This window comes from Papio anubis, chromosome 9, assembly GCF_008728515.1.
Source record: "Papio anubis isolate 15944 chromosome 9, Panubis1.0, whole genome shotgun sequence".
In the NCBI taxonomy this organism is placed as follows: domain Eukaryota; kingdom Metazoa; phylum Chordata; class Mammalia; order Primates; family Cercopithecidae; genus Papio; species Papio anubis.
The window spans coordinates 83,358,799-83,430,887 of NC_044984.1; the positions used below are offsets into that span (position 1 = coordinate 83,358,799).

Consider the following 72,089-nt stretch of genomic DNA (forward strand, 5'->3'; position numbering starts at 1 on the left):
TGTTTAAGTATCCCTCTAAGTTTTCAAATATGTTTTTACAAAGCAGTAGATAGTTAACACACCATCTAATAATACTTTATTATGTAGGAGACAGTCATACAATATTTCCCTTATTGTAGCCTACTCAGATCTGTACCCTCCAGCAGTGTCTTAGGTCCTGGAACTTGCTCTTGCCAAAGACCATAACACAGATACTCTGCTGTTTCTCTCTTCCTTGGTCTCCCTATAGTATTTAACAGAATTGACAATTTTCTTCAAGAAACATTTTCTTTCCCTGGTCTTCTTGGTATTATGCATTCCTGGTGTTTCTTCTAACTCACTGTTGGTCTTTCCCCATCTCCTTTTGAGTAGAGCTGATATCATGGAAATTTCAGCTGACAAGTCTGGAGAGAAAGACAAAAGCCAGGTTATGAAGGATCACTTATATCAGATTGTAAGTTTGGACTTTAGTTCTTCAGCTAGTCTTTAAATATAGGCTCATTCTTGTTCCTGTTCTAAGCACTTATGTGTCTCTTCTCACCCTTTATCTTCCTTCTAGGGTTATCTCAGCCATTCTCCCTAGAATGCACACTACAAGAGGGCAGAAATTTTTAATCTGTTCTTCTCTGCCAAATCCCCAGTGCCTAGAACAGTGTTTCTCACACAATAGGCATTCAAAAACTAACTGAATGAATGAGTGGATTCAATTACCATCTACATGTTGATTACTCCCAAATCTAACCCCCAGCTTAAAACCCTCACCGAGTTCCAGACCAATGTGTTCAACTTCCCACAATATACTTCCATTTCAATAGTCAATAGAAGCCTCTAACAAAGCCAAAATTAAACTCATCATCTCCCCGTCCTCATCATCCACTTTTTGTGTTCCCTTTTTCAGTTATTGGCACCATAATCCACCACCCAAACATAAATCTTGGCCATCCTTGACCCTTTCTTCTCCTTCACCTCCTATATCCAATTGATCACCAATCTTGTGATTTGAAAATCTTGGAAGTTGGAAATATTTATTTGATTTTCAAAATTATTTTTCAAACTCTTTTTCTCTTCATTCACATCCTCATCCAGTTAGGTCATCTTTTCCTGGATGCTTACAATAGTCTTTTAACAACTAACCACTTTGTATCCCTCTCATCCATTCTCCATGCTACAGCTAAAGTGATAGTTAAAAATGCAAATCTGACCTTGTTACATGTCTACCTAAAAGCTGTAAATGGCTTTATATCAGTCAGGATAGGATAGGCTAATGCTTCTGTTACAAAGACAAAATCTTAATAATTTAAGACATAAAGTTTATCTTTCATTCATGTTAGATCAGGGACTTTTTCAGGCAGCTGTCTTTATCATCAATCCAGATTGGGTCAGTTTCATGGCTCTACCATTACAGAGCTTCTATCTTCAATGCTGTGGGACAGAGGAATGCAAAGTCTCTCAAAGATATTCATTATCTTGGTACATGTGTTATTTTCCTATTACTGCGATAACACACTGCCATAGCATAGTGGCTTAGAACAACATGAATTTATTATCTTATATGTCTCTATATCAGAAGTCTCAAATGGATCTCACTGGACTAAAACTCTAGGTGTCAGCTAATCTCTTCTGGAGGCTCTAGGAAACAATCTATTTCCTTGCTTTTTCTGGCTTCTAGAGGCTGCTTACATTCATTGGTTCAAGACCCATCCTTCTGTCTTCAAAGTCAGTAATACGGCACCCTCAAGTCTCTCTCTCTCTCTCTCTCTCTCCTCTCTCTCTCTCCCTCTCTCTAATTCTCTGTCTCTGTCTTTCTGTTTGTTTCCTATGATTCTGTCACCACTTTTCCTTCATGTCAGGATGCTTATAATTACATTGGGTCCATCAGATAATCCAAAATAGGCTCTTCATCTCAAAATACTTAACTTAATCGCATCTGCAAATACTGCAAAGTTACTATACCCATGTCAGGTAACACATTCACAGGTTCTGGAGTTAGGACATAAATATTTCATGGAGAGGGGGTGAACCATTATTTACCACAGTCCATATTGCTACTTACAATCTGTTGGCCAGAACTCAACACTCTTCCCTCTAACTACAAGGGTTCTGGAGAATGTAAATCTTCCATGTGGCCAGGAAGGAGAAGGGTACCAGACACTGGTGAGCATTAGTAATAGCTACTCCAGACTTCCACTGCTCTTAAAGTTGAAACAGTTAGTCTGTCTCAGTAGGTCTTATAGAATCTTGCCCACCCCATCCATCCCACTCTATCCAACTAAACTACTCACAATTCCCCAGATACAATGCGTGTTAACTATTATCCCAAGGTGTTCATACATGCTACTCTCTTCCACCCTGCCTCCAGAACTTTTTTCTTTCATCTAATTGTTATTTTTCCTTCAAGTTTCTGATATAAATTTTTACATATTATTATAAGCACTCGTTTCGCTAAATTGTTTTTGTTTGTTTAAATATAGATTTCTCTTAGTATTTTAAAAGATAAAAATGTCTTCTGATTGTAATAATGGCAACATTTTCATTATCATAATAACGGATATGTCATAATGGAAAAATAATTCCGAAGCAACATGACTCCAGTATCTCAAGATGAGTTGTTTCACTAATGCCAACTAAGTTCCCTCATCAATAATAACTTGAATTATCCCATGTTAGAACAGGATGCCAGGCAAACTAGAGAGATCTCCTTCACCTCAAGTGATTAAATAGAGGCTAGATCTCTCATTTCTATTAGTCTAATTTAGTCCTTCTATCAAACTTCTAGTCACTGAGATTCAAAATACTGGTTAAGTATTCCCACTCCTGTATGCCCCTGCCAATAATGAGTTAAAGATTTTTGCCATCTCTTCCTTTGCAAACTGAGGGCCTCTGCTCTAGCTGAGGTCCTATTACCTATTAATCCACTCCCCCACTCCCCTCCCTGCATCTCATCACCTTTCACTATTCTTTCCTCAATCTTCTTTGCATACAGATCTTTTATTAGCTCTGTTACCTTTATTCAGGTCAACATTTGAAGCCATGCATGCTCTTCTTCAGCTGAATTCTGCAGATTTGGCAATGACAAGATCTATCTAGCTTTGCACGTTTTCCTACATATGTTATTCATTGGCCCTTACCTGCCCCTACCACCACTACCAATCCACTTCAAATGTAATACACTAAGTATAAACACAGTGTTTATTTTGTAAATGAAACATCAAGTTAACAACCTTTAGCAACCCCTCGCAACCCTTCACCAGATTTCTACCCTAGACCCTTCTTTATATGGAAATTTTGTATGTATCTGTCCCTTCTTTCCATTACTTCTCTTCTTATTATTAGGTTCTAACTAATCTGGACTATTCATGGTGCAGTGAATTGGACTCCTTTTTCTCACACCTAGAGTCATTTTCTCACATTGATTCCACAGGCAATGATGCGGTTAAGAGCGTAGGTGTGCTATCCACACTGCCTAACATCAAAGGCCTGCTCTGCCATTTACTTGTGTTGTGCTCTTGGGCAAAGTTAATTAACATCTTTGTACCTCTGTTTCCTTATTTGTAAAAGAGGGATAATGATAGACCTAAATTATAAAGCTTTGTGAGGATTAGATGAGAGAAATTTTTGTGAAACATTACCACATTTGTTGTCACCAAGAAATGTCTAATTTCATTGGTGATTATTATAAGATACCTTTTTTCTTGATTTTCTGTTCTCAAACTCCATCTTTTTAAAATCCTTTGTAACTTCCAATGTTCAGTTCATATACCTACCACCTTGATGGAAATACACTCTTCAACTAGATACTTTCTTCTGCACATACATGCACACATATACACACACTATTGTCAATGTCATCCAAATAAATACAGCTGCCAAGTAGAGTCTAGGGAGAAGCAAGACAGCCACAGTCTCTAGAAACAGGTGATGCAAAAGGTGCAAGGAACTGTCAACATTTCTGATTGACTTCAATTGATCCAATGGGAAAGCAGGATAGTTACAGCAATAAGGAGACCTACTCCAGGATGCCTGAGAAAGAAGTCATAAGAAGGGTGGAGCTTTGCAAGCATTAATGGGCATATGAATCATACCAGAGGTCTTGTTCAGAGGCAGATTCTGATTCAATGGCTCTGAGAAGAGATCTAAAATGCTTTATTTCTAACAACTTCCCAAATGATGCCATGCTGCTGTCCTCCAATCCTCCTTCAGTAGCAGGGCTTTAAAGAGAGTGAGGTTGCAATCCAGAAAACGCAGGAAAATCACCACCAAAACTTATGGATCAGCAAGACAAAGAGTGAGCGAACTGAGCAATAACAGCATAACAGCAGCGAGAAAGGAACATAAACCAAGAGACCACAGTCAAAATCAAGATTAGACACATTAAGGAAATTACATGGTCATTATGCCAGTGGCACGAGGCATTTGGAACTGTGTCTGGAGTCACAGTCCAGGACAGAGAAGCAGATTCCAGAGAACTGAGTAGACATACACATTGACCTTGGCAAATTTCTCATAGCAGCTACACACAAATCCCACCTCCTTATGGTGAAGCAATGCAGTATGGTGGAAAGATCTCTGTACTTGAAAACAAATACAAGTCAGATAAAGCCTAGACCCTGACACTAGCTGTGTGAATTCTTTGAAGACCCATTTTCTCATCCCCAAAGAGGGGGAGAATAATCCCTTCTTCAAAAGACTGCTACAAAGGGCCAGACGTGATGGCTCTCACCTGTAATCCCAGAACTTTGGGAGACCAAAGTGAGCTGATTACTTGAGCCCAGGAGTTCCAGACCAGCCTGGGCAATATGGCAAAGCTTTGTGCCTTGAATAAATACAAAAATCAGCCAGGCATGGTGAAGGGCACCTGTAGTCCCAGCTATCCGGGAGGCTGAGGTGGGAGGACCACTGGAGCACAGGAGGTCAAGGCTACAGTGAGCCATAACTGCACCACTGCACTCTAACCTGGGCAACAGAGAGAGAAAGATCTGTCAAAAAGAGAAAAGAAGAGATTTCTGTAAAGATTAAATAAGACAATTCTTTCTCACTGAGTGGGAGGTTACTTAGATAATCTCTAAATTCCTTTCTAAGATTCAAATTACATATCTATGATTACCATGAAGATTACCATAGCCTCACTTTAAAAAAATCACCATCATTTCCTACGTATAACAAAACTCAGAAGTCTTGCCTGAGTTTCTGCTGGGGAAAAAATAAAAAACTGTTTTAGCTAATTCATGATTAAGTAGGAGATAATAGTATCCTAAAATGAGAGGCTGCAAAGTCTAGGCAGGTAACTTCAAGTGTCCAGCATTAGGCAGGAACTGGAGATCCCTAAAGGATGCCTGTCCTTTCACAAGGTTGTCACCAAGAAAGAAAGGGGGTATGGTTTCAACACAAAAAGGAGAAATTTACTGGAAAACCTCTTAATTGTTAAATGTTGGCAAATAATGGAAATACTAAAACCCTTGTTTGGGCCATATAAAACCTTATCTGCAGACTCAATTCCTGCCCTAGGCCAACAATTTTTTCCCTTTCCATCTTTGCCTTCATCCTTCGAGGAATTCATGCATTTTAAAAGAGGACAAAGATATCCTTAAAAAGCCTCTGAATAGTAGATTTTCAAGCAATTCTAAAGTAAAGAATATGAGACTTTTAGAGCACAGCACATTTTCAGCACCCTTAAATCGGGTCATGTAGACATATTTTTAAACTCTGCCTATTTGTATTTTATGCCTAGCAAGATAACGTGGCTCTGCATTGTTAGGCACTCTTGACTAAGGGTTAGGGAGACCTCAGATGCCCTGATTTTATAAACAACCCCCAGATTCTCCCAGATCCTATTTTTTTTTTTTTTTCACTTAAAGGAAAGACCATTTTCAACCTTTGTTCAGCATTCATCATTCACAACTCTCTTGCATGGTTTATTCCATAGAATTAATTAATTGATCTGCTTGCTTGTTTGTTTGTTCTGAGTGTTTACTGAATACTAAGCACTCTTTTAGGTGCTGAAGATAGAGTAGAAAGTACCATACACAAGAGTGGAGTAGGGACATTAATAAAGAAGTAAGTAAATCAGTAAATAAACAATTTCAGAAAGTTATAAGTCCTATGAATAAAATAAAATAGAGTGGCGTGGGAAAATTAACATGTTTTGAAGGGTGGACAATCTATTTTAAACTGAGTGGTCACAAAGGCCTCTGGAGGAAGTGACATTTAAACTGAGACTAAAGGATACGGAGAACCTAGCACGGGATGACCTGCATGAAGATCATTCCAGGAAGTAGAACCCTAAGGTGGAAGAAGTACCAACTGTTCTGGGAAAAGGAGAAAGCAGGTGAGGATAGAATACGGTGAATGAGGAGAGAGCAGGTGCAACCGAGCTGAAGGGAGAGAGGCGGAGAGCAAGCACTTTATGTGGGCCCGACAGGAAAGGGGCTTGGATTTAGTTAGAGTGCAGTTCAAAGCCAGTGGAAAGCTACAAAGGGAGAAACTTGGTATAATTTACACTTCTGGGTGATCACTTAGGCCACTGTGTGAAGAATGGACTGGAGAGCAGCAGGATAGAGGTAAGAGACCCATGTTTCAGACTATTGCTAAGTGCAGGCAAGAGGCAACAGATCATAATGGCTCAAACTAGGGTGGTATCAGCAGAGCTGTTGCTATGTTCAAGTTCCTTAAGAAATGCAGTGTTAAAGTAAATGTACTTGTGGTGTGTGTGTTTGTGTGTGTGTGTGTGTGTGTGAGAGAGAGACAGAGAGAGAGAGACAGAGACAGAGAGAGAGAGAGAGAGAGAGAAATATCTACCAAAACCAGTGGTAAGGGGAGTGATTATTTTGGTGAAAAATAAAAATAAAAAAGGTCACATTTTTCCAAACTTACTTGAACATGAACATGAAATCATCTTCTCCATAAAACATCTCTTGGGACTTGTATACCCCAAAATACACTTTGCAAAAACATTCGTCAAAGTACAATTTTCAAAAAGTTGAAAGCATAGTGTTCATGTATTCAACTCATTAATTTGGGAACCAGCAGATGATAAAACTGGTTCAAAGAGCATTTGAAGAACTGGGTATCTATGTGTATTTTAGTACATTTGCTAGTAGACACAAAACTTATTAATATCTACCAGGGCAATAATCTTTGTGATATTTTTCTATTCTGTGGCTGATAAATCATTTGTACCTACATTGACACTATTTTCCAAGTGTAATGTTTAATAGTATCCTGGTTTAGAAGACAAATTATATGTTTTGTTCTAATTTATTAAGTGAGCGTGTAAGTTAACAAAATTTAGACCTATAATCAAGAGAAAAAACCAAATCCAGCAAAGCTACATTCCCCTGGCTAGGCCTATTAACCAGTGTTTCCATATAACATAAAACATTGAAAATACATGCTGGCCTCCCAAGTTTGTGATAATGTTTTCTTAATAGACTCGCTTATGATCATAAATAATCTCCAAAGATTTTTTTTGATTCACCATGAATCAAAATGATTATGTATTGTTTTCCGGTCCTTTCATTTACATATATATGACACTGAGTGTTCATTTGCTTGAATGCATAGAGCCATACAGTGTTAAAAACTACTAATGCCAGATAATTATCTTTCATGTGAAAATTTGCATAAGGAATCTAGGGTTTCACATTCCAAAACCTCTATGTTATTTGCTCTTTCATCCTGAGCCTACAAAACCAACCCCCCAAAAATTACCTCCATGAGTTTTACCTGCAGTCCCTATCATTGTGGTCAAATTTCTTTCTTTTTAAGATCCCTATAATCTGTTGTCATTCCTGGACTGCCAGAAAGTGACCTAGGGAGGGCAGAGCTTCTTTCATGTTTTGATGATTTTTTTCCCTGTAGGACAATTATGGTAATCATCCCAGTAAGACAGCTCTTACTGTGGTGTCGAGCTATTTAAGAAATACCAAACATATTAAATGTACCTAATCATTTCTAGTATCTGTAATAAATTTTGTGATTCCTCTCGGATTCTTTGGGAAATCTCAACAATTGTTTTAAGTATAAAAGATACATTGCTTTTTCTTTCCGCTGAGTTTAGGGTTTGATCTTGGAAGGCAAAAACATAAAAGTTCTCAAAATAGATGTGGTCATTTTATTAAAATAAGATCATGGATACCTAAAGAGAATAAATCATGGAACTTTTGCTATTTATTAATCAGAAAAACAATATATTTTGTTAAATATACAATTGTAAGGAAACAATTCTTTTAAGTAAGGAGCTTTTTTGTTTTATTTAAATAACAGTTTTACACAGGATATCTGTTCTCTGAGTGGAATATTCAAAAGATAAAGGATAAATTTATGTTTGTAAAGAGCAGAATATGACAAGACACACTCAACATTTTGAAAAACAGAAAACCAAATCTAGTGTTGCACAAATATAATACTTAGCCGTAAAGGATCCTTAAGTGTCTTCTTTTTCAATTATCTTTTGAGTAAGTCCCTCAAAACTAAATAAATTTAACATATTTTATGACTTCTCTTTCAGATTCATTATTTTCAGCTATAATAACAAACCTTCTACAACTTTCTATATCCATACAAATTTTGTCTCTTGCTGTTCTCTTTCATATTTCAAACAACATGACACTTTTCCTTTGGTCAAAACTACACTCTTTTACCCTTAATAAACAAAAGCACATCCATTGCCTTGGTATTCAGTCAAACTTCTTCGTCACTATTTTTCGTAACATATTCTCGATTGCCCACATTAATTATACTTTTTAACTAGATTGACAGACTACTTTTTCACAGAGAGAACTAGGAGACAGGAAAGAATTGATAACCATGTGTCACACACAAGCATGTTAGTATACTAACAGAGCTCATGAATAGAGAAGAGTAAGAATCTCTGTTGAGATGGTACAGTACCACTCGCAGCAGTGACAATTCCTTTCACACTCCCTTAAAGTGGAAAAAAAAATTACATTTGTTAATGTGATTCAAACATACGGCAACTCTATAAAATATATAGATAAGGGGCAAAATGATATATATGTGTGTGTGTGTGTGTGTGTGTGTACATATGTATAATACATGTAAACAATGTTTGGTTACCAATGTTTTAATATTCTATCTTACAAGTTTTCCAAGATTAATTAATTTGATCTAACTTCAGTTTAATAATTTAAAATTAATTATATATTTTGGAAATTATGTTTAAGTTGATGCACTGCAGAACCTAATTATCATTTATGTAAAAACATTTGTCAAAATATAATTCAATTTAGTTGAACACATAATTTTACATTTTACTTAATTTTAAACATTGTGTAGAAGTAATGTAGGCTTAGCTGATTGGTAAAATAGTTTAAGAATAGTAAAAAGTTCAGATTAACTAAATTTTTAAAACCCCAATGTTAGACACAAGGAAGAGAACAATACACACTGGGTCCTGTGAGGGCAGGTGTGCGGGGAAGGAGAGCATCAGGAAAAATAGCTAATGCATGCTGGTTGTAATGCCTAGGTGATGGTTTGATGGGTGCAGCAAATCACCATGGCACATGTTTACCTATGTAACAAACCTGCAAATGTACCCCAGAACTTAAAAAAAAAAAAAAAAAACTCAAAAGCCATACATAAAATCATTGATAAGGTTGATTCAAACAAACAAACAAACAAAACCCAAATGTTACACAGAATACAATGTAGACTGGTATTATGCTCTGTGTTAATAAAGTCAGGAAAAAGACATATAGCTTTTATTTTAAATTATTAAACCAGCTTTGGTACAAATACCTTAATTATTTGAACTTAGACTATTAATTAAAATGTAAAACATAAGTATATAAAACATGGAGACTTTAGGTATGTCATATTATATATATATATAGATGTATTCATGAATATCAACCAATCAGAACAGAGTTCCTGTATTGAGAAACTCTATGGTTTAATGTATTACTATCCTCTAGCAATAAAAAATGTTTCACATTCACATGATGAAATGGGTTCCAGTTTTAGTAGCTAGAGACATCAACTATCATTTATTTGTATTACAAATACAAATTTGGCAGGGAAGAATCCGTGCATTGTCATTTGGGGTGGCTTCACTGGAGTATGGAGGATCCACTTCTAAGAGATCTCACTCACATGACTGAGAAGTCAGTGTTGGTTGCTGGCTGTTGGCTGTGACCTCAATGAGGGTTGAGAGCTGGGGCCTTGGCTCTTCTCCATGCGGGTCTGTCTATATGAGTGGCTTGGGCTTCCCCCAGCATAGTGGTTGGTCCCAAGCATTAGAATAACTGTATTGTCTTTTATGACCTACCTTCAGAAATTCCACAGTGCCACTTATACCTGAGTGCAAAATCTGCTCCAAATTAAGAGTATAGAACATAGATCTTGCCTCTTAATGTGAAGAGTGTCAAAGTCATGTTGTAATAACATGTTGGATGGAAGATATGGTGGTAGTCATTTTTTGAAAAATAGAATCTGTCCAAAGAGGTAAAGACTTTTCTCAAATACAGTCACATAGACACACAGAAAGCTTACAGCTTTCATTCTACAACCTCAGCCATGGATCAAAAGAAAAAACAGAACACAGAAAAACACTGTCCAGGTATCGTAAGTTCTTCTCCTTCCCAGAGGAACTAAAACATTTTCTCAAATAATTTGAGTTCACAAATAGACAATCAACCAAACAGAAAAGGCTAACAAACAAGATTCTCTGTCCTCTCCTGCCACCACCCAACTGAGATCTCTAAAAGATTAGACCATAAAACCAGATTTCTCATCATTCCTGACACCAGTGCTTCTGAACTACTAAGAGTAATTGTTAGCTTGCATGAGTAAAAGTTGCCTTAAGTGCATTCTCGGAAAAATACTGTGTTTGAATTTCACAATTTAGCCCAATTTTCACAAATGATATTCTCTAACAAGAAGCTAGTCTCAGCAAATATGACTTTTAAACTAAAATCTATGGTCAATAAAAGACAAATATCTAGTCAATTAAAATCTAACAAGAAATAATATTGATTCATTTTAAATTTTTCTTCCATCTTTATAGTCATTGATAAGCCTTTAGCAGTGGAGTGCAATGGTTGGAGTTTGGGTATGAATTCAAATACTAGCTCTACTCCATAGTAGTTATGTGTTCTTGGGCTCCTCTCTCATCCTTGGGTTCATCATGGGCAAAATGAAAATAATAATTATACCTTATAGGCTCACATGAGTATTACATAGATCAACTTAGTAAAACACGAATCATGGTGCCCAGTGCAAAGTAAATCCAATAAATGCCTGACACTATTGTTACTATAACTATTATAATATTGTAGTAATATAATATGTAATATATAATGACATATATGTATTATATAATATACACTAACAAATGTATATATACTAGTAATATTTATATAGATATATAGTATAGATTTATGTTATAGAGGTATATAGTACTGTGAATAGTTATGTGTATAATACATATTATACTATTAATATAACAAATATAGTATATTATATATACTAAATATTATATTTATAGAATTACATATAGTATAAACGTAGTTTTATATACTACATACATAACTAAAACCATATATGTACTATATAAAAAAATATATATTGTCCGGGCATGGTGGCTCACGCCTATAATCCAAGCACTTTGGAAGGTCGAGGCTGGTGGATCACAAGGTCAGGAGTTTGAGACCAGCCTGACCAATATGGTAAAACTCCATCTCTACTAAAAATACAATAATTAGCCAGGTGTGGTGGCACACACCTCTAGTCCCATCTACTCAGGAGGCTGAGGCAGGAGAATCACTTGAACCCAGGAGGCAGAGGTTGCAGTGAGCCGAAATCACGCCACTGAACTCCAGCCTGGGTGACAGAGTGAGACTCCATCTGTCTGTCTGTCTATCTATCTATCTATCTATCTATCTATCTATCTATCTATCTAGTGCTATATATACTACACATATTACTGTAACTACAGTAACATAACCATTACTATAAGCTAATGTGACATAAAAAAGGTTACCTGCCAATTTGACTTTATTTTAATTTGGATGGTCCGAGATTTAAAGTGATAATAATGAATCTCCACATACTTTCAATGTTTCAACTATAAATTTTAGAAAACACACATTCCCATCCAATGACATTCTTTTAATCCAAGCATACATGTGGTACATTTAAGTTGTGTTTTTATGTGAATTTGAGTTGCTTTTGGCTTCAACCTGATTCAGAAAAACACAAGTCATTTTTGCTGCTAGGAGTTGAGGAATCCTTTGTATCTGAAAATACACATTGGGATAAAGTCCCTTATTTAATGTGTCTGTCATTCATTTGTTCCAGAAGTCAATTTGGGGTGTTAACATTTGCATCGCCATAAATGCAAGAGTCAGCCTTTACCTCTACAGGCAGCTAAACATACAAGTAGATGTCTAGCCCTTTCTTTTCATAGTTTCCTCCTGCCCTAATGCCCAGAAAGGTGGACACATGCATCCTTAAGTAAATGCAGCATTTTTCAAACTCCTCTCTTTGAAAACTATAGACTCCCATATGTCAACTGCCCACCTAGGATCCATGGCCATTCAGGTGGATCCAAATGAAAGCTCCCTCCTCTGAGGAAAAGAGTTAATGGCTTCATATATTGCAACTCCATCAATAGCTTATCCAAAAATATCACCTTTATAATACAGAGCTCTGGGTCTCTATACAAAGAATGCCCAGAATAAATATGATGATAACAGGCAAACAAAGACCAAGCATTCTGAAGGCATAATGTCTTCTATTTTTCACATATAACCAACTAAACTAAGAGCACCTCAAACATCCTCATTTTCTGCTTAAGAAGAGTAACAAGAAGTACCCTCATTTTCTACACAAGAAGGACGACTAGTGGTCAAGAGATGTACTTGTCTCTTGATTTTTCATGCCTTGAATTCATAGAATCATATTTTTGCAATTAAAATTGTAGATAACTTACTTTAGGTTTATTACTGAGGAGAATGAAGCCATGAAAAGAAGAAGTAAATTAATTACTCAAGTTTCCCTATTTAGTGGTAGATGTAAGTCTCTTTCTAACATATAACCCTTCTTAGGTCTAATTGTCTTTGGTCGTGAATATGCAGTGGGAAATAATTAGCTCAGATTCCTTTGGTGTTGTCCGGAAGAATTTGGTTCTTTGTGCAAAGACAAACTGCAACCTCTATGCTCGAAAACTGGGAATCTTATGATTCAGTCCTCCTAGAGAATTTTCATAGGGGTTTGTTTTAGCTTCTGACTGCTTTGGTTTTTTTGGTTTTTGTTTTTGTTTTCTTGAGATGAAGTTTTGCTTTTGTTGCCCAGGCTGGGGTACAGTGGTGCAATCTTGGCTCACTGCAACCTCCGCCTCCCAGGTTCAAGGGATTCTCCTGCCTCGGCTTCAGCCTCCCGAGTAGCTGGGATTACAGGCATCTGCCACCACGCCCAGCTAATTTTTTGTATTTTTAGTAGAGACAGGATTTCACCATCTTGGCCAGGCTGGTCTCAAACTCCTGACCTCAGGTGATCTGCCCACCTCGGCCTCCCAAAATTCTGGGATTACAGGCATGAGCCACCACACCCGGTCAGTTTCTGACTGGTTTTGACGCTTCCTGAAAAGAAGTAGGTGTTACAAATTTATTTTGTTGATAAGTGTACATTGAAACTTCTCCAACTGAGTTATTGTTGAGCAAGTAGATGGAAACTTGGAATGCTGTACCAAGAGTAAGCTCACCATCCTTCTATCCACATACCTAAACATCTCAAAAACCCAGCTGCCAAAGCCCTGCATTCCTTAGACCATGACTAAATGTTAACACTCTTGCCTGATTATATGTGTTTAGAAATAAATATGTACCAACAAGTTCATAATTTTAACTAAATTTAATTGTGCTTTAGAAACTTGAAATAGCTAGTAGATAATGAGTGTGTCTGGAAGTGATTGTTTTAAATTCAGCGCTTAAGCAAAGATCTCTGAGAATCATCTAAGCATTTGCTTTTCATCACTCCATCAGTGTTTCTTAATTTTAACACAACATGGGCCTGTGGGCAGAAGACTCCTACACAAGAGGGAAAAAAAAAACTCTTCCTAAACGTGGCTAGTATAACAACAACACCGGGACATTAAAGGAAGGAGAACTAAGAAATATTCTCTTGAAAGTGAACTGACTGAGCTGAATTTGTAGCCAAGCAATGTGCAGGAATGAAGTAATTCTGGTATTTCTGTCCTCCTACTCAAAGATGTTCCAAATCACATTTTCTGGTGTACACAATGTCTCAATACTGCTCACAGTAACCATATCCTCTGATAAGACCAACACATGAAGAAGTTTTGGGGGATGAATTATTTATGATGAACTTCAAAGATTTGCAGAATTTCACAAGTTTTAAGCAGACAAGAGGCAAAGAACCTCCTCAAGAAAAGCAGTCATATATGAGTAAAACTCAGTGGTTCAGACTACCTCTTCTATGAAAGTATTTTCTTGGACTCTCAATGGAAAGTGCTCTTTTTCTTATTTGAATCATCAATCTCAATCTCTACAAATTATCTCGAGTACATAAAGGGTGAATTGTGTGTCCCACATGAAGTTGTACAGGTGGTAAGTGGTAGTAGTAGGTACTTACTGTCTCATTCAACACTGGTGAAGCACTTATGGTGTGCCATGAGCCATTCTTGGTGCTGAAGTCACTAGGAAAGTGGAAGTCTAATAACAGAGCCAGATTTCTTAAATTCTAATACAATGGTGTATGTACTTCGATAAGGTATTATCCAAACATTTATTGATAAGAAGATCATATGCCCCAGTTTGCCCATCTTATACCTGTTGTGCCAAGAGAATGATTAATAGCATCCTGGTTTGGATAGCAAATTATATACTTACCCTATTTATTAAACAACTCATGCATGTCAAGCACCAGAAATAAAAGAAAATATCTGCATTTAAGGAGTTAAATATCTAATAGAGGAAAGAGACAAATAAACAATTTTAATGCATGTGATAAATGTTATATATAATAGATATATGTAGAAGGGCTTCAAAGTTTATTTGTAGCATATCTGTTCCAGACCAGGCATCAGGAATACTTTTCAGTGTCAAAAAGGCATACGGCAGGTAGTCTTAAATGAAAAAAATGAGTTAGTTAAGTGAAGAAAGAACATTCCAAATAGAAGGAGATGTAGTTGCCAAGGCAAAGGAACAAGAGAGATTGTAGCAATTTTCAAGAACTGAAAGCATTTGATCTGTCTGGAGCATTGCCTGCAAGCAGGGAGGTATAGAAGATGGAGCTGGAGGGATAATAGCTGGATCATGAAGGACTTCATTTGCCAATTTAAGGTCTAAACTGAATTCTGAGGCTGGAGGAGTTATTGATGCATAAAACACTGGGTCGCGTTAACTATTACATGGAGCATAAAATTGAAAGGGCATGACTACAGAGAGATGTAAGCAGATGTTTTTGGGTGGGATTTACATAAAATCTTTTTAAGTGACCTTAATTTGGCATGAGTTTTTCTCTCCTCCATTTTATTGCTTTCTCCTTGGAATATGAATGTGATGGCTGGATTCCAGGAAACATCTTGTGACCTTGAGGAAGGAAGTGACATGTAGTGAGTGAGCAAGGAAAAAAGAATGAGTCTGGATTTTTATTACTTTGTGTATTCATCTTACTAGTTATAGATCACCTACCTCTGCATTATCCCATCCCTTTTACTCTCTCCTTCCACACAGTGAACCATGATCCTCTAATTGGTGTACATCATCCCATAAATGTTTACTTTATTGCATATAAATCTAAAATAAATGTATCATTTTGTATTATATTAATTAAGATGCATATTAAGTTTCTATAACAAAGAAATCCCAAAATATAATGGTTCAAAAATTCCATGCCTCATGGAGTCCAGTGATAGGCTAGCAATTCAGGGCAGATGTCTTTACACACAAGGTTAACCAAGATCTAGGTTTCCTCTCTTGTTGCTGCCTCATGACCTTGGGTGTCTTCATAGCTGAAGCTGGTATTCTTGCATTCTAGCCATCAGAAAGGGAAAAGAGAGGGAGGGTGGATGTGCAGTCCCCTTTCACATTTATGGATATAACATTGAAGTTGTACACATCATTCTATTCACATCATATGGGGCAGAATTTGACTCATGGCTGTACCTAGCTTCAAGGGAAGCTGGATAATGTCTGCCAGTATGACTGTACACATTGCTGAATCTTGAGCAATGGGCTCTTCTCTCTTTGGAAGAGAGAAGCGTAGACTGGATTCTAAGCCACAGTTAGTAACTTGTAGGTTTTTAACATTTATATAAATGACTGCATTGTGTATATCTTTCAGTAATTAATTTTTCAAATTTGATATTGCATTTTTTACATTTGTTCCTATTGTTACATTAAATAAATTTTAGCCATTTTAATAATTGTATTGCACTCAGTCTAGGGATAAATCATACTTTATCTGTTCATCTACTGGTGGATGAGATATAAAATTCTAGTAAACCCGTCTTCTCTTGTAGTGTTGAACCAATACAAAATCAGTCTAAGCATGTGGGAAATTACATTTAAAAATGGTGGTTTCCAAGTATACCACAAGGCAAGCTATTCCAGAGGTCATAAAATAGAGAGGTGTACTGGCCAAGTTAAGATGCTCAAATCACATGGCTTACTAAATCAATATAAAACATAGTAAGAAGAAAAGGGAAAGATATGGCATAAGTTAATACAGTTAGGATAGGGTACAAGCAAGATAAAGGGACCATGCTAGCTGAATCCTGTGTCTCTGTGGCACCAGTCTTCCCTCCTGATGATGGGGTTGTGAGAACCAGAGTTGAATTTTGGCAAGGGGGTCTTCAGATAAAAGGTGGCTGAGTCAACGTATATTCTTGCTCTGTTGAAGAGACCCAGGGGCAATTAACCTGATAAGCAACTATAAATTTTTAATTGCTTTTCCTGGGCAGAGAACTTGTAGGGCCAGAATGGACCACCAATTTAAGACCTCATGACTACTGACTGCTGCTTCATGCATAGTATCAATATTAGGTGCTTCAGTGCCTCATATCTATTTAATGAATTATAAATATTTAGATCCTCTTCGTTTTTCTTTCCTTTTTATCCGTGTTTAGCACTTCTATGCTCTAATGACTTTATCCATGTCTGTCATCTTATAGGTCACTATCTTATATATAATTAAACATATTAAATGAGTTTCATCAATCCCATTTGTATTTCTTATCTTCTACAACAGAATTGAATATTCTAAAATAACATAAAAATACATAGTGTAAGTTGGGGCAGACCTTTCCTATAAGAGGGGAAAGCCTTTACCACTAACTTCATGACATGGCTAAGAGTAGTTGTCAGACCTCTTCAAAGTGGAAGAAGAGATGAAGACATGCCTGGTTTCTTTTTTCAAAATCACCCATAAGGTAATCACTTCACCTCTCCAAGTGGTAAGTGAGGGGATATAGAGAGGTCAGGAAGGTTATACAAATGCAGATAGTTCCACTTAAAAGACAACATCAGCAGTATGGAATATTTCCCTCTCAAATGAAACTAGAAATTCACAGATGAAGAGCCCAAACATTACTGTTATAACCTACAAGGCTGGTATCAGGGAATGTAGCTTACATCTGGCAGAGAAGTGGGTTTCATAATATTGAACTCTGGAATTAGGCTGACTTACAGTCAGTACTGGACTGACACAAGCTTCATTCATGGGGAAAAGATATTCATTTTCCCCATATATTAATCCCTGTATAAGATTAATACATATTAATCCCCATATAAAATTAATACGGCCCATTATCTTGAGAGCAACTGGGAATAGTGTCAATTCCCAGATTTGCTTGACCAGTTCCAGATGTCAAATCAATAGTCAGGTTATTCTCTCCTTATAGGGAGGAGCGAGTGAGGGTGGATGGAAATGAAGCATCTGGAGCAGAAAAAAAAAAATGTTCTGACAGTTTCCAGTTTTTATCTTAATCTACTGGGTTTAACCATTAAATGTAAAATCAGACAAGGAGAAGATCATTCTATTAGGGTAGCCCCATTCCCATATTTACAAGGCCTCTTTCCTAACACCAGCCATTACTCCTTTGGGTTCTTCCTGGAACCACTGCTAATGTAGAGGGCACCCTCCAAAGTCAAGTGTAGAATAAACTCTCAAAAGGTTCTGAACATGTCAGAGTGGTAAACTAGTTATGTTAGCTCCAAGCCCACTCCATATCAATGCTGAAATTCACTCTTTATCTGTTTCCCATTTCAAATTTTGTCTAGCATCATTGTCCAATATGACTCATGAGAAATTAATATTCAACGATTAAAGATATCACTGTCAAAAATCTAATTATTTTGCCATTGTGACTTGAAATTGAAGTTGTGGGGAAAAGAGAGATCAGACTGTTACTGTGTCTATATAGAAACAAGTAGACATAAGAGACTGCATTTTGTTCTGTATTTGAGATGCTGTTAATCTGTGACCCTACCTCCAGCCTTGTCCTTGCAAGAGACATGTGCTGGGGTGACTCAAGGTTTAATGGATTTTGGGCTATGCAGGGTGTGCTTTGTTAAACAAGTGCCTCAAGGCAGTACGCTTGTGAAAAGTCATCACCATTCTCTTAATCTCAAGTACCCAGGGACACATACACTGCCAAAGGTCGCAGGGATCTCTGCCTAGGAAAGCTAGGTATTGTCCAAGGTTTCTCCCCATGTGATAGTCTGAAATATGGCCTCGTGGGAAGGGAAAGACCTGATCGTCCCCCAGCCTGACACCCGTGAAGGGTCTGTGCTGAGGAGGACTAGTGTAAGAGGAAAGAAGGCCTCTTGGCAGTTGAGATAGAGAAAAGCATCTGTCTCCTGCCTGTCCCTGGGCAATGGAACATCTCGGTGTAAAACCGGATTGTATGTTCTGTTTACCGAGAAAGGAGAAAACCACCTTAGGGCTGAAGGTGGGACATGCTAGCGGCAATGCTGCTCTTTATGCATTAAAAAGGTTTATGGAGATGTTTGTATATGCATATCAAGGCACAGCACTTTTCCTTAAACTTATTCATGTCACAGAGATCTTTATTCATATGTCTTACTGCTGACCTTCTCCCTGCGATGATCCTATTATCCTGCCACTTCCCTTTTTCTAAGATGGTAAAGATAATGATCAATAAAAACTGAGGGAACTCAGAGACCGGTACCGGCGTGGGTCCTCTGTATGCTGAGCGCCGGTCCCCTGGGCCCACTTTTTCTTTCTCTATACTTTGTCTCTGTGTCTCATTTCTTTTCTCAAGTCTCTCATTCCACCTAATGAGAAATACCCACAGGTGTGGAGGGGTAGGCCACCCCTTCAGAAGTAAATGAAAAAGGAGAGTTTAAAGGGCAGCCTCTCTAATTTCGTATTCTATTCATTCTACCAGCTAAAGGGGTTCTTAGCAGCACAGAAGAATTTAGTCTTTCAGAAGTTACATCTTGGGCTGCACTCTTAGAACTAATTTAGTGCTTTCAAGGTCTCAAAATATGCGTAATTTCAATAACATGTCTCACTTATTAAATGACCTACAAGATTAATAGGACACGTAATATTAACCCAGCACCTGTTTCACACCTAAAAGATATAAGAAAAAATAGTATCTACTAAATTATTTATCTCAGGCAAAATTATGTTCCTCCAAACTGACTATTTTTAGTGTCACACATCATAGCAAACCCCAATGGTACCTGAGTTAAAAAAAAATAGAGAGAAAAACTTGGTTTCAACTTCATCAGAATGCCAGATGTTTAGTGTCTAGAAATTGTGAATTTAAAATCAAGTGGGAAAGATCTCCTAGGAAATGGTTCATGTAGGTCTATGTATTTGCCGTTTTTGAGTACCTAGGATGGGAGGCTTGGTCAGGAAAATTCATTTATGCTTATCGTTTTGTCACTCAGACTGTGGCATTTAAGATATTGCCTCCTTCTTGCAATATTTGGAAATTTTAATGGTGGCAGCCTATGAATCCAATTTGAGATGCCTTCTTTCCTGCCAAGAATATCCAACTGCTCATTCTTGTGAGCAGACACATCCATCCCAGTGCCCTCAGAGGTTTTCTAATGTTGCTTGCTGTAGAATTGCGTAAGCCTGTAACATTGGCCTCCTAGGGAGGCTTTTCCCCAACTCTCTACATTCACTCCTCCAGAGAATTTGCCCTCAGCAGATTCCTGAACAGAAGCTATAGTTGTTTTCTGAAGTTGTGCCCCTAGGGCCATAATAAAGTCCAATAACTCAAATGCTTCTCAGGGGAGTGTGTGTGTTTGTGCACGCGTGTGCCCGCCTGTGTGCCCTGCACAAGTGAATTAATCCTCTAATGTTTGATTTCATTCCATTGTACTCGTATGTCTTTTAGGAAGGTTCTAACCATCTCTCCTGCTTAATTTTCTCCCTTTCCTTCTCTACCTCCTGAAGTACTATGATTTTGCTCACCATAAATGTCTTTTTGACAATTAAGAACAAACTGGTTTCATATCTCTTATTTTTAAAGAAATGCAAACCAAAACCTGGAGGAATATATTTGACAACAGAATGTCTGGGCCAGAAATCAAACTTTGAGTTTAAGTACCTATTGCTCAAACAAACCTTCCTCACCTTCACCTTCCTTGGTTGACGACTCTGAGCTCCTTTAGCTAAACTTTAACCTTTAACCAGGGCTGGCCTCAACTCACTGCACTGCCTATTGAACCTTTAATATTTCCTCTTTGTTCTGCCTTCCTTTAGTATTTTAGATCCCTGATTTTCTCAAGAATGTTTACTCTCAGAATAAGCAATTCCTATATTCTCCACCCGTAGAACCCGGCACCTTCAGACTCTCCCAGGCATTCTTTTAGTATGATGCTAATCTTTATTTTCTCATTTGAAATTTGTTCAGATTTTCCTGCCACCACTGTAGATGCAGGGCTGTTTCAATCTTTAAGGGAATCCAGTTTTTAAATTCCCCAAGGCAACATCTCACTTGCCTCAGTATAAAAGATAAGACCACAGCCAGTTGCTTTTCCTATATAAAATTAAAAAGTTACGTCTCAACAGTGTCCCAAACCTGGCCTTCCCTGAGGCAATCATTCCAGTTTGCTTTCTAAAATTTTGCCTTCCTTTTTTGGTCCCCAATCAAAGCTTCTGCCAGGGCAGTGCCGTCCTTCTCTTCTAATGCCTTCCATGAGCACTTGGTTTGGAATTCATATCCATTTTCCTTAATATTTTTATATGCCCTGTCCTTAAATTTTTCATTGTCCATTTTACAAAAGCAAGACTATTTCCTAGGGTCTCCAGTGTTTTCCTAAAGGAATTTCTCCTCTTCTAGCTAAGTCAGTCTATCTTTCAGTTTATATATGTCTGTGTGTGTGTGTTTTACTATGCCATGTGTCTCAAGCCTCTCCAATTTACCCTTGAATTCCTAATCAAACCAAACCAATAATCTATTCTCAGCATGAAATTCTGTGGTTGTCTTCCTATTTAGTCGGCAATAATTTCCTTGAGTTCTTTACTTAAATTCCCTCAAAATGGCCTCTCTTTTTTGGTGCCCTGATCCGTCTTTTGTTTAAAAGTAATAACATCTACCAGAGGTTGGGTTTCAATTCAGGTCTGAACTTATGTTATTTTCAAGCCCAAAGCCAATATGAAAACATGATGAAAAATGTTTAACAACTGTCCGGCAGGGAGAAGAACCCTGATTTGCAGGGTTAACTGATTTAAGTCGTGTAAAAATTCTCAGAGTTGTCAATTTCAAGCTACCATTATGTCATTAACCACCTCACGAAATTACTGAGGATTTAACAATCTGCTTGCATGAGCTGATGCAAGCTGGCCTTAGCACACAACTGGGTGGCCCTTTCACCCTTGACAAGCCATATAGCCAAGATACCCAAGACTAGTTTCCCTCAAGTTCTCTACACTTTATTCATTTTGCTTGAAAGCAAAATAGAATTTGAGACAGCAACCTAGAGCTACATATGTAGGCCTACCTCTAAAAGTTTAAAACTAGAACCTCTGCTAGTGTTCGATAATTTATGTGGAACTCGGTAATGCCTTATAGCTTAAAATCAGCCAGTCATGTTCTATCAATAATGGCTTAAAGATTTAATCCTGCCTCAGCCTGACCTCCAATACTTGGTCCAGATGTAGGATCAGGTCAAGATGGAGCAGTGTGCATTTTCAAGGTCCCACAATTTGATTAAGATGTCACCTTGGCCAGTGCCTTTGCTGAAACCTGCTGAGCTGTTGCTTTTGCTAAAAGAAGGGAGGTCAGGACCAGATGATGTATGTTTAAGACCTTTTGTGCAGTCCTGCCTTTCTAAAATCAGTCACACTCATGTGGACAAAGATACATTAAGAAACCCACTAAGGTAAAAATCCATCCCCTCCCCAGCCATAGCCTAGCATGATATCATCAAAGCATAGACCTACCCACCCTACTCACACTGAAAGCCTCTTTATTCCATATGTTCTCTATTTTCACAAATTATATTTCTTATTTCTCACTCTTGGGATTCAAGAGGTCCAATAGCATACATCTATACTAACCTATTTAAGAAATGAGACAAAGCAGGATGGTGGATAGACATCAGAATATCATCTTTTTACTGGTGAAACTGAACTGAAAAATATGACATACATGGGTGGGCAAATGGGGTTCCTAATTCTGAACCCTAGAACCTAAGACATAGGCTGAGGTCACCTAAGGCAGTCCTCCCCACACCAACAAGGCAGGACTAGCCCCTATAATTTTTCTGGAAAGAAGCAGAGCATTGCATGCACTTCCGGCATGGAGGAACTCTCCTAAGAAAGAGAGAGAAAGAAGCTAAGCCATACAGGTTCATTTCCTTATGTCAAACTCACAAATAATTTACTCTTCCTCCTCTGGAGAAGAAAACGTGAGAAGCTGCACTAGTCAATGTCCCTCTAATGGAGCAAAACATCATCATAAGGGTTTTAACTTAACCATAAACAAGATATTGCTTCCCAATTTTTCCCCTATTAAAAACAATATTGCAATACAAATCCTTATCCCTACCTCCTTATGCAATGTGCAAGAGTATCCTTGGAAATATACCTAGAAGAGGATTTGCTGGGTCATAGTATATCATATGGGAAATACTATTAAATTGCTCTCCACAGTGGTTGAACGAACCAATACTTCCACCATTAGAATATAAGTTCCCATTGATCTCTATACTTGTCAAGGCTTAATGTTGTACGAATTTAAAAAAACAATCTGCTGGGTATAAAATGTTATGTCAACATAAAAATGGCTTTAATTTGTATTTCCATTTTCCTGGTGAAGTTGAATTTCTTCTGTGTTTACTTATCATCAATATTGTTTATCATATGATTTCCCCTTTCACTTTTTTTGCTTGTATTTCCATCATTTTGTTTGACTTCTTACCAATTTATAGTGGGCCTTTTTCTTCCTTTTTAAATTCTGAATGCAAATCTAAGATCAATAATATATGTTACAAATCTGTCTCTTTTTTGTATTTTCTGTTTTTCTCCGTATATTCTATTTTAGAATTTGGCGGAGGAGGGTGGTAGGATGGAGCTAAGATTTATATTCCTGTTGACTCCTTCACTTTTTTCCTGTATCTAAACGTCTGTTTAATCCATCAAATTGTAAATATCAGCAGGAAGATATTATGGGAAGAAGAAAAAGAAACTTCAAGGCCAGGCATGGTGGCTCACGCCTGTAATCCCAGCACTTTGGGAGGCCGAGATCAGGAGTTTGAGACCAGCCTGACCAAGATGGTGAAACCTCATCCCTACTAAAAATACAAAAATTAGCTGGGTATGGTGGTGCATGCCTGTAATCCCAGCTACTGAGGAGGCTGAGGCAGGAGAATTGCTTGATCTCAGGAGGCAGAGGTTGCAGTGAGGAGAGATTGTGCCACCGCACTCCAGCCTGGGAGACAGAGTGACTCCATCACAAAAAAAAAAAAAAAAAAGAAGAAAGAAACTTCATATCAATCAAGTTTCTTCCTTGGCCATAACCTCTGGATCTACTTCTTTCTTTAAATTCTTCCCTCATTTAGCCTCCCCCAACCTCTTAATTCCCCCAAATAATTTGTCTCTGTACCTAACTAATATTATCTCTTCTGAAAAGCAAAGTCTTGAAGTTACCTAAACCCTGAGAAGGCAATCTGAGGACTCTTTCCACGTTTCCAAGCAGCATTTCAAAATATTCACTCACCAAAAGGGAGGTTTTGCTGTATGGTGGTCAACAGCACCTTGGTCTGGACTTGCCCCGCACCGCAGAAATTACACTGCTCAAAGGAGAAAGTCCACAGTAGTCAGGACAAGTTGGTTACCCTATTCTTTTACCAATAATATACGTATTTCACCATACTCTACCTGTTTTTTTAGGATAAATTTTTAGATATGGAATGACTAGATCAAAGTGCATTTATTGCCTAAGGATTTTAGCAGGTATTGAAAAAAGCAGCTTTCTAATATAACTGAATCTATTTTTAATCCCATAGGCATTGATAATAGTTTCCAGACATTTTTAATGAGCCAGAATAGAACTGTCAGCAACATCAGAGAGCCAGAGTATATTGCAGACTTCATGTTAACAGATGAGGACACTGAACCAGGACTGTCTTCCATATTTGTAGGACCTTTAGCATCTCTGCCCCATAGGTGGAACCCTCTCCCGTCACTCCCTACTCACACATGCCTCTCACTGTGACCATCTCACAAACATTTCTAGGGGTTAGGGGAACATCACACACCAGGGCCTATCATGGGGAGGGGGGAGGGGGAAGGGATTGCATTGGGAGTTATACCTGATGTAAATGACGAGTTGATGGGTGCTGACGAGTTGATGGGTGCAGCACAGCAACATGGCACAAGTATACATATGTAACAAACCTGCACATTATGCACATGTACCCTAGAACTTAAAGTATATTAATAATAAAAAATAAATTAAAAAAAAAACAAAAAAAACAATACCTTTCCATAAAAAGTACAATGTATATGCATCATCTCCAACAATGTAAAGACATTTACTTACCAGTTTTTCTGTACCAAGCACAGTGTTAGACACTGCAGATCTGAAATAAATTTTAAAAAGTCACTGCCTTTAACATTTATTTATTTCGAGGAGACAAACATATAAACAATACTTAAAATATCTATAGCCTTAACTTTAACCTTTCCAAAACCATTATATAGTCTTAGTACTCTGGAGAGAAAAAGAATAATATATATTTTTTCCTCAATAGTGCAATAGAGTATTAGGGTGTTTCTCTTCCAATTCCAACTCTCCAATTTGTTAATTTCCTAGAAGACGTGGTTTTTGGACTACTGGCAATTATATCCATTATGAATCTATTTTACAATGAACTTAAATTTTAAAAAGAAATGATTCAAAACTTCAACATCTATTGTATCAAAAATCATCTCTATGGTGTTGCTGATAATGTTTCTAATAGTGGGTCATGGGCTTTTTAATCAAGTAAGTGGCTTTTATAGTTACAAAGGCTTGGTATAAACCAGAGGAAGCGGGTCAGAGTTCAACTCACTTTTGAAACTGGCCAGAAAACAGGCTTTGTGATGATCATCTCTGTAGGTCTAACACATTCACATAGAAGTTGCCAACACAGATTGGAAAAATAAAATACCCCACAAGAACCAGTGGAGTGGTTAAATCAGAACAAATAAATCAGCATGTGGAAAGAATGCACATCTTCACATTATTTGCGCTTCACACTATTTGAGTTTTAGACTTATCATCACTGCTTGTCTTTTCTTTTTCCTAAAAGTGGAAACTCCTGGAAATCGGGGTTTCCTCCGCTTCCCTAGAGCATCTAGCTGTGAAATTCATGACCACTAGAGGGGTAAGAGTCAACTGAATATTCTAACTAGGAGTTGCTGATATTTCCATTTCAACCGCTGTAGTTGGTAATAATTCTAAAACATACTGCTCCCTTTCCTGTGAGGAAAAGCCACCTTTCTGTAAACAATTGAATCCTTCTTTAATGATTCTGAAGTTTGGTGCCTCAGGAACACCCTCAGAAATAAGTTTCCTTTGCCCCAAACCGTAACTGTGGAAAGTGTGGGAGGTTGGCCTTCTTACACTTAATCCTTTAGTAATAGGTGTTTCTTAAATTTGCTTCTTTCTTCCAAAAGAGGAGTAAAAAAACCAAACTGTCTAGGGACATTAAGCCATAAACAATTTTAACTAAACATTTCATAGGACCCCAAATTGTAAATGTTTATAATATGCTCATTCTGGGCTCCTATTTTTAGACCCTATTCAGAAATTAGAGTCACAGGCATGACCTTTGTTAAAGGATTAGGCTGTCTGTTCTCAGTCACCAACTTCTTTCCTAATATGGTCAGTTGCTTTGCAAAAGCAAGAGTAGACTCAGCTATGGATGGATTCATACATATCCATCTTTACTGAAAAAACTAACAGCTCAGTGAGCACATACTTCTTGTGCTCTTTTAACATATGAAAGATTATATTAAATATTTTGCCATCTACCTGGCATGAAGCCATTAGGTAAACAATTCAAATCAACCGACATTGATAAAACTAACCTGCCACAGCAAATATCTACCATTGATTCTCAGTGAATTTGAGGGAACTGACAAATTATATCACTAACAGTTCTACAGCCCAACTAGCTGTATATGCTGGGCAGGATTAAGGAAATGGGGCTAGTCAGTGCCGCTGTTTGAGATCAGAAACAACCTCACTGAGTATTTTGAAGAACGCTCCAAGGTCCCACTAGAGCCATCTTCTCACTTACCTGGTGTGAAAGTCTCACCAATAAAGTTGACTCTCCTGAGACCATCAATAAAGAAGTATTTGTTGAATTTGTTTGCTTCTCTGTATTTCCCTAACTAGATTAGAAGTTGCTCAATAGCTACATGAAAGGTATTCATGAGTGTTTGCCTAATTAATTAATAGAACATATTTGTATCGGATTATTTCTAGAAGACCTTGTTAAAGTGTTATCTGGGGAGTGAGCGATGCCTGAAGACTCAGTCTTTCTTTCTCCGACAGCAGCTTTTCAGCTCTTGACTCCTCAAAGCCTGAGAGTCTCATGGCATCTGTTGTTTGAATTCGTTTCTTCCCTGAGCCCCCAGAACTGACAGATCAACTATTTATAAAAGCAGGGAGGAGGGACAGTCATTGGCGGTCAGTTTGACATACATAATGTGTGCCTAGAGCTACAGTTTGCTTCTCTTCCCCTTTACCTTCTAGTCTCTCACTAAAGGTTTCCAGAATTCTTTAAAATAATGAATAGAGAACCAATCTGCATGAGCAAATCATTGGATAAACACCAAGGCTCAGTGTCATGATTCTCTTCATTTTGTCACAAACCCTAACGACGACTCAGGAAGGAAGATATTATCTCATTGTACACTGGAGAAGTGTAAAGGCTCAAAGAGAGGTTGACTCGTTACCTAAGGTCACCCAGCAGGCAAATGACAGAGCCGGGCTTTGAACCCAAGACTGTCTGACTCCAAAGTCTTCTCCACTTTTCATCATTTGGGGCCAATGCCTTGCCTAAGTCTCAGTTTCATCTGTATCTTGAGGATTTCATATTAGATAACTTCGAGTGTTCTTCCCAGTGAGCCCTTCAGAATTTGTGTTCATTATCTCATTTTCCAACAATTGAACATCCATTTGACCCATGACAAAATTGAGACCCTGAGAAGTGAATTGACTTGCCTAAATTCAGTGGGCACCTCATTGTAGCCCCTGGCCCAGCCCCTACATTCTAACATCCATCCCCAGTCTCTTTAACATCTGACATCTTTAACCTGGCCTATCAGGGCCTAATCTTTCTGGCTTTTCTGAATGCCATTTTCCCCTTTATTTTTTACAGTCTGACCATGATTGCCTGGTCTACCTATCCTTACCCTCTGTTTCCATCCCCAAACCTTTGAATTGGGATAACACCAACTCATTCTTTAGGTCTCAGTTCAGATGTCACTTCCTAGGAGTAAGATTTTTAGCTACCCCCTCCTCTACCTGACACATAGGGTTGCCAGATAAGATATAGGAGCCCAGCTGAATTTGAATTTTGGATAAACAATGAATAAACTTTTTTATAACTGTGTCCCAAATACTGCATGAATCATAATTATACTAAACGGTTCATTGTTTATCTGAGATTCTAATTAATTGGTGTCCTGTGTTTTTTATCTGTTAAGTCTGGGAACTCTAAAATACTTTCAAATGAGATATTTTCTTCTTATTATACACTCTTAAGAGTACCATGAAATTATGAAGAGTACCTCTTTCATAATTATTAATAAAATTATAAGTAATAATTTTTTATGATGCTTTGCTTACAGATGGTCTCTGTGCCACTCTAGACTAGCTCCAAGACTGTGTCTATTTTGTTAACCATCTGATGCAGAAAGAAGAGAGGAAGGAAGGAAGGAAGGAAGGAAGGAAGGAAGGAAGGAAGGAAGGAAGGAAGGAAGGAAGGAAGAAGAAAAAGAAGAAAGAGAAAGAACAAAAGAAAGAAAGAACAAAGAGAAAAGGAAGGAAGCAAGGAAGGAAAGGAGGGAGGGAAGAAGGGGAGCAGAGGGGAGGGGAGGAGAGAGAGAATAATAATAGTTATCGCAGTTTTCTCCTTGGTTAGTGAGAGTTCACATTGACATGTGTGTAACTTATCATGATAGCAACAGGCATTTTAGGCTCATTGAACTAGAACCCAGGCACTGCTCATATGTACAATAGCTTCATTCCCTTTTCATTTTTTTTCTCTCCCTCCTTTACTTACCCCAGCATCTATTGATGTTCTGGGCAATACCTTTATTTTAAAGAGAGAGAAGATGAGTTTTGGTGTTGGGAGACAGTGTTCCACAAATATTTTCATGTTTCCTCATGGTCAGAGCTTAATGAACAAACAACACAGAACAAAGAACATTTGATTGAATATCAAACGTGTTAGTCCATTTGCGCTGCTATAAGAAAGTACCATAGACTGGGTAGCTTACAAACAATAGAAATTTATTTCTCACAGTTCTGTGGGCTGAGAAGTCCAAGATCAAGGCGCCAGCATATTCAGTGTCTGGTTAGGGCATCTGCTTTCTGGTTCATAGATGGTGCCTTCTCACTGTGTCCTCACATGGTGGCAGGGTAAAAAAGCTCCTTCAGGCCCTTTTATAAAGACACAAATCCCATTCATGAAGCCTCCACCTTCATCCTCTAATCACCTCCCAAAGGCCCCACTTCCTAATACTGTCACTTTAGGATTAGGATTTTGGCGCATGAATTTTGAGGATACACACATATTTGGACCACAGTATTAAACCTAAAGATAGAGACCTCAGGGTTTTTCTGTCCCTGAAACCATTTGTTTATAGTCTAGGGTGGTAAAATAAAAACCCTCCCCTCTTCTCCACAAAAATATTTTTTTTTCCCATTCCAGAGTAAAGTATTTCTTTCTTCCTCTTTCCAGAACAAAACATGGATGGATGTCCCATAAACTTCTAAACTTTATAACTTCAGAGCTCTTCTTCTCCTGTGGAGCCAACACCACTGCACGTGCAATGACATCAAGCCCTCATTGTGTTGCTTTGTGAGAACATGGCATGCAAAACCTGGTCAGATATAAAGTTATATATATATTACATACCTCACACGTGTGTGTATGCACACACACACATAAATATATGTATATATACACCAACATATATACATATCATGGCAGGCTAACTTTTTAGCTTACAAATAGGGTAATATCTCAGATCTTTCAGTTTGGACTTAGCATGTTGAGTGTACTTGCTTGCAGGAAAGAGGAATAGGTAGCGTGAACTAGTGTGGTTTTGTTTTCCATTCAGATACTTTGAGGTCAGAGGTCACACACCAAACTAAACTGCCCATAGGAAGCATTGTGAGACACTGGGCACATGCAGGGCAGTGTCTTCCAGGCTCAGGTAAGGCAATACATTTATCATTGAGCAGCAAAAGATGATATTCTCCTTATTTCTGTACAAAAGTCAGACCATTCTGGTTTCTCAAAACAGAACAATTACGGCACATTTGAATACCGCATGTTTGAAAAAGACATTTTTTTCCAGCCTTTTACAGAAAGATCAGGGTTGTATAAAGACTAGGGATCTTGCCTGCTGCCTGCAAATTTCTGGCAGCCCTGACTTCCCTGGTTTCTGACCTGCCACTTGTTCATGAATTCCCTCTCACTACTGAGTCCCTCTGGATGATTACTGCCTTTGAATTTTGGTTCCCTTTGACTTTACTTCTTCTGGGGCTATGGATTCTTGAGTGTTCTCTCCTTGGCTTCAAGTGCTGCATTCCACCACTACCTCCATTCCAATGCTACACCCTACTTCCACCCCATGCAGAGTGCAGTGCCCTGGGCCTTGGCTTGTCTAGTAGGAGGCACTATGCAGAAATTACTAAGTGAGATTGTGTGTCTGGCTAACAGTGCCTTGCTAGGTGACAAAGGCCAAGCCACTTACCTATCTGAGCTTCAGTTGTCTCATTTATTTTATCCAGCGTCAGGAACTGGATTAAACAATCAATAAAGAGGCCATTGTTATGCCTCAGATAAATGATAATGGGTTTGCCAAAACAAATGCAGCTACTGTTACTTCAATACACAACAAACCAAGCTGCATCATGAGCTATTAGACTCTCACTTACACTGGGAAAGAGGGAGATTCCAGGAGAGTGAAGAAGAAAAATAATAGCAGAGAGAGGAGTTGAGTGCACCAAGAAAGAACATCAATGTTTCAAACCACATCTTGAGCTGTCCATTTTTTCTCAATAGTTTCCCTTAGGCCAATCACCAACTTGCCTTGAGAAGTGAATTGACTCCATGGCAACAATAAAAATGATACCTGAGGAAAATTTTGCAAAGCTAAACCCAAGAGAAGCAGTGCCAAGCAGACACTAAATATTTGCAAAAGCGTTTTATTCTGCCTGTGGTAATTTCCTGAGTATATATTGCAAGATTGATGCCCTCTATACCTCCTCTAAATACCCTCCTAACTGTGTTCCATTGTAGAAGGATCTTAAGTCACATAGAACCCAAAACTCTGTTCTACAGAATATCAACATCTACAAAAATAGGTTAGTATATAATTCCATGGGTGGGGAAAGGATTCTGTGATAAAAGATGCTGAAAAATGCTAAAGTTTTTGGGATTCACAATGCACCCTAGCCCACTAAAGAATCTGAAAAGACTTTCAGGGAAAAACTTGTATAACTTCTCTGGATTCCTTATATGCTATTAGATCGCTAGAACTCTTCCATTTCACAGGAACGTATATTTTGGGAAATTTTATTGCGGATGCTATATTAATTTTCTAGGGTTGCTTTAACAAATTAGCAACAATTGGGTGGCTCAAAACAACAGATATTTATTCTGTCACGGTTCCAGAGGCCAGAAGTCTCAAACCAAAGTGTTGGCAAGCGCACACTCCTTCCAAACACTAGGGAGGAATCCATTCCTTGCTTCTTCCAACTTCTGATGGCCCCAGGGGCTCCTTGGCTTGTGACTGCACCATTCAAACTTCTGCCTACATGGTCGCATTGCATCCTCCTCTTCTGTTTCTCTCCACTTATGAGAATACATGCAATTGCATCTAGGGCCCTCTCAGATAATCCAGGATAAGCTCCTTGTTTCCAGATTCATTTAAGGTCATATTTCCTCTTAACATGTAAGGTCATATTCACAGGTTTCAGGAATTAGGGAGCAGACATATGTTTTTAGTGACCACCATTTAACACACTACACATGTTAATTGATAAACATCAAAATGATAACTTCAACTTGATTCAATTTAATTCTACTCAGCCATCATCTGATGAACCCATAGTATGTGCCAAGCACTGTCTTAGGCCACATCATAAAATGATTCAAAGCCTAATTATTACCCATAAGCAATTTACATCCCAGTGGAGGAAATGGACATGACAGTGGATTAATACCACACAGAGTGACAGGTGCTTATAAAGTTATAATCAAAGCAGAACTGAGGAAGGGATTACTTCTTCCTAGGGAAATAGGGAGAGTTTTCCAGAGGAGGAGATTATTCCGTTGAGATTTGAAGAATGAGTAACAGTTTCCCAAGCAGAGTACCAAGGGAATTTCAGGTGGAAGAAACACGATGGTCAAACATACAGATCATGGTGATAGAGGAAACTTGTGAAGATAAAATGAAAAAATGCATGCAAAGCTACTAGCACAGTACTTGGCACTCGGTAATGTTACCTGTTTCTCTTAAACTAAAGAGGGTAGAAGCAGGAGATGAGACTGAAGTCTTAGGCAGGCACCAGACTGTTCTAAACTTAGTTTGGTGTATTTGTGTCTTTGTGTGTATCCATATGAACATGGAACGGGGCCATAGAGAGGAACTTAGAGAAGGTTCCATAAGAATGGGGTTTAGAAAATTATGTATGCAAATAGAAATAAAAAACAGTAAACTTCAGCCAATAGACAGTTATTTTGGAAGAAAAAGAACGGATTTAGTCAATAGCTAGATGGTTGGTTGACTGAATTTATTCACTAAAGCAAACAAACACACACGCACAATAGTCTGCAGATACTTCCACAGTAATTGGGGAGCAGTTGCATCACTTACATGGGACTTAATTTTTTTGGTCATGCCTCAGTACTTGCTCTCAAAAGCCACACAGAGCAGTGTTATGCCCAGTGTTGAGGGCCTAGCACTCGAATGGCACTTTAGAATGCTTGTTTCTAGTAATAGTCTCCACCTTGATGAATGGCCTTATTTTAATGACATTGGCATGTTGGCCAGGATGGAACTGGAGCTGCGTCTGCCAACTTCTGTTGCCAGTGAGACATTTCTCACCTGGTAACCATCATTTGCAAGGGCCTGGAGTTCATGAAGCTAAATTTTGACACAAACAAATGAGTTCTCCCATGAGTCCTTGGGTGACCTTTTAGGTCTCAGCTCAAATTTCATTTCCTCAGAGATCTCCATTCCATCTAAAATAGCTCCACTCTGAGCCCAGTTTATCTTTAGTACTGCACTCTGTGCTTTACCCAAACTATACCTATCACAGTCTGTAATATCCAGTTCATTCATGTTTCCATGTGTTTATTTTTACTTTCTCATCTTCTACTAGAATGTAAATTCTGAGGCCAGTACCTCCTCTGTCTTGTTCAACTTTATAGTCCCTACACATAGAACAGGATCTGGCATACTTGTTGGTCAATAAATATTTCTCAAATAAATGAGTGAATGAAGAATGGAATCAGAGAATAATTAAACTGATAAAGGGGTCAGAATGGATGCTATAGGAAATAAAAGGTAATGCAATATTCCCTTTTAGTAATTGGATCAACCACTTCAGAATAAGTAACATAGCACACACAAAAAAATTAGGTGTAAATGGTCCCTCATAGAATGAGCTCTCACTTGAACTTTTTGAAGGAGTTCCCACAATAACTTTACCTTTGACATTTAGCAATTGTCCATATTCTGTTTGTGAGGAATGTTTTGTACAGGGAAGAGCCAGACTGGGTCTCTCAAGACCTGATCTTCATAATGCAAACAAACTTCTGGGAGTATTTTTCTAAAAAATAAAAGAAAGAGTTCCTCTTACTTGCAAAAAAAATGATAGAGATTAAACAGTATTGCTTGACTCCCATAAATAAATGCAAATCATACTTACTGAAACTGAAAAAGAGTAAATTCTAAATTGATTATTTAACTAAGATAATAGGAAGCAGTGAGCACTTCAAAACATGTCCCAAGTTTCTGACGTAGAGGAATTAGCCTCTAGGAGCCTGACATTTTATGAGTGACTGTGTTAACCCAAGTGACAATTGAAGATCATGGAGCTGCACAGAGGGAGAAGAAAAATAATGGCACAGCTTGCCCTAGGGAAAGTAATTTATTCCAAGAACAATTCTAGAAAATTATACTTAAAATATGCTGTAGCTATCCCAAACATGAGATGGTAGATAATTACAGCCAGTAAAGATTAAACAAAAATAAAGTAATACAAGATGGACTTCATTTCTACTTTTATGAGAGTTGTTTGTATCTCTCCTGATATTGTTCCTATAAGCCTCTGAACTTGGCCCTATCTTCTGGGATTATGCCTAAAGGCTGGGTCCTCGGCCAAACAAGGCAGACTTGAGACAATTACACCAGGAGGTCAAGCTTCTTTCATAGGAACTTAGCAAGGTTTTTAACCACTTCTCATGAATAGTTTTAAGCAAAATTAAGGCACATAGGCTGTTGGATTCATGTCTTTGAGTAAATCCACTCCACAAAATGTTAAGTAATATATTAGGTGTAAAAACATTGGAGAGATCTGTACTACAGAACCTCAGCATTCTGAACTTTACCCTCTTCTATCTAGTATGTTTCTGAACACATAAATGAAGAGACAGACAGCATGTATACCAATCTTGCAGACACCAGAAAACTACAGTACCTTCTTAGGTATTAATCAGCATTCAAAAAGTTGGCAGAAGAGTCGAAACTGAACAATTCAATGCTTCAGTTTAAGGGAAAAGTTTAACTGCAGGTTAAATAGAACAGATCTGACCAAGCAACAGCTCTTGGGGAAAAAAGACAGAGTTTTAGTTACCTGCAAATTCCATATGAACTAGAAGCAACAGGGTTTGTAGAATAAAATATGTATTCATAACCATCTAGGACTGTAATTTCAAAGCTAAAAAAGACCAAGCCTGGCTTAATTAATATTTTTGAGTGAACGAACAAAGGAACAATTTAATAAATGAGATAACTAAAAAATAATTTTAAGGTTTTACTAGGCAAAACTGGTCATTCAAAGGGTTGTATCAAATATTTCTTCACAATTGTGGCTGTAAATATCGGATAGATTGCTTTATAAAGTAGTAAACTCCCCAAAGTTGGCCTTATAAAAGTAAATGGCGACCTACATCTTAGGAGTCACTTGAAAAATTTTTTACCGAGAGATGGTAGAGATGACATCCACAAAAGAAGGAATTTCTTTTTCCAGACCAGAAGGGAATCTGGTGAGCACTCTTCTTCACTCTAGGACAGAGAGAGAGAGAGAGAGAGAGAGAGAGAGAACATAGAAGTTAAGTGTGAAGTTACAGTGACCTAGATAAAAATCCCAGCTCTTCCACCGTAGAATTGCAAACTTGGAACATGTTAGTTATCTCTCTAAGTCCAAGTCTTCTCATCTATAAATTGGGAATAATATTATTCACTAGACAAGATGGTGTCCTGGCAGAAGAAGATAAAGAATGTAGCATCTAGCATTAACTAAATGTACAACAGCTAGTGTTCAACGTGAAATCTATGTGTTCAAGCATATGTCAAGGCTGAGTGAGTCCCTGGGGGCAGTTACTTGTCTCTTGTCCTGCCCTTCTGGAAAAAAGTGCATCAAATTGCATTGATTTTGTATGCTGTACATCCTACTATAGATATTTCTTTATTTCTCTCTAAGATTGGCTTAGCTTTTCTCTTTTGCCTCCTATAAAGGCCTTCATCTTGAAAACATAAACACACACAAAGAGACAAACAGAGAGAAAGAGACAGGCAGAGAGACAGAGATTTTTTGAAACCCTGAAGTTAATTTTATTTTGGAAATAAATGTGCTAACCAAGCCAAGCCAGTCACAGATAAGCATTTCCCTCAATCGTTTACAATTAAAATTTCCTCAAAACTAAGATTCAGACTATATTTGCAAGGTTGTAAAGCTGTGGTTTCTCTTGGGCACGCAGATTTTGCAATTCAGCAAGCTTCAGAGGAATACCTGAAAGTTAATAACACCTTGGATATACTTTCGCATTTCCTTTGCATGAGCATTACATTTTGAAAAACAAGAATCAGCATGTTTGCTAGACAAAAGACAAAATGTTTTAAAATACAGTTTCTGTCAAACATCTCACAAGCCCTTCTGAGATCATTTTCAGAGTGATAAACTTCTCTTAAAACAGAAATATAGTAAGTTCTCTCTAGAAGAGAAAAACTAAATTTCATGTACATTGACACAAACAGCCACAGAGGGGAAGATACACAACATCGCTATCATGCTAAGCAACTGCATGGATCAACACTCCATTCAACTCCCCTCTCATTACTCAGAGACTGCTTTTGCTGTGGAAAGTGCACACCGTTCTGAAATTCCAGGTAAATGGAATCAAAAGTCATGGCAGAAAGAAAGGACAAGGAAATTGACATGTGTTGGCACTGTGCAAAGCACTGTGTTTTCTAATTTAATCCTCAGGACAAATCTATGAGGTAAGTTGCATTGTCCTCATTATAAAGATAAGTTATTTGAGGGCTGCTGAGGTTAAGTGAGTTTTTCAAACCAGGCAGACCTTTCAATATTTCTTTCTCACTGTGGTGGATAAGCGTAAGAAAATGTTCATCCTTAGATTCATTACTAATTTTTTTTTCCTGCTGTTGAAATAATTATTTTACTTTGCATCAAATATCTTTGAGTCTATATAGTCATGTATTTCTCATCCACATTTTCATTTTAAAATCAAGGCTAATGCAATTCCATTCCTAGATATTTACTCAAAGAATTAAAACAGGCACTCAAATAGGTACATGTAACTCATGCTCACAGCGGCACAATTCACAATTGCCAAAAGGTAGAAACAGCCTTAATCTTCATCAACAGATGAATAGATAAACCGACTGTGGATATCTATTCTATTGTGTATGTATCTACAAAATAGAATAATATTCAACCATAAAAAGAAATGAAGTACTGATAACACGCTATGATGTAGCTGTATCTACAAAACATGTTGAATGAAAGAAGCGAAACACAAAACATTACGTATTGTATGATTCCATGTATGTGAAATACTGTATCCAGAATAGATAAATTTATAGAAACGGAACGCAGATTGACAGTGGTCAGGGCTGTGGAGGAGGGAGTAACAAGAAAAAATGCTTGATGGGTAATGGACTTTACTTCGGGGTGATGGAAATGTTCTGGAACTAAATAGAAGTAGGTGATGTTACACCGAATTGTCCACCTTAAAATGGTTGATTTTATGTTTTATAAATTTCATCTAAATGAAATTTAAATCAATTATAAATTGATCTTTAAAGTCAGGACTAATGACATGTCATCCAAGATTGCTGCTGAGGGCTCTCTTCTTTTTTTCTTTTCGAGATGGAGTCTTGCTCTGTCGCCCAGACTGGAATGCAGGAGCGATCTCGGCTCACTGCAACCTCCGCCTCCTGGGTTCAGGCGATTCTCCTTCCTCAGGCTCCCTAGAAGCTGAGATTCCAGGTGTGCGGCACAGCGCGCGGACAATTTTTGTATTTTTAGTAGAGATGGAATACACCGCCATGTTGGCCAGCCTGGTATCGAACTCTTGGCCAGCCGGGTATCGAACTCCTGACCACAAGTGACCCATCCGCCTCAGCCTCCCAGAGTGCTGAGATTACAGGAGTGAACCACCGCGCCCAGCAACTGAGGGCATTTTCTTTGTTGAGGAAAGAAATAGTGATGATCAAATTTGTAATTTTCTTGTATTAAATGCCTAGAACTCTACAGTCAACAGATGGCGCTCTAGTTCCAATTGTTAAGGAAGCTCTCTGCCCATTCCCAAGCAAAGGGTTGTTTTCGTCAATGAAAAGAAAATAAACACTTGTGCTTTAACTTTTTTAAGTAGCTAAAAAAAATAAATAACGCGTCTTAATTCCTTTCAGAAATTACTTTCAACTCAATTATGACGTTAATATTAGACAGCGACTTTTAGAACAGAAGTCACACTTGAAAATATTACGTGGATCAAAACAGTAGTTAGAATTTTAAAAAGCAACAGTTTTACAAGCAGATAGACCTGGATTCTAATTTAAACCCTATCATTGCTCACTGTGCGTCCTTGAGCAATTTGCTGAATCTCTTTGAATCTCAGTTTCCTCTTCTGCAAAATTTTAACAATAATACCTACTTCTGAAGGTAGTTTTGATAATTAGAAATAATGTCACGTGCTTTGCAAAACATTTAGTATGTAATAACTACTCAGAAAGATATAGCTATTCTAATTAGTGACAGAGAACATACAAACATACAAGTAGGATTTCTCTGCCTTAGATCATGTGTGTTTAAATGAGTTTGAAGCATCAGAGATCTAGTTGTAAATTCTGAGTCAGCTCAAAATGTCACATGGCTATGCTTTCTCTAAACCAATCAATGAAATGATGCCATATTAATATAGTAGAAAGTTTGTAATATATTTTTAGGTAGAGAGAAAAAAACAGGTTATAAAATGGTAATACAGTGTCATCCCAATTTTGTTTAAAAACAGTATACATCTGGTAGGATATAAACCAAAATGTTAAGGTTAGTTATCTCTGGTTTATGAGACTATAGTTTATTTCTATATTTTTAATACTTTAATGCATTTTAAATATTTTCTATAATAAATAAGTATCATTTTTTCATGACAAAAAGAAATGTCATGTAATAATATGAAGTCAAACATATATCAAATATTGATACTGCAAAAATTTTCTTTTGTGAACCAATTGAATCCATAGAAGGACCACCCTCAGAGCTCAAACACAGTGCTCCAGGGCCCTACCTGCTGCTTAGAATTCCCCATAGGAGAAAAGAGAAAAAGAAAAACCAAGTCCAGCGATGCTTCTCTGTGCCAGTTTTTTAAGCCAGCATATATAGAAGTATCTAGAAGATATACAAATAATTAGGAAGCAGGAAGTTCAGTCAGCCACATTATTTAGGATCATATCAAACACATCCCTAAAAATTAAAACAAAAACACTGATTTCAGTATTTCTTATTAATCTTAACTCATGAGACAAAGCCTTTGTATCAATTCATAATAAATTTAGGAGTATTCGTGAAAAATTTTAAACACAATATATACTTTGACCAACAACCCCACTTCTTGGACTCTGACCTATAGAAAGACACATTTGTGCACCAAGTTTCATGGCCAAGAATTGTACAGGAAAACACTGTTTGTAAGAACAAAGATTTCCACTAAAGGGAAAATGATTTTAACATTATGAAACATTTATACTATGAAATGCTATGCACCTGCTAAATAGAATGCTATAGACTTCTACATATGGACATGGAATCATCTCCTACACATATTAATTGTAAGAAAAATAAGGAATTCAAGAACTATTTCCCAAAGAACACCCTTTTACGTTTTAATAAATCTACATGTGTGTATACATTTGTATATTTATATATGTAAATACATAGAAATATTGAAAAGGTCTAGAAAGATAAATACCTCATGATTAACAATAATTATGTCTAGGAAAGGTACTTTTTAAAACTTTGTATTTTCTGAATTGTTTTAATTCCTTCATACACACACATTTCCATTTATAAACTTGAATTCAGTTGAACTCTTGGCAGGCATGGAAGACATGGTGTCCATCTAGCCACAGAGACATAACTGATAGCTCAGACTGGTAGGAGAATCAATTCATTCACTCATTCAACAAACATTTATTGAATATTTACAAGGTGCCAAGACTATGCTAGAAACTGTAGGGGCAAAAATGAACATAGTAAAACACAGTCTCTGTCTTCAAATTTTCCAGGAAGGTATATATAGTTCATCAAAAAAAATCTGCATTTTCACTCCTTCTTTACTTGTATGTTTTTTATAAAGTTAGTAGAAACAATGGTTTCTTAGTGTTGCAGAAAACGCAATAATGAATCACTAACAATGAATCAACAGTGGCTCGAGGAAACGTCTTTATGACTTACATCCTTAAGCTTTGAAGAATTGATTCCGCTCCCACCTCCTAACATACACCCTTCTTCTACCCCTAAGCTCACAGTTGATGCCAAAGTCTCTTTATTGTGAGTTACACGGAGACGTGAGCAGTGATGTGGCATCTAAATCCACTGTTAATCTCTGGGTAAACCAGTATGAATGCAGCAACAGGAAGGACCACAAGATGGCAGACTGGAGATGAGTCATGGAGCCTACAGCAGACGATAAGGTGCTACAGCCAATGGAATCCCGTAGAACCTGCCAACTGAAGAGAGACTGGGAAGGGCTTTACAGTTCTGTTAAATGGAGGGATCAGAGCGAAGAACAATTTTGGCACCAGTCTAGTTCTTGCTCACATTTCTTAGTGTTCTATTTAGTTGTTTTTACCATCTTAAAAAAAAAAAAAAGTTCATCTCTTCTTCCCACCCCAGATATTCATACTCATCAAAATCAACCATACCTTTCTATTTTAGTATGATTGAGTAGTAGAATTTTTAAATTGGACAAGATCTCCCCAAATTTGAGGACGAGGTGCTTCATGCATAGGGAGGAGGCAGAAAGATAGACAGGGACCTGGTGGTACAAAGAAGCACAAGTCCACACTGTCATGAGGAAAGGCCCTTTTCACGGTGTATGGGGACTAGAGTTGAGAAATTATTTTCAGGAGGGTTGTGTGAGTAAGGCCAAAACTGTAATTTCCCAGACATTATACCTGTACATGCAGAGAAACATAGGTAAAGATATTGAGTAATGTGAAAGTGTACATTGGTGCTGCTGTTCTTATTTAAGCAGATAAAGTATCTACATAACCTATGACCCAACCATTTCATTCCTGGGCATAGATCTCAAATAAATCCTCACACAGGTTTGTAAGCATATATGCACAAAGATGACGGGGTGGTTTGTAGTGTCCAGCAACTGGAGGTAACCTGGGTGCTCATAATTGGGAGAGTAGATCAGTAACTGATGGGGTGGTTTGTAGTGTCCAGCAACTGGAGGTAACCTGGGTGCTCATAATTGGGAGAGTAGATCAGTAACTGGTGGCTTACAGATATTTACAGGATCCTGCATAAAAGGGCAAATGGCCAAGCAGCACATGTTTTGACCTGCCAACATGGTGTTGACCAGGATGCCTCTTGGAGACAGAAGGAACAGACATCTGGGACCTCCAATATTGTCCTATCATACTCTGAGATAGTGCACAGCAATCTGGCAGGGCCAACTGTCTGACTCCAGGAAAAGGATATTGAACCTTGAGCTAGGAGGTTTGAAAGCTATGATTGAGGTGGCATTGGCCTCTTTTGAAAAGCAAAAACCCAATAGTGTATTTTGAGAACATTGATAATTTGTTGTTAAGATAACTTCCATAAAAAGTCAGCCAAGAGCGGTGGCTCATGCCTGTAATCCTAGCACTTTGGGAGGCTGAGTGAGTGGATTGCCTGAGCTCAGGAGTTCAAGACCAGCATAGACAACATATTGTAACCGCATCTCTACTAAAATGCAAAAAAAACATTAGCCTGGAATGGTGACGTGGGCCTGTAGTCCCATCTACTCAGGAGGCTGAGGCATGAGAATCACTTGAACCCGGGAGGCGGAGGTTGCAGTGAGTCGAGATCACACCACTGCACTCTAGCCTGGGCCACAGAGCAAGACTCTGTCCAAAAAAAAAAAGTCAAAGGCAGAATAATTAATACTGTGTGGTATAGACACAGAGTCAACTTTATTGACCAGAACAGAATAGACATCAGGAAGAGAGTACACCTGTGAAAGACTAAATGTACGAAAATACAGAAGTCTGACATTGCCAAACATTAGTAAAGATTTGAATCAATGGATATTCATAAACGTCTGATGGGAACATAAATCAATTTAATCACTTTGGAAAACAGTTTGACACCTTCATATTTAGTTAAATAATTTACATGCAAAGACCAAGCAATTCCACTCTTAGGTACCCTAGAAACTAGAACAATTGTTGGACATGTATACCAAGAGAAATGAATAGAACATGTATCACAGTATCCTTTGTATCAGCAAAAATTGAAAAAAAAAAAGAAAAAACCTTCCAATTTCCAACAACAGGAGAGTGACTAAATGAATTACAGTACAGAATAATTATACAGTGGAATATTACACAACCTAAAAATGAATAAACTAAAGCTACTCGCAAGCATAGAAATACATTTTAGAAACATAATGTGGAATGAAATAAGTCACAGAAGATGACATATAGCATGATACAAATAGAATGTTCAAAATCAAGCAAAAGTATACAATGTTATTGTTAGAGAAACATTAATTAAAAAGAACTAAACTTCTAAAATTGTAAGAGAATTACAAGCATAAAATTCAGGAGAGGAGTTAGTTACCTCTTAAAGCCGAGGCACAGGCTGGTCTTGGGGACAATCACATTCCTAAAAGGGCTGACTGAGTTAAGATCAGTGATGGAGTCACAGATATGCCTTATATAACTTACATAAATGTTATTGTGATTTTTATACATTAATTATTACATTAAAGATTTTAACATATGTATTAAAAGTAAAAAAACAAAATCCAGACATTAATGACAGAATGTATTCAGGCATGTTTAGCAGTTCACTTTTCTCCTGTATTTATTTCCTTTAATACTTCCTTAAATGTACAAGAGTTAAACATTATGCTCTTCAGATTCTTTCTCATAGGAAAGTATTCTGTCAAAGAAGAACAGAGGTAGATTAGGAGAAAAAAAGGAAAATCAAAGAACACTTCCAAGTATAATGGGGCCCTGAAGAAACAAGTTTTAATTTGTCACTATGGTAAAGGTAAACTTCAGATGGTAAAGGGAACTTCATTTTCTCTTTACATCACTTTGTCTGATTGAAAAAGTCCACATGCACACGTTTTAGTCATTCAAACTAGCCCGCCAATTTAAGGGTAGGTTATGAGGGCCTGCCATTTGTAAAATGTTAACTTGCAACAGGATATCTCTGCTAGCCTACAGAGTAGAGCATGGGTAGATTTGTGCATTATTGGTTTGTGTCTGCTGCCCATAATTTAACAAAACTTACTTAAAATTCTGAAGGACTATGGAACAAAATGTGCTTGTTTTTGTATAACATAAAATTTAAATTCTCATTTTAAGTACTTAGCCTATTATTTTTTAATGTTTGACACCTTAGACCCTTGTAATTTTGCAAAGACCCCCATAAATTTGGATCAAAAGCAATTCAGCTAACTTTGTATTTTGTGTAAGATCATTCTCAGCCATATTTGATCTATTTCTTAGGTCATGTTTTTCCTGAATACCAGACTTCTTTAGTAGATGCTGAGGAATGAAAGCATGATATAAAGAACAAAGGTTTTAGAGTGTTAGGACATGAGTTTGAGTCTGACTTACTTATGAAATAGTTCAAGTTACTTAGCCTTTCTGGGCTTCAATTTACTCATCTGGAAAATGAAGGAAATAATTGCATTAGCCAAGATTTTTTTGTGTGTGTAATTCAATTCAAGTTGTTTGTCAATTCAATTCACGATCACTTAAAAAACAAATTCAGGAACTTCACATTGCTGGAAGTTCAGTAGTCAATGCAATTAGATCTAGAACGTGATAAGTCTCTTTTCCCATCTCAACTTTCTGCCTCTCTCCAAATACTCACATTCTTATTCAAGCAAACTCTCATCATTTGGTAGGAAAAACTACTTCTAATTGACCTAGAGTCACATTCTTCCAGCTCAGCAAATTCAGGAGGATTTTTATTTTTTAAAAAAGGATAATTCTCTCACCCAACATCAGGTTGATCTTTTTAATGCTCATTTCTAAGCCAATTACTGCTCCAAGAATGATAGGCTGTTATAATTGGTCCACCTAAGATCACATGCTCACCCCTGGGAACAAAGCAGTAGATATACTAATTGACAGACTCACCAGGGCGACTCGTTTTGGACAAGATGCCCACAGCAGGCAGAAGTGGTGTAGAGCTGAAACTATCAATTTTCCACTACAGTAGTAATTTCTCTAGCTGGAGTGTTACAATGACTGAAAATTTGGGACACAGCACTTTATATATTGTAGAATACATTACATCTTTAGTTAAGGTGATTGATCAAGTGGGCTTCATCCCTGGGATGCAAGGCTGATTCAACATACGGAAATCAATAAACATAATCCAGCATATAAACAGAACCAAATACAAAAAACCACATGATTATCTCAATAGACGCAAAAAAGGCCTTCGACAAAATTCAACAACCCTTCACGCTAAAAACTCTCAATAAATTCGGTGCTGATGGAACGTATCTCAAAATAATAAGAACTATTTATGACAAACCCACAGCCAATATCATACTGAATGGGCAGAAACTGGAAGCATTCCCTTTGAAAACTGGCACAAGACAGGGATGCCCTCTCTCACCACTCCTATTCAACATAGTGCTGGAAGTTCTGGCTAGGGCAATCAGGCAAGAGAAAGAAATCAAGGGTATTCAGTTAGGAAAAGAAGAAATCAAATTGTCCCTGTTTGCAGATGACATGATTGTACATTTAGAAAACCCCATTGTCTCAGCCCAAAATCTCCTTAAGCTGATAATCAACTTCAGCAAAATCTCAGGATACAAAATAAATGTGCAAAAATCACAAGCATTCTTATACACCAGTAACAGACAAACAGAGAGCCAAATCATAGTGACCTCCCATTCACAATTGCTTCAAAGAGAATAAAATACCTAGGAATCCTACTTACAAGGGATGTAAAGGATCTCTTCAAGGAGAACTACAAACCACTGCTCAGTGAAATAAAAGAGGACACAAACAAATGGAAGAACATACCATGCTCACGGATAGGAAGAATCAATATCGTGAAAATGGCCATACTGCCCAAGGTTATTTATAGATTCAATGCCATCCCCATCAAGCTACCAATGAGTTTCTTCACAGAATTGGAAAAAACTGCTTTAAAGTTCATATGGAACCAAAAAAGAGCCCGCATCTCCAAGACAATCCTAAGTCAAAAGAACAAAGCTGGAGGCATCACACTACCTGACTTCAAACTATACTACAAGGCTACAGTAACCAAAACAGCATGGTACTGGTACCAAAACAGATATATAGACCAATGGAACAGAACAGAGCCCTCAGCAATAATACCATACATCTACAGCCATCTGATCTTTGACAAACCTGATAAAAACAAGAAATGGGAAAGGAAAGGATTCCCTATTTAATAAATGGTGCTGGGAAAATTGGCTAGCCATAAGTAGAAAGCTGAAACTGGATCCTTTCTTTCTCTTTTTTTTTTTTTTTTTTGAGACGGAGTCTTGCTCTGTTGCCCAGGCTGGGTGCAGTGGCATGATCTCTCCGCTCACTGCGATCTCTGCTCCCTGCAAGCTCCGCCTCCCGGGTTCACACTATTCTCCTGCCTGAGCCTCTGGAATAGCTGGGACTACAGATGCCCACCACCACGCCTGACTAATTTTTTGTATTTTCAGTAGAGACGGGGTTTCACTGTGTTAGCCAGGATGGTCTCGATCTCTCGACCTCATGATCTGCCCGCCTCGGCCTCCCAAACTGCTGGAATTACAGGCTTGAGCCCCCACACCCGGCTGGATCCTTTCCTTATTCCTTATACGAAAATTAATTCAAGATGGATTAGAGACTTAAATGTAGACCTAAAACCATAAAAACCCTAGAAGAAAATCTAGTTAATACCATGCAGGACACAGGCATGGGCAAGGACTTCATGACTGAAACACCAAAAGCAATGGCAACAAAAGCCAAAATTGACAAATGGGATCTAATTAAACTAAAGAGCTTCTGCACAGCAAAAGAAACTACCGTCAGAGTGAACAGGCAACCTACAGAATGGGAGAAAATTTTTGCAATCTACTCATCTGACAAAGAGCTAATATCCACAACCTATAAAGAACTCCATCAAATTTACAAGAAAAAAAACAAACAACCCCATCAAAAAGTGGGCAAAGGATATGACCAGACACTTCTCAAAAGAAGACATTCATACAGCCAACAGACACATGAAAAAATGCTCATCATCACTCGCCATCAGAGAAGTGCAAATCAAAACCACAATGAGATACCATCTCACACCAGTTAGAATGGTGATCATTAAAAGGTCAGGAAACAACAGGTGCTGGAGAGGATGTGGAGAAATAGGAACACTTTTACACTGTTGGTGGAACTGTAAACTAGTTCAACCGTTGTGGAAAACAGTGTGGTGATTCCTGAAGGATCTAGAACTAGAAATACCATTTGACCCAGCCATCCCATTACTGGGGATATACCCAAGGGATTATAAGTCATGCTGCTATAAAGACACATGCGCACGTATGTTTACTGTGGCACTATTCACAATAGCAAAGACTTGGAATCAACCCAAATGTCCATCAGTGACAGACTGGATTAAGAAAATGTGGCACATATACACCATGGAATACTATGCAGCCATAAAAAAGGATGAGTTTGTGTCCTTTGTAGGGAAATGGATGAAGCTGGGAACCATCATTCTCAGCAAACTGTCGCAAGAACAGAAAACCAAATACCACATGTTCTCACTCATAGGTGGGAACTGAACAATGAGATCACTTGGACACAGGAAGGGGCGCATCACACACTGGGTCCTATTGTGGGGAGGAGGGAGGGGGAAGGGATAGCGTTAGGAGATATACCTAATGTAAATGACAAGTTAATGGCTGCAGCACACCAACCTGGCACATGTATACATACGTAACAAATCTGCACGTTGTGCACATGTACCCTAGAACTTAAAGTACTAAAAAAAAAAAATGAAAATACTCAAAGAGAGAACATAAGATCCTATTAAAGTGAGGCATCTGTTCAATACAAGTCATTTATTGTGTAAAATTGGAAAAATGATTATATATTTACAAAGCAAACTATATAAAAATGAAGGAAATAAATATTAGTTTTATGTTTAATATAGTTTTTTTTGAGAAATGAAAGTCATCACAAAATCTCCAGTGACTTTAAGTGCCCGCAGTAAACTAAATGCCTCATTTTCTGTCAAGAACTAAATGTGCTCAAGGGTGTGAACATGCCATGATTGCTTAGCTTAATGGGTAGGAAGTAAATGCACTCTTTACTAGAAGGAAAATTTTTTCTAAAGATCATTGCAACATTTATAGAACTACACACAATCTTATAAAATTGAATGGTTGGAAGTGACCTGCAAAGTTCATCAAATCTTTGCTCTGGCTTTAGAATGACAATCAAGAAAATATTAATAACTATCTTGAAATAGATTTTTTAAATGTCTTCCAGGGAGACCCTCTCTGGGGAATCCATGTTTCATACAATAAATCAAGCCCCATCTTCACCTCTTCCCTTCCAGTTGCCAGGAGGTAATTGGGTTACACTACAGCTCCCAGGGCAGTGATTCTCAAACTGGATTATTCATCAGAATCACTTGGGAAACATCATAAAATACAGACTTCCAGTCCCACTCTAGACATACCGAACCAGGGTCCAGGAGTCGGTACTTTTTAAAAGCCTCCCTGAAGTGTCAGTCTATAGCTACCTTGATCTGTGCACTGGCTTTGGGGAATCACAGAGTTTAGGACTCTAAATAATAATTATATATATATATATTATTTATATATATAAATATATTTATATTTAAATTTTATATTTGTATTTATATATATATATATGAAATTCAAGGGATACATATGCAGGTTTGTTACATGGGTATACCGCATGATGATGAGGTTTGTGACATGAATTGTCCCGTCATCTTGGTAACGAGCATAGTATCCAATAAGTGGTTTTTCAGTCTATGCCATGCTCTACTCCTCCCCCTTCTAGTAGTCCCCAGTGTGTATTGTTCTTATCTTTATGTCCATGTGCATTCAGTGTTTAGCTCCCAGTTATCAACGAGAACATGTGGTATTTGGTTTTCTGTTCCTGCATTAGTTTGCTTAGGATAATGGCCTCTAGTTGCATCCATGTTGCTGCCAATGACCTGATTTCTTTCTTTTTTTATGGCTGCATAGTATTCCATGGTGTGTACATCCACATTTACTTTATCCAATCCACCACTGATAGGCACCTATGTTGATTCCATGTCTTTGCTATTGTGAATAGCACTGTGATGAACATGCAAATGCAGGGGTCTTTTTGATAGAATAATTTATTTTCCTTTGGATTTATACCCAGTAATTGCTTTGAGCACTACGGACATTTTGAAGATATTGATTCTTCCAATTCATGAGCATGGAATATTTTTCCATTTATTCGTGTTGTAGGACTAAGGAGGTATTTGATCATGACTCTAAGATGTCATTGTCAAGAGAAATGTATCTCCTATTTTATCAGGTACTGGGAGAGAAACAAGCAAGCTGTTTTTCATTTCTTATTTTTTCTTTTGAGACAGGATCTCACTGTGTGTGTCATCCAGGTTGGAGTGCAGTGGTGTGATCACAGCTCACTGCAGCCTCGATCTCCCAAGCTCAAGTGATCCTCCTGCCTCAGCCTCGTGAGTAGCTGGGACTAAATGCATGGGCCCCACACCCAGCTGTTTGTTTTTTTTTTTTAATTTCTTCAGAAAAGCGAAGTCTCATTGTATTGCTGGGCTGGTCTCAAACTCCTGACTTCAAGAAATCCTCCTGCCTCAGACTCCCAAAGTGCTAAGATTACAGGCATGAACCACCACTCCCAGCTGTGTTTTAATATTTGAAGTTCTAACTATATGAAGGGAGCCTGTGACTCTCCACATTTTCTAATTTTACCTGCAGAATATTGATGTTAATATTCTGAATATTGACTATTAAAATATCGATATTGGTATCCAATTCTAAAACCTCTGCAGGCAATACATTTTCTGTTACGTGATCTGGATGATTGAAAATGCTACAAAAAGAGATGGAATTATCAAGAGGAGGAGAAACAATAAGTAGAAAAGCTTCCCTCATTTCATTATAGGGAGAATTTCCTGAGTTTATTAAGAGTGGTTCCATTCTTTCTGAAAAGGTTATCAGTTCACAGCCAAATGGGAAACTATCATGAAGTTATTAAGTACATGATGCTGAACAATTTTAAAGAGATCAAGCCATGTAGAAGGTTTTTTATCCTGCTTTTTTCTGTTCGCATTACATTTTAAACATTTTCCATGCAGTTATAATTCTTCACTTATATGTTGGAATGTACATGGCATGTATGCATATGCATATACATGATCTGTATATAAATGCATCAAAATACTAGCATGTTAGCAATAGTAGGATTAATGATAATTTTAACTTTATTCATTTTTGTGTTTTTCAACCTTTCTATAAAGATATATGTAAAGAATTAAAGAAAAACACATGCTTTACAGCTTTTTAAAATAAAGAATAAGATATTTTGCACTTTTTCTCAAGGCTGGTACGTTATACACAGAAAAATAAAGTATGAATCTTTACCTGATAGGGAAAATTTCCAGGAGAAATTAAGAGGGACCACTTACTATCTATTTCTAATTGTAATTTACATCCAGAATCAGCTCCTTCATTAAGGGAGAGAAACAAGCAAGCTGTTTTCACTTTTATATCCAGAATCCATTTATATCCAGAATCAGCCCCTACATTAATTCTCTTTTAGTAATTTTCTAATATTTCTAATAGGATGTATTACTTTATAAACAAGAAAAACATGATTTTTAAAAACTTGAAACCACAACCTTTGCATTAGAAGGAACTGTTTCACACTGGATTATTCTGTTACTGGAGATGCAACACCGTTCCCTCTTGCTCTTACTCTGTTTTTGTGTCTCTTGGTATGATTCTTACATTTTGCTTTTTTTTTTTTTTTATCATGGAGTTCCTATTTTTAGAATTTTGGCACAGTTTTACTCTGGTCTGCTCCAGAATGCAAAATTGTGCCCTACATGCAATAGTATCCATTCTCAGCAAAAGCCTAATCAGACAATCTCGTAAGAGGGTGAATTCCTACCAATCACTTGCATAGGAGATTAAGAGATAGCACTTACTTCTTTTTCTTTTTCTTTCTTTCTTTTTCTTTTTTTTTTTTCAATGAAGTCTCGAATCTCGCTCTGTCACCCAGGCTGGAGTGCAGTGGCGCGATCTCCGCTCACTGTAACCTCCGTCTCCCAGGGTTCACGTGATTTTCTTGCCTCAACCTCTCAAGTAGCTGGGATTATAGGCTCGTGCCACCATGCCCAGTATAATTTTTTTTTAGTAGAGATGGGATTTCACCATCTTGGCCAGGCTGGTCTTGAACTCCTGACCTCAGGTGATCTGCCCACCTCAGCCTCCCAAAGTTCTGGGAGTACAGGCGTGAGCCACCACGCCCAGCCCTAGAGATAGCACTTATTTCTGATAGCCAAGCAACAGCCTTAATATATCTAATCATGGCACTCAATGAGCTAATTGCTTTGAGTTCTACTACTGGAAACACTTCAATATGCCGAGATTCAATGAGTGTCCAGGTAAGACATGGCTGATGAGAAGTACTTATTACCACATCCAAATGGACGAGATATGGTTTCATCATCATCACCACCACCACCATCTGTTTTGCACATTGCTACATCTCAAGTGCAAAGAAGAGACACTCAATGATTTCCTGCAAAGACTCACCTGGCAAGTAATATACATTAATATGAACCATCTCCCACCCATCTTCATGAAAACAATTGATATAATATTTGACTAACTATCTTTCTCATATAATTCATTTACTTGTTCCAACACTTTTAAAGTATCTACTCTGGCACTTACCAGCTAATTAGGGAGGGAAAGGGAGAACAAGACAAAGATAACCAGGATAGGCAGATTGTGATGCAAGAATAGACCAGTTAGTATGTATTTCAGCTGTTTAGCAAAGGAATTGACTGTCCCAAGTATTAGCAAGGGAATTGATTGGCCCAAGTAAGACCCACCATTGTTGACCCCTTGAGCAGCTGGGACCATTCACTCCTCTGTGCCTCAGCTCAGCCTCCCGTGCCATGGCAGGGGAGAAGCCCTTCAAGCAGCTTCATAACAAAGAGTTAGTGTTTGGTTTATCTAAGGGCAACATCCTACCACAATTCCAGTGATAATAGACCGCACAAGAGTGAGAAGCAGCTTCCTGTGCTAGACAAAACCAAGTTCCTGATACCTGATCACATCTGCATGAGTGAACTGACAAAGGTTCCTTGCTTGGCCAAACTTGAAGCAGGCCTTTGAACCTTCTCCTAGGCCCATCTGTGCACTTCCTTGTAAAATACAGTGTTAGCAAAGAGCCTGCTTAAGTCAGCTTAGCAAGACTCTCCCCATCCTCAGTATCTGATCACCCTTGATATCTGATCAAGTTCCACATCCTCCACCATCCCTCGGATGATGTTTGATCACCCTGGCCTGTCTTCAGGAAGAATCCTGTTAGGTCGGTTTAGTCAGAATCCCCCTTACCCTGATGTTTCCCCTAGTAACTGTCCATCCACTACCCCACACCCTGCTCTATGGCTATAAATTCCCATTTGCCCGTGATATATTCAGAATTGAACCCAATCTTTCTCTTCCAGTGCAAGACATCTTTGCAGTGGTCCCTGTACCTATCTCAATGCTCCTAATAAAGGTTTTCTTCCCATGCTTTAACAAGTATCATTGATTTTTTTTTCTTTAACAGAACTCATTAAGACAATTAGAAGGCACTTACAACTCAATGCTAATCCAATGTTCTTCCTGTTGGTGAACAAAGTATGGTGGCATTTTCTCACGGATTTTTGAAGCATATGAATCTAAGAAGGATGGAAATGGATTCCTGTATGTGGTGTATGCCTCTCAGGAGACATTTGGAATAAAATAGTCTGTGTAAGGTCAGAAAAATGCATCTATTCCAGAATTTCTGAAACCTTTACTAAGGAAAAAAGGAATGTTACCAACAGTTCATCTAATCACAGATCATCCAAACAGAGGTATTCTCAAATAGGGGTTTTAGGAAGTTGTTTTTATATTTTCAAACAGAGAAAAAGCTCTAAATGAGCACATTCAGCTTTCGATACTACATTATTTAACTTAGACTATCTTGTTTTCAAATTTTATAAGCTTAAAAATAAAATGCTTGGCATTCTAAGTCACAAAAACATAAAAAAGAAGAAGAGAAAGTAATTAATGAGGATTAAGGACATCTGGCATGGTTTTCTGTTGGAGATGAAATTTAAATTAAGTCTCACAAAAAGGGTGAGACTCGGACAAGCAGAAATGAGAAAGATAAAATTGCATGCCAGGGAATGCAGTAAGTAAAACTTTGATATCATGAATTTTCACACTCTATTCAATAAACTATAAGAGAAGCATAAGGAGATAAGTTTGGATTCATAGTACTTCGGGAGAATTTTGCTTTAATTTTTATTTTATTCATGTTTTACGAATATGAAACATTTTAAGCTTACAAAGAAATCCAGAAAGTATAGTATTGATAGTATAACAGGATGACTATAGTCAATAATAACTCAATAGTACATTTTAAATTACAAGGGTATAATTGGATTGTTGGTAACTCAAGGGATAAATGCCTGAGGGGATGAACACCTCATTTCCATGATGCGATTATTAAGCATTGCATGCCTGTATCAAAACATCTCATGTACCCCATAAATACATACACCTACTATGTACCCATAATGTTTTTTTTTATTTAAAATAAAGATACACAACAGAAAGCTATGTGTCTATCACAGACTTTAAATAGATGTTAAAATTTGGTGTCTGTGCCTGAGCTGGACATTTTAGGCTGGAGGCAGGCAGTAGAGGGAATAACAACACCACAGGGCCAGCATGAAGTGTTTTATTAGACTCTGAACTACACTTAGAGATTGGGAGTGAGGGAAAAGAGATGTATAACAATTTTCCCAGTTAATTGTTTTTAACGCTGTATCATTCTTAAATACTGGTACATAATGGAGATAAGTAAAAGACTGATACAAACTTTTAAGTTAAAATATAAACTATCAAAGAAAACTTTTACATGCTGCATCTACACAAGGACTATACTCCCAGAACCCACACTAGACCCTCCTCATAGGAATACACCTATTTCTCTCTTTTGCTGTTAGATAGACTTCTGTGGAGAAAATATGAGATGTTCTCTTTCGAGTCATAAGGACTCACTGAAGTAGTACCTGTTATATGGAGCTTGGCATTCTAAATACTAAAATTATACTGTTTGCAACTTAAATTGAGTGTTATCCCATTAATCCATTAAATAAGAATGGGCAGAAACCATGGGAACCTTCTGGAGTCTTTCTCTGGAGGCAAGAGAAGATTTCCCCCACTGAATAAAATATAAAAGAATGGCAGAAATAAAAATGTTGCATTTTGATTTTGTCATGAGTCATATGTGTTCAATTTATCAGTTACTTACATGAAGTTTCAAGTGAGCAGTGCTAACCCTAACCCTTGTTCTTCTCCCTCCCGGAGGAGGGCTCAAGTCTCCAGGATGACATGAAGGGCAAGGAGGGAAATGCAGGCAGTGGGCTGCTCAGATTGCTCCATTCCTGGGCTGGCTTACGCATGGCACCAGGCAGTCCAGCCTGAGTCTCTGTCTGCTCTTCTACAGTGTCCTCCAGACCCTACTGTCAACCATGCAAAACAGATTATACCACGAGAAAACACAGTCACTGTTATGGACGGAGTGTTTATGTCTCCACTTCCACTTCCCCAGTTCATATGTTGAAGCCTTCACCTCCAGTGTGATGGTAGCAAAAAATGGGGTCTTTGGGAGGTAATTAGGTTTAGTTGAGGTCATGAGGAATTAATGTCCCTATAAGAAGAAGAGACATCAGAGCTTCCTCTCTCACCATGTGAGGACACAGCAAGAGGACAGCTGTCTGTAAACCAGGAAGAGCTTTCCTCAGAAACTGAATCAGCCAGTATCTTGAGTTGGGCCTTCCAGCCTCCGGACTGTGAGAAATCAATGTCTGTTGTTTCAGCCATCCAGTCTAGGGTATTTTGTGATAGTAGCCCAAGCTAAGACAGTCACATCATTTATTAATGATGAAAGAGCCCCAGAAGTTATCTGACTCTCAGTCTTTGATTTACAGGGATCGTAGTGTAACAATTAAGATTATGAGATCTAGTGCCTGAGTTCAAAGACCCAGCTCTGCTACTTACTCTGTGCCTCAATATCTCCTTTGTAAAATGGATATACTTTGTCACTTAGAGAACTGCTGTGAGAATTGGACAATACACAGAGTATATTCAGAAGAGTGCTTGACATTATGTGCTCAGTGCTGGTTTTATTATATATTTGTATAAAATCCAAGAACCATTCTAGTCTGTATTTCTTGTTTTGTATCCTCACAAATTCCTACCCAGTCTTATCCCCTTGGCAGGCTTATCAATTTACCTACATTCCTGTCCAAATTAGGCATATACCTCCACCTCCCCACATTTCCAAGACCTTGTCATTTGTTGTTGGGGTGGTCTGATGGTCTAAATTACCTTATTTGGTGCCCTTGCTGTCCTTCTGGTGATAACTCTAATAGTAATTGATTTTCTACCAAGCATGCGTAAAACATATCTAGAAGGTTTACAGCTAAAAATATTAACCCTGTTCTGTGTATTTTCTCTTGCACTAATACCCCCTAGTCAACACTGAAACTGCCAAAAGTTTATTAATGTGAACTGCCAACCTCAGTGCCAGCTGCAGTTTCCCTTCTAAGAGGCATTTTTCCAGGACTTTTACCTCTAAGATGATCCAATGGGGAGAAGAGAGAGACAGCGGAGGAACAATTTTAAAAGAACTATACAGACAGGAAGGCTTGGATGGGTGAGAAATAAGAATCTAATGCTGTATTATACAAAGAATGAAGAGAATGACTGTCTTGGAGCAGGGTTCACACTCATTTCTTGTGGATATTCCTGCCATGTAACAATCCTGGATATTTAGAAGGGCCCTCACCCCTTAATAGACAAGACCAAAGCAGGGGAAGTCTAATGAGAAAATCTTGCATCCTGATAAAGGTGATGAAATTTATCAGGGGAACTGAATTCGTGGGGAACTTCCTCGTGTGAAGGAGATATATATTCAGTTTCTGTGGTCAAATTTATTGAAAAATGAAAAAAAAAAACCATCCACTCTATCTTAAGAAACCTATTTGTGTTGAATTAATTTCTCTGTAAATTTCACTGTTTTTGCCTATTTGGGGATACAGCACAGTCTCTCTGAGAGACTGGATCTTCTTAATTTAAATTCGAACATACTAATTTCATTATATGTTATATATATCATTATTTTGCTCCCAAACAAAGTTCCTACATGGGCCTGAGAAGAACAGAGAAAAGTCAAGCCTGATGGTATACACTCTGCAATCATCCATGCAGAACAAATAATTGAAGCCATGAGAATAACTGAAATCTTGGAAAAGAGAGTAAAAGTGGAGAAGATCAAGTCTTCAAGGGCAAAGTCTTAAGAACCCCCAAATGTTCTTGCATTTGAGAAAGAGGTTCTTACAATGAGAAAGAGGTGCTCTCCTAGATGAGAGAGTAATTAACCAAAGATGTGGAGAACAAGAAAGAATTGGAGCTGGGCACAGTCACTCACGCCTATAATTCCATCCCTTTGGGAGGCTGAGGTGGGTGGATCACTTGAGCTCAGGGGTTCAAGGCCACTCTGGGCAACATGGTGAAACCTTGTCTCTGCCAGAAATAAAAAAAAAAAAAAAAAAAAAAAATTAGCTGGGTGTGGTAACATGCATCTGTGATCCCAGCTACTTGGGAGGCAGAGGAGGAAGGATAGCTTGAGCTTGCGGGGAGGGGTTGCAGTGAGCCAAGATTGTGCCACTGCACTCCAGCCTGGGCAGCAGAGTGAGACCCCATCTCAAAGAAAAAAAAAAAAAAAGAATTGGAAGAAAAAATGTCAAGTAAGAAGGGCCTGGCCAATCAAGTTGATTGAGGCAAAAAGAAAATGGGAGTTGAGAAAAATCTGGATTTACCTATTGGGAAGCTCTTGTGATCCTCAAAGAAGCAGTTTCAATGAAGTGCTGGAAGGAGAGACTCCATTACAAGAAGCTGAAGAGGGTGAGACTACTCTGGTTCCATGGAATAAAAAGACAGCTGTGGACATAGATCTATGGGCTCTGCTCATAGATCCTGCCTTTGTCATTCATGGAGCTGCAAGTACTGCGGTCCTTCACCCAGACTCATTCAGTCCAGCTCCTCTGGTGAGCCATCCCTCACCCAGGAAACAAGCACACTGGGATTTTCTGGAAAGGGTTCTGGCATCGGTTGTGGGATCCATCCAGGTTTCCAGGATTCCATCAGCACATTTGCACTGAGCTGTGGCCTTCTCTCCACCTCCCATCCTTTTGGCTCCCACACTGTTACTAGGCTTCAGTTTTGACTTTTGGATTGGCATTGTTATTTACCCATGGGTAGAAGAACACGCCCTGAATCCTAACACCTCCTGTCTTGGAAACTGGCTCGCTGACTAGCCTTTGCAGAACCCTCTCCAAGAGTCTGAATTCTGTTCTTAAGCCCTAGCAGGGAGTCATGGTCCTAAAGGACTAACTGCATAGAAGGAAGATACTGTGACCCACATGACTTCAGCTTTTATCACCATTTCCTAGAATTTCTTGCCACCTGCCCAAACCACAGGATTGCCCTTACGTGGAGATTAGTCATCATTTCTGTTGCATACAGTGTATTAATGTAAAAGAATCCTCTGCTTTCTCCTAACATGATCTGTCACCAGTAGCTGTAGCACTCTGGATGGCCTTCAGTTCCTTGGCTTGTGTTCTAGCTTATGAAATGTCCCTCCCAAGCTTTTCCCTTTATGGAGCTAGTTTGAACACTACTCTCTGGCATTAAACCCCACCCTACTTCCAAGACACATAAAAACATGCACATGCAAAGGTAAAGACGCGTACACACACATACAACCTTTGGTTTTAGATGATTCTTTCATTCCTATGGATCCCATAGCTTGGTAGAGTCATGGATCTCCCAAAACTCCACCATCTAGGCAAAACCCCAACTATAGTCTCCCTAATCCCCCAGGCTGAGTAGGGAGAATCAGATATAGCATTAGTTTATATCAATAGGAACCTACTGTCTAGATAAAGGGAAGCAAGAATCTCACTGTAATTGATACTGGAAAAAGACACAACCAAGCACGGAATTAAATTTGGATAAGTTCATTTTAACTTTGGTGTCAATTCTTACAAAGTTCTAGCAATGATAACACAAGAAGTCTTACAAACCTAATATCTTAATTAGAAATAAAGCCAACAAACATAAGAAAAAAGCTCAACATTACTGATCATTAGAGAAATGCAAATCAAAACCACAGTGAGATAACATCGCACACCAGTCAGAATGGCAATTATTGAAAAGTCAAGAAACAACAGATGCTGGCGAGGATGTGAACAAAAAGGAAGGCTTTTACATTGTTGGTGGGAATATAAATTAGTTCAACTATTGTGGGAGACAGTGTAGTGATTCCTTAACAATCTAGAAAAGGAAATAACATTTGACCCGGCAATCCCATTACCTATATCCCATTATATATTTTATATATATATATAATATATAATTCTATTATAAAGATACATGCATGTATATGTTCATGGCAGCACTATTCACAATAGCAAAGACATGGAATTAACCCAATGCCCATCAATGATAGACTGAGTAAAGAAAATGTGATATATATACACTGTGGACTACGATGAAGCCATAAAAAAGAACGAGATCTTGTCCTTTTCAGGCACATGGATGGAGCTGGAAGCCATTATCTTCAGCAAACTAACAGAGGAACAGAAAACCAAACACTGCATGGTCTCACCTGTAAGTGCGATCTGAACAATGAGAACACACGGACACAAGGAGGGGAACCACACACACAGGGGCCTGTAGTGGGGTGGGAGGACCGAGAGCATCCGGATAAAGAGCTAATGCATGCGGGGCTTAATACCTAGGTGATGGGTTGATAGGTGCAGCAAACCACCATGGCACACGTTTACCTACGTAACAAACCTGCATGTCCTGCAGATGTGTCACAGAACTTAAAATAAAAACTTCAAAAAATAAATAATTTTGATGTACATCTATTTTTAAACTAGACTTTTTTTTTTTTTTGAACTGTGGAGTCTGGTTGACAAGGAGTGTGGCCGATATACTTCAAAAGCAATCAGAAATACAGTTTCTTAGGATCCACTGATCTCTAACATTGCTTTTAGGTCTTATAGCCCGAGACCCTGAAAAAATAAGATTTTTCTAATATTATTCAGAAGTTTCCAGTTCAAATTTTCCTGTATTGTTTCCTCTTTCCAATAGTTGATGCCTCTGGCAGCACTTCCGAGAATCTCTTTCCTGCATCAAAGAATATCTTTTGTAAGACAGTAAATGACTAAATTAGTGAGATGATGGGTTAATAAGCTGATAGTCTCATACAATTTCTGTGGCAGGTTAAATGTGATGAGGGCTCAATGTTGGATCAAATTTCAATCAGGAATCAAATGAGGGGTAATTTAGCAAAAAAGAAAAAATCACCCTTTTTAGTAAGTCTGTAACTAGCATTTTCATTATGTTACATGTTGTGGTAGGCACAATAATGCCCCCACCCACCCCAAATGTCCACGTCTAATTCCCAGAAGTTGTGAATACGCTATCTCAGATGGCAAAGGGGACTTGCAGATGTGATTAAGTTTATAGACCTTGATATGGGGAAAGTATCCCAGATTATGCACACAGGCCCAATCTAATCATAAAAATCATTTAAGTTGAAGAGTCTTTCCCAGCTGTGTTTAGACAGAGATTGAATAACTGAAGAAGGGTCAGAGAGATGCAACAGTGCTAGCTTTGAAGATGAAGGAAAGGGACATGAGTCAAGAAATATGGGTGCTTTCTAGAAGTTGGAAAAGACAAAGAAGCAGCTTTCCCCCTAGACATCATTGAGAAACACAGTCCCACTGATGCTCACTGCTGCCTTGATTTTAGCCCAGTGAGGCCTGTGTTGGACTCCTGACCTACTGACACTGTAAGATGATAAATTTCTATTGCTTAATCCACTAATTTGTGGTAATTAGTTGTATCCACAATAGAGAACTAATACATATATTGAAAAAATATATATATGTGTGTGTGTATATATATATATATATTTTTTTTTTTTTTTAACTTATAGTCTGCTCTCCAATACAAATTCTGCCCAGAGGACTAACACCTTGCAAACTCTGTGTATAAATACCTTTTAAAATTTTACTAACAATTACATGTTTCATTTACATAGTGTGTATCATGTAAGATAAATAGGCTATGGGTGAATATTCCCATTTAATAGGTGAGGAAACTGAGCTTTAGACTGTAAAGCGTCTTGCTCAAAGTTGCAGAATTGGTAAGAGAGTGGTTGGGATAGAATGTCGATTCTTGTCTTTTGACTCTTTCGATCTTTTTCCATAGCACCAACTCTGTCTCTAGCATTATTTCATGTGTTCCTCATACCAGCAGTTTAGGCAGAAGAAACAGATACAGATACCATTGTTTTTATTTTATGGATGCAAACTTGTAGAGGAATTAAGTGATCAGTAGTGAAACCAGGACCAGAACTCCTCACATTTAACTTGTAATCTAGGGCTCTTTCTGATTTGTACCGCCACCTATAAAATATGGTGTGTATGCCTAGGTTTAACACGTGCAGGGCATTTAAAGGAGAGAACATATTGTTTAAATAAAAACAAACTTGACTTAGTAGTCACTTATAACAAGTTAGCTAACGTCCTTGAATCTTAGTTTTCTCATTTGTAAAATACAAATAGTATACCAGCTTGATATAATTGTTGAAAGGATTTGTTCAATTTTCAACAATAATGAGAAAGTTCCATTTAAACACAGCTCCTGGCATATATGAATATGTAAGCACATTGTGTCAGGGTATCATGTCAATTTCATGACAGCTTTATGTTCCTCCTCACAGACAAACAGAACCCACATTTTTAATCTGTCAAAAGTCACTAAATATTGGCTCTAATCAAGCCAATAAATCCAACCAAAGAAAGAGGTACGGGGAAAACAAGATGTTCCCTACATTATCATGGATGAATCTGTAATGGTCCCTTTGCTTTCTTGAGTCCAAAAGGAAAACTTACATGAATGTGAAGGATTTAGTCTTCTGGACTTCTGATAATTAGAGACACAAGAAAAAGTGAGTTTTAACTTCAGTGAACCTTTCCAAGAGAAACTGCAATCATGTTCAAGTCTGTTCCATTTGTATGGTCTCTATCAAATCAAAGTTAATGGGAACAGAGAGCCCCCAACTTGAACAGGGAGCTCCTAAAATGCTAGGAAAATCCATTTTCCACAGTCATTTAAAAATACAGTACTGCTTGACATAACTCTAGAAGGAACTTCTGTGGCTCAGCACAAATCTACTCTCTTGAGATAAATACAACATTCTATAAGTAAAAACCTCTTTTTTAAAAAAGAAAATGACTAATTAGCGATGGGACTGTAGATTGTGTTTTACTATGATGTAAGTTCTGATTATTTGGGGTATTTTTATATTCTTATAATGAAGACTGCTAATACTATCTTATCTAAAGCAATTTTGAAGAAATACATATTTCTTTACCCAAAATAATTCTTCATAGACACTGTCATTTTGGATAATAAAAAGCAAATAAAACATCTTATAAAGAACTATTTAAACATTTATTATTTATTACTCTATGATTTTCCTTTGTGATATAAATTAAAGGGAGATTAGGAATATATGGAATATTTTAGTTCTTTGAGTATAGGGATCATGAAATCCAGCTAATGCTTTTTCTTCCCACTAAACATTGAAAATGGGTTATCAAAATAGACACGCTGATCATGTCTACCAAACACTTCTCAAGTCCTTTTATCCTCAAGATATATATAGAATATGTATTCTTATATCCTATTGAGTAATCAGAAAATGTCATAAGTAAACCTGCATAACTGAAATGAACTCAACATAAAATCAAGGACTCTCAGAATAAGATAGAAGTGTCAGCTCTCATGGGCTTCTTCACTTGGGCATCCTAAAAGTGATTTTAATTCAACATCCCCCAAACTGAACTCAACATCCCCTTCTACCCTTCTCCAACCTACTCTTCCTCTAGGTTTTCCATTCTGAATGGCAGCAGCCCCGCCTACCACCTCTGCACCCTGGTTGTGAGCCTAGGAATTGGTTGCTTTTCCCCCTCCCTCTTCACAATCAGCAAATTGCTACTTCTTGACAGTCACTCCTTAACTATCCCTTGACCTCAGTGAGAATACCACCACCTAAGTCTATGCATGCAACCTCTGTCACCTGGATACCGGAAATGATTTCTTAGCTAATCTCCTGCTCTGCTATCATTTCTTTCCTCCCCATTGACACCTAGTTTCTTAAATATCACTCATGAGACTTCTGTGCTCAAAACTGTTCTTTTGCATCTCACTGCTTATAAGATGAAGACCATACACCTTAGCATGGAGTAAAATATTAGGTTGGTGTAAAAGTAATTGTGGTTTTTGCCATTACTTTCAATAAAACTTTCCTCACTTAGATCCTAAAAAAGACCCTTATATTTTGCTGGTTGTGCATAAGTGCCCTGAACTTGGCCATTCTGAACTCTTGGAAGTTTGCTTCAAATATGACATGCTCCTTCACAACTCTGCACCTGCACATCTACTGTCTTTACCAACTAAATTAGCTCCCCCAAGTCATCTGCCAATAAACTCCTGCTTGTTCTTTAAAAGGCTCTCTTCATCTGCTCTTTCCTAAGAACCCTGCTTTGCTCCAAGAGGCACTCCTTTCTCTCCCTGTACAGCATCCATTATGCTGACTTTACTTGTCTATCTCCCTCATTAAATGATAAGCTCTTTACGGGCTTCTTGTTCATAATCGCTTTCTGATGAATGAATGGTTCTAGGCTAACATTTTCCCTTGTCAAATGAGGTAATTTAGCTCCAAAGAGGTTGAGCAACTTGCCCAAGGCCACATAGCTGAATAACAGACAAGCCATCCAGGCAGACACCACAGGTCTCCAGATGCCAGCCTAGTAATTGCCGTCTGCATCCAGATGCTTTCATATTTGGCACAGTCATGACTTACAGCAACATCTTTCCCTGAGTCTTCTATGTTTATTAGTGAACTATTACTGTTGAATCAACTTTTTCTTTCACCAATGCCTTGATTTTCCCTTGGGAAACTGCCTCTTACATATTCTCAGTGCCATAATTAAAGCAGGGCCGGCTCCACATCCGTACTTTAGAAAAAGATAAGTGACACAGAGCTGCCCAATGGGAGTGCTATGTCCCCTGAGTGAATCAGAGACAATGAGTGTCAGCCCAGTACTTGAGAAAGAAAAACTCTCTTTCCACTGGGCTATGAAGCTGAACTGAGAGAACAGACTCAGAAAGAAGTCAAAAGACAAAAAGACAGAGTTGAGAGATTTCTGAGGAAATGGTTTGAACACCTCCAGCCAGTCATTTCATATGCCAATATGGGGCAGCTTTGTCATATGTTGACTTGGCTAAGCTACACTCTATATCTCAGAATCCCCTTTGCTATAAATGTCTGAATAGAGTGTAACACAAAAGACATTTTGCATGGGATTCAGAAGGTGGAGGTGAAGGCAGCCATTTTGTTTTTATGCCTGAAAGGGCTGGGCAGGGGCACCAGATTCCGCTGCAGTGCATGTGCTTTGTCAGTTGTCTGCTGACTTTCCTTGGTTGTTGTGAGGCAACAGCCAGATGTATATCTACTCCACCTTCCCTCAGATTCTCTCACACTTTCACTGGCTCCTGGGCCAAGTACATGTTTAGCTTCATGACAAAGGGTGCCATCTTTCCTTCTGCAGGAAGGAGTTGACATGGTCTGGAGGTGGTAAGAGACAGACCAGGTTCCAGTCCATCCTCAGAGGTCAGGTTCATGTTTTCACTTCCATATATATATATACACATACACACACACACACATATGTATACATATGTATATACATACATACTCATTAACCAGCTTTCAAAATCGCATAGATCTAATTCTTGTAATAAATCTCTTAGTGTGTGTGTATGTGTGTGTGTGTGTGTGCATGCGCATGCACGCACAGACACCTTTGATCGATTGAGCCTTTCTCTGATTGGACCCCAGCTGATACACAATATTATCACTAGTCTTTTTCATTACACAGTTAATGTTTAAGTCAGTATGGTTTAAGTTTAAATTTAAGCCAGATGGAATTTGGTTTCTGTCACTTGCCACTAAAAAATGATTAATGTGCAGGATTATCATATCTTGACTAAGCAACCTGATATCCTGAGGGCAAGATCTGTGCTTTGCTTCTCCTTAAATCCCCAACATGCAGCAAATGCCAGATACACATTAGGCACTCGACAGACACATGCTGAATGAACTAACAAAAGGCCACAGAATAAAAATGTTCTCCAGGGGACCCAGAATTGAAGCCTCGCACAATGTGAGTCATGTGGAAGATGAAAAGCAAGATGAGAGGAACCCCATGCCTCTGCAGAAAGCCATGAAGATCCTGGGTCTGAGGAGCAGCTGGGCCTCCCACCTGGCCGCCTGGAGGAAAGGGCAGCACATGCCTGACATCTCACGTTCACCACGAGCACAACAGGTGTCCCGGGGCCAGTCAGCCCTCGCACGGAAACGAGCTTCCTGTCACTGCCGACAGGGATTCACTAGATGTACATAACAGAAGTGGCGCAGGAAGGCACTTTTTCAATAGAAAATTTGAAAGCATATCAGGTTCCTAGAAAAGGAAGCTTCTGAGAAAGGTGATTTCACAGTAAGAAACCCCATGAATCATTAAAAGGATTTATATGAGATAAAACATAAATGTGAATCATTCTTTGTGCTTGTCTAGAACATTTTAACAGAGCCTAAGGAAGTAAGTGGTTCATGGGAACCACAAAGACAAAAATTTCTCAACAGAAACCTTCCCAATGGTTTGACTGATATTCAGCATAAGTGAATCAGGCAATGAGCCAATTTATTTCCAAGAAGAAGCCTTCACAGAGAAAAAGATGTGGCAAACACATTGAACACTGAATCAAAATGGCAGAGGGCAGGCTAATCAAGACCCCCAAAGATATCCAAGATCTAATCCTGGAACCTGTGAATATTACCTTATATAGAGAAAGCACATTTGAAGATGTGATTAAATTAAGGCTGTTGAGATGGGAAGCGTGTCCTAGATTATCCAAGTGGACCCTAAGTGCAACCAAAAGTGTACTTGTAAGAAGAAACAAGAGGTAGATTTGACCATGGAGGAGATGGTGATGTAAAGAAGAAGTCAAGAGATATTTGAAGATTCTGGCCTTGACAATGAAGTAAGGGGTCATGAGTCAAGAAATGCTATTCTAGAAGGTAGAAAAAAACGTAAGGAAAGGGATTCTTCCTGGAGCCTCTGCTGGTGGTGGAGTGGATGGGGGCACATGGTCCTGCCAACACCTTTGTTTTACCCTCTTAAAACCTATGTTGTACTTATACCCTCCCCACCCCCGAGAACTGTAAGAGAACAAAGTGTACCATTTTAAGTCATCATGTTTGTGATGATTGGCTACAGCAACCATAGGAACCTCATGTTAGGGACCTGGCCCCAGAGCCACAGCTTGCTGGATGTAGAAAAGAGGGAACAGTGATGAACATGGGCCTACTGTAAGCAGGATGCTGCAAAGACCAAAGACTTACAGAGAAGACTCCAAGCTGGCTTCACACCCCAAAGAGTACCCTTCTGAGATATAGAATAATCTGCAGTCCCCCATCCCTGCCCCAGAAGAAACCTCTTTTCTCTACATCAAGCATAAGAAAAATGCTTGACGGATTTCCTGGATCCACAACCATCTACTCTCCTAAATTTTTTTCTGATAACCTTGGTATCTGTCCCATTTACTCATCCCTTCCTTTCATCTCTATCCCTGGCTCCTTCTAATCGATATTTCACTTAGCCTGAAGGTTTCTTTTCCTGGTTTGACTTTGGTATACTGTCTTTAGGGTTCTACTGGTTCAATGTCTCATATCCCATTGGCCTGAGCAGCTCCTCTTCCATATTCAACCCTGGTTCATGAAATCCCACCTGGAATTCAGCTCACCTTAGTTTTTTATGAAGAAGGTGTAGTGGAACAGAAAAAAACACTGGCTCTGGAGCCAGAGAGAGACAGGATTTTGGAAGCTGGCTCCACCTCTTGCTGATGTGGATCCTTAGCTTCTTCAAAGCTTATTTTTCTAACTTATAAACTGGAGATAATACTTTCTTCATTAGGTTGCTGTGAAGATTAGAGATAATGTATAGAAATTGAGTATCCTTCTCAACACATATTAAATGCTTAATAAAAATCTGTTATTATAATCATAAATCAAGTAAGTGGTTACTATTATACTTTCAGTTGAGAGTGTCTTTCCTGTGACTGTGGTCTCTGCAACACAGCCCCTCCCCTGAATCTACCTCCCCTAAGTGGCAGTCTCCTCTTAGGCAACTTGAGTACAACCCTTTTTTTTCCCCTGCTAGGAGAAGCCCAAGCTCTGTATTAGTGAATCATAATAGAAGTAAAAATCCAATTCCGGTTTCTTGTCTGACCATCTGGGTTTCTAAGAGGACAGAATGTGAAGTCAGACATTCTAGATTCAAATCCTAGTTCTGTTCCTACTTTCTAGTTACGGTACCTTGGACACATTATTTATCTTCTCTGTGCTTCAGATATCCCATTGTGAAATGGAGATAATAATAGTGACCAGCAACATAATAGAAAATTGTGGGAAGCAGTTGAACAGACACTTCAAAAGATAATATATGCAAATGGCACAAAAAGTAAAGAAAAATACTCACATCATCGATCATCAGTTCAAAACACAATGAAATACCACTACATACTCAGCAGAATAGCTAAATGAATATGACTAAGTTTTGGTGGAAAATGGGAACAATTGAGATTCCTCTACACTGCAAATGAGTACACGACCATCCTGAGACCTGGCAAGAGGGTTCATTCTAGACCTGGTCCTACCTTACCTCGTAAAGTAAGGAGCCCATGGAGCCAAACGAACATGGCAGCTAAGAACCGATGCTCCTCCTTCCCTGGACTATAGAACAAAACCAGGACTCCAGAATGTCCTGTCTAATTAGGCCTCTTCCCTAGACCTATTTTTTAAAGGCAGATCACATTGCTGGTATGTGTAAATCTTAGTCCAAGGGGTGGCCAAAGAAGGGTGGCATGGACAGAGCCTTTATATGCATATTTGGCTGGTTGTAGTGTAAGACATAAAAAAGAGTGGAAAAGAAGAAAAGCCAGTCCTGCACTGGGGTAGAAAGGATGGCTGTCCCCATGCTGTGCTGCCACTGACAATAACTAGCACAATCACCATGAACAATGGTTTGATAGGATCTACTAAAGCTGAACATAAATATACCACACAACCCAGCAATCTCACTAGATATATAACCAATAAAAGTAAATATCACACTTTGGGAGGCCAAGGCTGGCAGATCACTTGAGGTCAGGAATTTGAGACCATCCTGGCCAACATGGTAAAACCTTGTCTCTGCTAAAAATACAAAAATTAGCTGGGTGTGGTGGCGGGTGCCTGTAATCTGAGCTACTTGGGAGACTGAGACAGGAGAATCACTGGATCCCAGAAGGCAGAAGTTGCAGTGAGCCAAAATCATGCCAAGATCTGGGCAACAGAGCAAGGCTCCATCTCAAAAAACTAACTAACTAACTAACTAACTAACTAACTAACTAACTAACTAACTAATTTGTTTTATTCATGTGTAATAGACACACACACATACTGTTAGAGTAGTACTATTTATTATAGCCCAAAACTAGAAACAACCCAAATTTTTTTCAACATTGAAGTGCACAAATTGCAGTATAATTATACAATGAAATACTAACAGCAATGAAAATGACTGAACTGCGACACACAACAATGTAGATAAGCCTCACAAATATAATATTGAGCCTAAGAAGTCAGATATAAATGAAAACATCCCACGTGATTATATGCATATAAAGTTTAAAAACAGGCAAAACTAATCTGTGTTGACAGGAGTTAGGATAGCGATTAACTTTAGGGTGGTTGGGGGTGCCTCTAGGGTGCTGACAGTACTCTAGTTCTTGATGTGGAGTACAGTTACATAAGCATGTTCAATTCATAAAAACTCATTGAAATGTACATTTATAATTTATGCTTGGTGTCATGAGACAGAGTAGTCATATATTCTAGGAAGAATATATTCAATGGGAAGGGAGCTCAGGGACTCTCACTTCACCTCAGCATGTGAACCAATTGCCCGTGAATGTCTACCCAGAATCTACAGAAGGATCTGCACCCTTTCTATGTGCTTCTGTTGTTATGTGTATTCTTTCATAGTGATTGTCAGCTTCCATTGGTGTCTCCCTCAATGTACCACAGGCCACTTGAGGGCAGAGACTGTGTCTTTTATTTCTAACTTCCCCTTGATTAGCACTGTATCTGATAAGTGAATGGTTTTCAGTAACTCTGAATCAAAGAATGAATTCCTGACCTATAAGAAGCATGTAATACATGCTAATCCCATCCCTACCCATCTCTTTCTCTTCTCATATTTTTTTCTCTTTCTCTCTTCCTCCAGTTCTTCCTTCCAGCCAGGGGAACCTCTATTAGACAGCAGCTTTCGAGTCTCTTTTGATAAGACCTATTATTAAGAGTCTAAACTGGAAACAGGACTAAAGTCCACCTCAAAAGTGCAAATTCAGTACATACCATGTATTTCACTTAATTAGACAAAAGTTTCCATTGAAGAAACTCACTGATTTGTTGCTTAAGCAGCAAGCACCTGCAGTTAATGGGGTCTTTAAGGATGGTGGGTATAGTTTCCAGAGAATCATCCATGTTATCTGAAGTGGAAGATCAACAAATTCAACAGCTGATAACAACACAACGCACTTCATCTAAGGACAAACAAATACAACTAAGGCACTTTACAGGCTGTCATGAATGACCCACAAAATGCCCCCAACAAGGGAAGGAGGGTCCTGAAAGAGGAGCTCAGTATTGGATGAGCACTTGCTTATAGTGCACAAGTACTACTCTACAATTCTTTGCACATGGCATATTAAACATTAAGGTGTAATTGGCTGAAAACAGCATTAAGCTCTAGGATTTTTCTCTATACAAATACCCATATGTGCAAAATGATATATGAAAAAAAGTTCACAGAATCATTATTTGGAATAGGGAAAATTAGAATCAATTGAAATGCTTATTGTTAATAGAATGATCAAATTATGGTACTGCCATTTTATCAAGTAATATGTAGCTGTTAAAAGAGCATAGGATGTCTCTATATGTATTGGCATGGAACTATATGAAATATCCAAAGATAAAACACTGCAGAACTATAAGTAATTTCCAATTATATGAAATTTTTAAATACAGAAAATATGTTTTACAAATGGCAGGTACTATCTGAAAGATTTATACCAAAAAGTTGACGGCAATTATATCAGAGATGTTATTAGAAACGAAAGAGCTTGCAAATGGAACAACGACATTTTGCTTTTTCTTATTTCTATTTCTGATTTGCTAAATCTATGCAAGCATTGGTACTGCATGATAATGCGTTTAAAATCTGCATTAGATCTTTTGTGAAATGAGTTTAAAATAATCTCCATTGCTTACCTTGGGTATTTATTCCATATTCCTACGTATCAACCATTTCTCTAACTGTAAAATAGTGGTAATAATTACTACTTTGTAGTGTGGTAGCAGGAGATGATCTATGTAAAGCTTTCATCCCAATTCCTTTATACTAATAAAATTTATTTGTACAAGTTGATTATTGCTGTTTGTACTAAAGTATGCCAAAAATCAGTAGTTTAAAACAATGACCATTTATTATCGCTCATGTAACTATAACTTCGCTGGAGGTCGGCTGGTGTGAACTGGGTTTATCTGGGCTGCTGTCTTAGTTTGGCTGTGCTCTACTACACACCCACATCCTCCTTGGATCAACGTGATTATCAGAGCATGTCCTTATAGTGACAGCAGAAGCACAGATAAGGCAAACACGCAAAGTCTGTTAAAGAATAGGTTTAGAACTGACAAACTGTAATTTCTACCTCATACTATTGGCCAAATATGTCACAAGATCTATCTTACAGCAAAGGGATATAGAAATACACTTCACTAAGAGTGACCAACCATCTCTCCCTTCCCATTGAATATATTCTTCCTAGAATATATGACTACTCTGTCTCATGACACCAAGCATAAATTATAAATGTACATTTCAATGAGTTTTTATGAATTGAACATGCTTATGTAACTGTACTCCACATCAAGAACTAGAGTACTGTCAGCACCTCACTAGAGGCGCCCCCTACCACCCTAAAGTTAATCATCACTATCCTAACTCCTGTCAACACAGGTTGCCTGGGACTGGGGGGCTTCCAGAATGCAGAAACTTCCATAGTAAAACCAGGAAAGTCCTTGGGTAAATCTGGACTGGTTGGCCACTCAACATCTCTCTCTATTTAGTGAGATGAATTTCAGAGTTATCCAGCAACAAGTATGGAAAGGGATGGGATCAAGACTCAAGACCAACGATGCTATCCACCACACCTTTAATACTGTCATAATCTCAGCAACTAGAAAAACAGGCAAATAGCAGGTGGTCAAAATTAATTTTGGTAGATTGATTTTAAGTTGGCCGAACAATATCAGATCCCCCCAAACTCTCCATCAACAGAATATTTCCCAGAATAAACTCCTCAAATAAAAGGGTATTAAAGATGTTTCTATAGTAAAGGGGTGCAGCATTAGACAGGTGATTAGGATAAATTATTAAAGAAGCTTAAGACTCTTTCAAACCTAATTCTAACTTCATTTGACAGACAATAAGATCAGTCTCTCCAAGACCTGTGAAAATTGCTAATATCAATCTCTTTTCCTTCGAGGGAGAACATTTTGCTTGTAACAGACTCTTACCAGGGGTAGGTTGCCTGACTTCTAATCATTCGCTTGTATATGATCATGAATATTTATTTAACCCCCTTAGCTTTACTAATCCTTTTCAAACGCAGGGACCCGTTGTGGGTGTTTGTTCCCAGAGGTTAAATCCACAGAGCCAGGGGGAGCTCCACTCCGTCTGTTGTTTCCCTATACCCACCACTTTCCTCTTCCTGTCTAGACTATACATTTCTCCTCTGAAGACAGATCTTTATGGATAAGATCAATGCACAGACACGAATCACAAAGATTTCTCTCAATTTACAACTGTTTTCTTTATCTGAAATGCATCAGAGAAGAAAGCCTATTAAAGCCTGCAAGTGTTAGGGTTTTTTAATTAAGAAAAAAGAATAATAAGGAAAAGCAGGAATCTAGACATCCCAAAATGGGAATGGGCAGCTAAAATATAATACTTTGGGTTCATTTTCATATGACCTTGGATAATAAAGCAAATAAACATTAACATGCTAATGAAAACACGCTCAAATGAGAGAGCCAATGGGTCTCTTTTTTTGACAGAGACTGTCAAAAAAAAGTCTGAGGGTCAAAATGGCAGATAGTTTCAAAACTTTCAGAAAAATCAATTAGAGCGTGAGTGACCTCTGGGACAAGTATCTGGATACTAACTACTTTACAAATTCCAATCCAGGTGCGAGTAACAAATGAATTAAACTGCTTAGGGCTCTATCAATAATCAGGAATGTATAATTAGTTTAGATAGATTACCTTAAATTTTAATCAATAATTTTAAAGGGACCCAGTAATCAGTTTCATTACACTCTACCCAGATCAAGTGGGATCAACTAACTAAAATATAAAGGACTTTTCAGCTGCCCACCTTCCCTCACAAATGGGTACTCTCCCAACGGACTCTGTGACATTTATACGGCCTGTAATTCTGAACACATCATCTGCTTTAGGAGACCTAGCAGCAATTCCATGTGAAGACTTAAGATCTTGTTAATCACTTGGGCCTGATAGAAACTGACAATGTCTTTGCCTTGCCTGAGATTCCAGCACAGCTGAGCACCCAGGAGATTCCCAGTTGACAAATAGTGAGGGCAAAGAGCAAGCCGGTCCACAAGTTGAGCTTCCCCCGGGTCCTTCTTTTGATCTACTGGCTTCCCAGCCCATAGTTTAATTTGATGAGGCAGGTGTTCAAGAAGCACATCATTGCAGATGTCAAAGGCATGAGGTAAATAAGAATCTGCAGTGTTGCTACCCTCAGCCTTTCTCTAAGTGATCTCAGAGGGCATTATAATTATAACGTTAAACCAGGAAACCCAGTTTGGGGGCAACTTTTCAGTTAACCATGACATTCCATGAAAAGAGTGGACCAACCAACATTTTATTAGAACAGGCTGACTAATAAACAGGGAAGAGATAAGACAAAGTGACACTGTTTCCCTGGCTTTTCAAATTGTCCAGGGAATAAAAGAAATTGAAGGGCAAATATCCATCCTGAATTAAAAGCTACTCAGGGGATGAGAAACAAAGAAAACCTATTATGCCATAGAAAGGGTCTCCAGAGACCTAGAGCAATTTTTTTAAATATGAGCCACTGATTAATGACTTGGGCTACAAGGGAATGCCGTGGGAGTTCAAGACTTGTAATTTAATTTCCTTCTGGGAGTAGCAAGTCCAGAAGGAGAGGAAACCGCCTGACTAATTAGTATTAGAAGATTGGGGTTAAAGGGAAAAAAGAGGAAATAAAGTTGAGTTCAGGAATCTTATGGAGATAATGGCAGGTCAAATAACAGTCTTCATAGAGCTGAGAGTGATAACTAACAGTTACTGAGTGCTTACCACAGGCCAAGAATTTCCAAGTGAATTCTGTTCTGTAGTGCAGGTATTACCACATATTTCATCAATTCTGAAACAAAAACACACATACACACAGATTTTAGACATACATATCATTTTCTATACATCATGACTTTATCCATACATATTTTTATATAAGATTGATGTCACCTTATAATCACTATGGGCCAAAGGGCAGACATGATGTAATTCTGTCATTGTCTATGAATGCACAAACTCATATTCCTGTCACTTCAGTTGACTTATGCACATCATTGGCACTCTATATGCCGAGTTTAATTGCTGTTTAAAAATATTTCACACTGTCCTCAGTATTTAAACTAAAGATGTTTTGACAAGCATAAGAACCGAGCAAAGATGTGACTTTAAATTTGGTATTAGTAAAGCAAGTACTCATTATAAGAAATAAATTTCATCTTTTTTTCCAAAGCAACAACCAAACGCTTTATGGGACACTAAAAAATGAAAGCATCAATAAATAAATGAAGTTGTGCTTCATTTTGTTCTTTAGATATATGTAAAATAATTGTCTATTACATGACAAGCAATTCAAGTAAAGGCAGGGATATACGCAAAATAATTGTCTATTTCATGCCAAGCAATGCAAGTGAGGGCAGGGAAAATTGCCAAGTCCCCAGGAA

At 38.1% G+C, this 72,089-nt stretch overlaps 2 long non-coding RNA genes across 2 annotated transcripts in view; both read right to left on the minus strand.

The window, feature by feature from the left end:
• Window positions 1-28,498: 28,498 nt before the first annotated feature.
• LOC110740730 lies at window positions 28,499-37,123 on the minus strand. Its single transcript, XR_002515757.2, has 3 exons — window positions 34,884-37,123; window positions 33,391-33,511; window positions 28,499-29,104 (listed from the first exon to the last, which is right to left on the minus strand). It is a non-coding gene; the product is annotated as an uncharacterized LOC110740730 (long non-coding RNA).
• A 21,671-nt stretch (window positions 37,124-58,794) lies between these two features.
• The window catches only part of LOC103875938, a 17,126-nt gene continuing 3,831 nt past the window's right edge, over window positions 58,795-72,089 (minus strand). The window contains exons 3-4 of the long non-coding RNA XR_002515758.2: window positions 71,431-71,497; window positions 58,795-64,898 (exon numbers count right to left, since the gene is read on the minus strand). This is a non-coding gene — a long non-coding RNA (uncharacterized LOC103875938). The remainder of the gene's footprint in view (window positions 64,899-71,430; window positions 71,498-72,089) is intronic.